The sequence below is a fragment of the Nothoprocta perdicaria genome, unplaced genomic scaffold (genome assembly GCF_003342845.1).
Source record: "Nothoprocta perdicaria isolate Ctin4 unplaced genomic scaffold, notPer1 scaffold_25, whole genome shotgun sequence".
NCBI classification, from domain to species: domain Eukaryota; kingdom Metazoa; phylum Chordata; class Aves; order Tinamiformes; family Tinamidae; genus Nothoprocta; species Nothoprocta perdicaria.
In genome coordinates, this window is record NW_020455477.1 from 542153 (window position 1) to 612345 (window position 70193).

The 70193-nt window shown below is 39.8% G+C and overlaps 3 protein-coding genes across 3 annotated transcripts; all 3 read right to left on the reverse strand.

Annotated features, from left to right (window-relative positions):
* Positions 1-3839: 3839 nt before the first annotated feature.
* Positions 3840-12849, reverse strand: RBP2 (retinol binding protein 2). Its single transcript, XM_026040108.1, has 4 exons — positions 12721-12849; positions 8676-8854; positions 5650-5751; positions 3840-4039 (listed from the first exon to the last, which is right to left on the reverse strand). Exons 1-4 carry the CDS (start codon positions 12791-12793, stop codon positions 3986-3988), a joined length of 408 nt encoding a protein of 135 aa, XP_025895893.1. The 5' UTR covers positions 12794-12849; the 3' UTR covers positions 3840-3985.
* Positions 12850-27917: 15068 nt separating this feature from the next.
* On the reverse strand, positions 27918-37430 carry RBP1 (retinol binding protein 1). The gene is made up of 4 exons (XM_026040114.1): positions 37331-37430; positions 36563-36741; positions 31307-31408; positions 27918-28200 (listed from the first exon to the last, which is right to left on the reverse strand). The coding sequence occupies exons 1-4, from the start codon at positions 37401-37403 to the stop codon at positions 28147-28149; spliced, it is 408 nt and encodes a 135-aa protein (XP_025895899.1). The 5' UTR covers positions 37404-37430; the 3' UTR covers positions 27918-28146.
* Positions 37431-40663: 3233 nt separating this feature from the next.
* On the reverse strand, positions 40664-50173 carry NMNAT3 (nicotinamide nucleotide adenylyltransferase 3). Its single transcript, XM_026040120.1, has 4 exons — positions 50065-50173; positions 45438-45621; positions 42761-42876; positions 40664-41131 (listed from the first exon to the last, which is right to left on the reverse strand). Exons 1-4 carry the CDS (start codon positions 50171-50173, stop codon positions 40722-40724), a joined length of 819 nt encoding a protein of 272 aa, XP_025895905.1. The 3' UTR covers positions 40664-40721.
* Between the last annotated feature and the right edge of the window lie 20020 nt (positions 50174-70193).

The window sequence follows — 70193 nt, forward strand, 5'->3', positions numbered from 1 at the left end:
CAGCTAAAAAGCTTCAGAAAATGCCAGACTTTGGGTGTGGTGATGAGAGGCAGCAATGGGTACCATTTATGAAGGAAAATCCCTTGCAGTTTTCATGGGGAGATAATCTAACTTTCAAGACATAGTTTTATTTCAAAGTCATAATTTAACTCTGTGAACGTAAGTTCACAGAGGCAGTCTTTACAATAGGATTTATCAAAATTTTCAGAAATCCTTTAAGATGCAACTTTATGATAGTCTATTTCCTAAACTCAAAATAGCAGTAAGCCAAAGTATAACAACATAAAAATTGGTGAAGAAGAGAATTTCTAGTATTTTCTAAGGCTTGTATCTCAGATTCGATTGACATGAGTTTAAACTATAACTTTTCTCATAATAATCTACCCGGCCATTTTCTTCAACAAAGCTGTAAGACATTTGATAGATATTTGATACATCTATAATATATTTGAAAGATATTTGACAGACTAATGTATGTCTGTCTGACAGTCTTGTTAACCATTAGTACAAGTACAGTTAAAGGTTCAGCTTGATTTGCTGATGGCAGGAAAACGAATATCRTAGTTGGACCTAGGATAACTAAACAAATAAATGGATACATTTATTTATTAATAAATGGATCATTTTCCATCCGTACTCATTGTGCATCCATGTTTACGAGGACCTTAACTACAGTATTTAAAGCCAGACAAACTTTTTTCAGTAAACCTTTTATGCTGCAGTATTGATGTGTTTATTGATCTTCTTTCTTTAAATACGGTCTGGATGGATGCAAAAACAGAATCACAGAGCAGTAGCCCCAGGAAACACCTAAGGGGATCCTGTAGTTCAAGTTTATGCCAAAGGCAGATTAAATTTTACCAATTTCTTAGAGATTCCACAAGCTAATCAGGCAACTTCCTGATGTTTATAATRCAGAGGCCTTTACAGCACAGAGGGGTTACTATTGTCCATCTCAAGTGTTTCTGGTGCAATTTCAGTCTGTTACTTCYTGTCCCATCTTTGGGTATGGATGATAGTAGGGAGCTTTTCGTGTTTGTGTTTTCAGGCCAAAATGGGTTCTGTGTTTGCTGTCTCATAAGGCAGCGTTTTGAATATTTCCATGGATTCCCCCTCCTCTGAGATCTCTGGAATACTTAATCTCGAGCATTGTTTTCCCCCTTCTCTTTAATGATGATTGAAGCACTGCAATGTATGTTATAATTAAAGCCAACTGGAAACCTAGGGAGTAATTGACAAATTCTTTGCAACTCTTGAAAAGTTTCCCTGGTTAGCTTTAAGTCTCATTTTCATAAAATGATTTATTTTAATCTTCCAATCACCATCTGCATAARAAGTGTAATCAGCAAGCCAAAATTAAAATATCTACAACCTCTGCCTTTCAAATCAATCACAAATCTAAAAAGATTGTGTTTTGATGGAAGAAAACCTCTGTAAGTAATCTGAATGCATCAATCCTTTCTATTAGTGTCTACTAAACTGAAATATACTCTCTTGGTTAAAAAGAACACAAATRTCATTAAAGATTTTTTGTTGTTTTTGAAATTTTGTCTCTCTTCATCAGGTCTTAAAGTAAATTTGGGGTTAAAAGCTTCAGACTTTTGCCAGATGGCAGTAGAGTAGAAGTCTTTGACAAGCAGCAGATGAGCAGAGGCGGTAGGATAACAGTGGAAAAATTTGGAAGCCTCACACTAACCTTTCGGAAGACGCAAAGGCTACGAGAAAAACAGCATCTTAGGAAGTAGGCATTGAACACTATTGGTGGAAGCATTTACAGTAGCACTGGACAGCATTAATTTTTTCTTTTGACAGTTGATCACCAGGTGATTTTCAGGGAACAAAACTGGTTCAGTCCTGCAGGTTTTTAGGAATCTCATTGTCACCATTTCTCAYCATTTCCTATACACACCTGTGTCATTTTCGTTTTGAAAAGTTGGTGACAGATAATGCTACTGAGTGTCTGCCCAATGCTGTACTCACCAAGAAGAGCTTTTGTTAGTACAGACTTTTCTGTTGCTTGGATCAGACGGCTGCTGGTAAATTCCCTTCCTGTTAGCTGTGTTTGAGTAATATCCTTGCTAAAGAATAGGAACAGTGCAGACAGCAGCAAACAGCTGAGACTGCAGTGCATGCAAGAGGGCTGAGCATGTGAAAGGGCATCCTCTAAATTACCAGAGAGGACTGTCTTCAGTGCAAGTATTTCATCTGCTGGCTTCTCTGTACAGCTTCCAGACTAAGCTAACAGCAAATATCATATAAGAGAGGATACTTGTGGAAGTAACTGTCTTGCAACATAATGAATCGTTCATTATCTGTCCCCAATTCTGTGCACGCAGGTGTAACGGATACCATCAGTTTGTGTGTATCAGTAAAGTGGAATTCTGAGAGAGCAGGAAGAGAATGAATGTTTCATAGTCTTGCACATTTTTTCATTGCCTGTTAAGAACCCTGGAATTTTCTGTTCCTGAATTTGTAATTGAAATCAGATCCAGTTTTCTCTCTAATTAAACTTAAGTGCCCAAATGCACACTTTATTTACATCCCATTCACATCCATCTGATAAAAGGAGTAAATATAACAAGAAATCAATTGACTAATGCTTTCCATCATCAAAATTCATCATTTGTAAATTAATGGTAAGTCTTTGTAATATATGAAAACTTCTTCGTTGGTTTATGACTTGAAATGAAGTAGTGAAACCCTGCATTATGCAAATTTTCTCCTGGCAAGAGCCAAATGTGAGAAATGTTACTGATTATAAGAACGTTCTTTTTCCTTGTGATTACTTTGCTCTGACAACATTTTGAAATCATAATGAACTGTGGGCAGGCACTTGATGTGTTCCTTCTAAGCCTGGTAACTAGCAGGGACTAGAAATAGGAAGTGGAAAGTCTAGATCAGGACTGAGTTTAACAGATCCGTGTTCAGTTTCTTCAATGTGAACTCATGTTAGAGCACTGCTTAACTAAATCGCACAAAAATTGACACGAGGTCAAAGTTTTGGGGTAGAGGAAAAGTTCAGTTAAAAATATCTCTGCATCTGTAGATGTAAATCTACATCTCTACATCTGCATGTATATAAACAGGGCCTTGTTGTCAGTGACAAAATAAGCAGATTTGGATTTGTGCTGATGTGGCCTTGGCTCAAGCTGAGGGGCTCTATGTGCCCCTTTGCCATTTGGAGATGCTGCCCATGAGTGGGTAGGCTAAGCAGCCAGTGTGGACGGGGAGAAACCGTGTGATCCTCTACCCCTGCCAATATGGACCAGCTCAACTGGAGAAGGTCCATGAGATACTCTGACTTCTCCACTGGGATTGTTAGCATGATGCCAGTTCTGCCTGGARGATAGGAGCCTAAACTCCTGTCAGGTGAGACTGTATTAAGGAACTACAGCATTTCACACAGGCCATGAGGGATTTATCAGGTGGTAACAACCTCCAGCAGCTATAGACCTGAGCCAAAATCAAATGAATAATCTAAATATGGAAAGCTATGTATCCTGTTACTAGTTTGATGAGCCATTCTACTTGCTTAAGCTTTGGACTTAGTGAGCYAGGAGTAAATTAAGTATCTACAACCCAAAGGATGTCAAATTCTATGCAGTCATCCAAATCTATTATGCTATTACAGCATATTACAGCATTATAGAGAGATACACTGTGATTGAGATAATTGGGAAYATTTATTTTCAGCTTTTTTGCTAAAGGACTTAGAAATGTTCCTCTGGAAAGGATTATAAATATTCCAAGAATAGAGGAAAGCATTACTTGAAAGACAATTATTTTTATTTAACTCCAAACTGAAAAAGAAAATAATTTATGATGTTCATAACTTCTGATAAAATATGTTTGTCTCCAGAAGGATGCATAAAAATGCATTCACATGGTGGCAAAGAAGTATTAGAAATCCTGTTTGGTTCTCCTTTTAGACAGAACGTAATGGCAAAACAGTGTGATGATGATCTGGAAGGGTTTCTGGTCGGTTCTAGTTTTTCTTCTTAAATACCTGACGGCACACCTGGTCTCCACACGTCAGTTCCTGCAGSATTAAAACAATTTATAAGTATATAGGGGTACAAGCTGCGTTTCACATATACCCTAGCCTCCCTCAGCAATTGTATGAGCTAGCCACTGCATTTAAAGGAATACTTATGAAGAGAGAACAGGAAATAAAAATAGCATTTTAGATTTAACTAATCATAATCAGTTGTCATGCACTACAGGTTGCAGTAATTAAATTCTGACACTTGAATTGAGCTTTCTGAAACATAAAAATGAAAAATGCCTAAAAATTGCTCTGTAATGAGAGACTTTTGCATGCTTTCTTATTAAAACAATATAGCATACTATTTTATAATTTTCTTATTATCTCATAATTTATGAGAAGCATTGCAATGGGGAAAGCATAAGAAAATAGTGGAGAACACTTCCAAAGGACGGGGCCGTTTACTTCAGAGAACAGATGTGCCCAGCAGTTGTTCCCAGACGGATGAGCGCAGTGTTCCTAGGAAGAGCTCCCCAGTGTTCCTGGGAAGCGCTGCGGACACGGTGCCGCCTGGCGCCCCTGCACACTCCAGCGCGCGCAGCTTGTTCAGCCTTCCCACTAGTTAGTGTTCCCAGGCCACTAAGGCATCAGAGCAAGCAGAAGGGGACTTCTTGGGCAGTACTTGGCCAAACTTGTGATAGAGCATTGAGAGAATCTACTTCCATCAATCTGAGCTTGAATGCCAGGACCAGCATGTAGGATCTGTGTTCAGTTTTAGAGTAGGGATTAAAAATGATGCTAGACAGCTGGAGGGGATACTGTTTTTTAAGGGAGTGGAAGGATATGTTTTTTTTAGTGCATAACCTTGACCTTCAGGCAATATTGGCCTGAAGGGTGTGGAGCTGTAGGGTAAACCTGCCACAGAGTAGTTACCTAGAAGTTATATCTGGTTTCTTACAAGCCAGAATTAATAAACTCTTCTCTATAATCTTTCTGCACCTGCTCYRTTGCCCAGCATTACCATACCCATTTCTTGACTGCTCTTCCAAAAACTTGGGTATTATTGCCTAATCTGTTATTTATCTTTCTATCTTCACTGACTGCTCATTTCCTGCACAGGCCCTTATGGCCTTTCTCATGCTCCCTACATTTATTTTTGTGCTCAACTGTTTGAAGTTTTCTCTTTTTATTGTACTATCGTAAGATAGCTGAYGAGTAGATTGTTCACAGCATCCTCTTGAGTATCCTGAGAGTGATTTCTGATGTGGATTACTGCATAGTTCATGTTAAAACTGCATAGTTCTTGTTTCAGGACAAAAAATAATATTTTTCTTGTAATCTTTTTCCTATCCGTTTTCCCCCTACCAATGGTTATTTGAGAACCAGAAGATCTTAGAGGTGCAGCGTAGCCTGGAAGGGTTACTGGCTGAAGGGCAGTCAACAGGAGCAAAAACTACAGGGTTAGATTTTAATTGGGAGTCGTTGGAAAGAAACTAAGCGCTCCTGAGTTGTAGTAGTGAGGGGTTATCTTAAGAGTTTAGAGATCAGAGCTGTCTGAATAAAGACAATTCTAAATGGAATAAGTAATAAAACCTTAAAAGTGGAAGTGTCCTGCTTTCCTGCAGTCTCAGTTGTGTTCTGTGTATCAGTAGAGCAGCCCTTACCAGATAAAGTTTGTCTCCTTCAATCCAGTGCTTCCAGCCTCTGTTACTCTTTTCACCTTTCTGAACACACACCAGTTGGTCACCATTCCAAGTCACTAGTGTCTGCATTGATGAAATAATTAACGCAAATAGGATAAAAAGATGCTTATGAATATATGAAAATAAACTCAATCAAAAAAATGACAAGACTCTGTTTACATTTGCTTTTTACTGCTCCTTATCATCCTCTTAAAAAAAAGGCAACTAGCTCAACCAAAGCCCTAAATGCTTTCAAACATTTAATTCAATACCATTTAGGTGTGAAGCTTTTACTATTCTTTTTATATTATCAGTTTCCATACATTTCTTCACATACAGTAATACACAGTGTTCATTCTAGCTAGAGATTTTCTTGGTCTCCATACACTTGTATGGAATGAATGCATGAAAACTGTTTTTTTCCTGCTGTATGAAGCCACTAATAAAATGATTATGAGGTTTCATGGGTGAAGATCTGGGGCTTATATCAATTAGTGCAGTGCTAACAACTTTTCTAACTCTACATAAAACAGAAAATGTGTATTAATATACATCATGTTGTACAATACACATATTTTATAGCATCTTTCATGCACTTTCATAAAAGAACTTTAAAGAGAGATGATCGTAAGCCAAAGAGAGAAAGAAGGTTTTACAGAGAAATTTAAAGTGTGACACTAATGTGGTGAAAGAGGAGGGCAGGGGGCTGGATGTGAGCTGGAATAAGTAGCAGATGCAGCAGTGACTGTGTCACCTAACCCTCATCCTGGCTGTGCACAGGGACAGGACAATGCTGGTCAGTGAATGTAGGTGTGGGAGGTCAGAAAGGCATCATGAAATTCTCAAGAGATAACAAATAATTCAAAAAGGATGTCAGTAGGTTTGGAGCCTAGGCCACCAGTTTCCWCTAGGATGTCTAGAATGGATTTGCTGAAGTATAGACATTAATGAGCTATCTGCAACGCTGTGGGCTCTGTGCAGCTGAAGGCTTTAGGAGTTCCAGGAAACAAGTATTTTCATTAGTCTAAATAGAAATTAGTAAAACTTATCTAAAATGTCATGCTTCTCAAATCTAGCAAGTGACACAGGGGTAAGCTAAGATGCATCAGGCATTGAGGGATATATAGATAATTAATTGAGAGAAAAGAAAATCGGCTAGTATCTGATGTCTACTCTTGAGGGGAAATTTAAGGTCGAAAGTTTAAGCAATGGTAGATTCACATGGTAAGGATGGCCCTAAGGATAATCTCTGAAGATGACTCCAGTGTTTGAAATACTCTCTAATAATATTTGTATAATAAAGGTAGGTCTGAATCAAAGTCTGTGTGTACAAGAGCAAGTTAAAAATGACATAATGCCTGTTCAAAGAAACTAATATATACTTAGGTTCAGAACTATGGTGGCAACACTAAGAAGAGGCCAAGCAGAAATGAACAGAACTTTTAAACTCTTGTAAAGTATGAAAAAACATCATATAAGCACATCAGCAGATGGTTCCTKTTTCTTAAAAGAGACATGTATTTTGTAGCTTAATTGTCAAAGGATGATAATAGAGACCCAGCCTCGTTTCCACATGAGGGACAATGGCAGCAAGTCATAGGAAGAAGGAGGAAAAGTAGTGCAAATGTTTTGCTTAATTATTGTGGAATGAGTATATAATGATATCCAGTAATCTGTAGCTAATTSAGTATTTCTCAAGCTCGCTTTGGTCTTTCACAATCTCTTTGTACAGTGGGAAAGAAAAAGAAATCTTCAAAAAAAACCAGTCTACTTTCTTGCTCTGTTTCATAAACTCTCCCTCCAAAGAGGTTGATAGTAGCTTCCCCAAATATATTATCCAAGCCAAATGCTTATTTGACCTAAGTGATCTTGTTAATGCTAGTACTATCTATCAGAACAGACCGCCACTATGAAAGAGCTGGCATCCAGAAACTCCAAGAAAAGAGTTAATGCATCGTTTACTTCAATCCCAGCAAAGTATTTTTATGAGAGATACTGGATATGTTGATTCTTGTCCAGGAGCAGGATGACCATCTCTGAAATCAAAAGGCTTTTACAGGCTAAATTCACTACTAAAATATGCTAGACTAAATTCAGAGCGATTTCCTTTTGGTTATTTTAGATGTGAACCACTGTAATTTGAGGAGACATTTAACCATGTATCATGTGTAAATCCTCATCCGAGACCAGTTAAAGTCAATGGAAGTTCAGTTATTAAAAAGCTCTAAGAGCATTAGGAGCTTAATTCATTTTCTGGTTCAGTACTGGRTGATTTATTTCTCTTATGAGGGAACTTTCCATTAATAATAAGACAAAACCCATTCCATTTCAGTAAACTTCTTTCTTATTTACTGACTTTTAAGCTACATGCTCTATAAATTTAATGAATAACCTTTTGTCAATGGTTGCCTGGTAATTTTATTCATCTGACTTCAGCGTGATTGGGTATTTTTTCACTAGTATAATGAGCAGATTTTTTTTTTAAGAGCGCTTCAGAGAATAACAGCACTTTCCCTTCCCTCCTTCTCCTTGTTTCAAGCAAATAATCTAATTTGTTTAGAGAAGAATGTTAGGTAAAAGTGATTAAACCAGGCAGAGTTACAGTTGTACAAACTGTGCTTCTTTCTTGCAGCCAGGTAATTGATAATGAAGAGAGATCAGAACATCTGCAAGTGAAGTGATTTTGCACAGAAATAGACAGTGGAGTAAAGCAATAGCACAGCATAGGTCTGTGGATCTGAGGAGTGATCTAATCATAACCTCTTAGATCCTCAGTGGTGCCTGTGATTTATCTAAAGACATTGGGAGCAATGTTCAAAAGCATAAACTGTGTCATGGGAGTATATTTTTCAGGAGAAAGTGATAAGGAAAAATTATGCTAATTATTTCTGTTTGTAATAAGTCTATAATTCCTATATATTTTTTTCTACTATTATTCACCTACAAAGCTGATTTTTGAACTGCTTGCCAGCTGCAGTGTATAAAGAAATTAAGCACTATACTAATACCTTTACCACTCGGTTATCGAGTCCTTTGGTATGCTCTTCAAACTCCACTCCCACAGTGAAGTTCACTTCATAATTTCTGAACGTGCTGAGTGTTTTTGTTTTAAAATTATCTCCATCTTGAATAATCTCCTTTGTTTGTTTCAAGTGCTTTGCAACTTTACGAGTCGCAAAATCAATATCTGTCAATAAACAGAGAAAAAAAAGAGGAGTTACAAGGAAAATTTGGACATTTCTTAGCAGCATATATCGCTATATTTAATGATTGCCTAGTTCCACAAATGACATTTTTACCTGTAGCATCTTGGAGAGAAGATGTTCGTTTTTAAAAAAAGATCTTGACTTCTGTGTAAGTAGATCTTCAATTTGAGGATGTTCCTACTGACTCTATGCCTATTTATGAGGATGGTAGCTGTAGAAAGGTTATAAGCAGAGCTGCTGCATTTAACCACTGGTGGTTACGTACTGACATGTTAAGACAGAATTAAGACATCGTGAGCAGTTAAGACTGACATTGCTTGGTGCCTTCCTGGCCTCACTCAGACATTAAACTGTGGGATGCTACGAGTGCTGTCATCTTTTTATGCCTGAGGGCCGTTCTCCCTTCCATGTGTGCAATATAAATCATGTAGCTCCCAAGCATAGGAGGGTATTGGTCCTTGTCCGGCAGGTTCCTAATGTTGGCCACCCTGCATAGGGAGGAGCTCAGAATAAAGACTCTGTTCAGCAGTAAGTAAGCATTTTAGAATAGATGTGCAATCCAGGGGATCTGGGCATGTTATTTCTATGTTGAACCTAGAGTCCACAGGAGTATACAAGAGATTAATCAATTAATTAAAAATTACAAGAAAAAAATTAAAAAAACCTCAGTCCAACAAAAACCTGGCTTATTCATTGTCCTTAGGCAGCAGAGACAGAAGCAGATTGTAGTTAGATTCTAAAGGAAGAAAGATTTCTTCTTTTGTATGTATGTATCTGCACATATATCTGTGTACAGATGGATGATAAAAAACAGAAAGTCAAAAAAATCAGTGTGAAGCTTTTGACAGTTCCTCTTTAATATTCTGTGAGCATTTATGCAGCACTGAGCTCCTTAACATTCCTTCCTTTGGTCATGATGAAGACTAACATTCTAACATAAACAACTGCTTGCGACGGAAGGCATTGAGAGCTACCAAAAGGGGAATATATGTTCGCGTCGTGACAGTTTGCCCCAGACAATCCGCCTAATGCCAGCTGCATTACCATCTGCAATAAATATTTCTGACCAGCTGGTAGTGAATCTTATTATGGTGCTAGATGCAAATGAAATAATCCCACATGTTTCTGCAGGAGATTGAAAAATGGTTTTGGTTTGTTAGCCATCTTTTAGTGGTTTCACATGGAAGTTAATCACTGTCAGCTCAGCAGTGCCACGTACTAATGGAGTCCTTTTTCTTTTGGTAGATTCATTATAGCACTGTTGAAGCACTAATTGAATTGAGTGAGAGGATTGGCTTGAAAAAATTGTAACTCTTTAAYATGGAGGATAATGTTCTCGTTCAGTATTTATATTCAAGGCTTCTTGGGTATATATTATCTGCTGTGGTGGATTAAAGATATCCCTGGGTCTGATTTATAGCCAGGTAACACAAAATTTAGGTCTCTCTGAGGGAAAAAAAATGTCTAGACTTCCAAAGAAAAGCTATTTCTGACTAAATATATTAGTCTTGTAGCTCCTGGAGAAAAATCAGGGGAAGTTTTATTAAAGCATGGTTTTCATAACTGCATTTTGAACAATGCAAGCAATAAAAGTGAAATATGGTTCTATTATAGTAGATTAAAATGCTTTGTAACATGTTTATGATAAAATCAAAGTTTCTGGCTTAAAGGGCAAAACTATTCTTTAATTAAAGTATAGAAATGCATATGTATTAATTATAAGGATGGATGAATTTAAAGAAAGGAGGCTCTGTGCTTTGAACCCAAGCACTTTAATACTTAAAATATCAACTGCATGTAAAATTGAGAGAAACAGAGCGGAAGAGTCTGTCCTCACTCCTTCCGTGTCATTTCCATTCACTGAGAACAGGTGAACGCGCCAGAGGTTTTTTGTCAGTCACCTTGTACCCTTGTGCATCTCTATAATGTTTGTTCCACTAATTTAGCGGCAGTTTTTCATTAGTATAAAATGGAGTATATGTATGCACGTATACACAAAAAAATCATGTATTAATGAAGAGTGTAGCAATGATGGGCCAGATCCAGGCAACTGGTGCAAATTGCTTCTTCATCCCAACCAGTTACTGGSCTTGTCGTGGAGGCAGTCTGAACGTGGTGTCAGCAGCCTGAGTGAACTTCTCCTGTAGCACCTGCCCAGGGTAGCCAATGAATCAAACTATTTCTGGGGAAAATGAATCTCTGTTGCATTCCGTATTCTAACACATTTGTTTCAGGCTCTCCAGTGGGTCAAGACCTTGAACTGTCAKGAATTGTTACTATCTCTTTTCAAACAGGCTTCTAAGTATGTAGTGTCTGTAGTCCAGACTCCACTGTAGTCAGAATCRATCCATTATTTCTCTCAATCGCCACTGAGAGACCAGTAAAATCAGAAAAGGATAAAAAATCCACTTAATAATAAAGTCATGAATTATCAAAAAAAAAGCTTTCATCACATGTCCTGTTTTAACCACTGAAATGGTTCCACAGATGGCACTGAGTTGCTGTAAGGAACTGCTGTTGTCCAATTCAAGCTAGGTTTTATGGTAGAAGCAGCAACCTAACTTTGAAATATGCATTACATATTTTAAAAGGATTTTAAAATGATAATAATTACAGTTCAGTTTACAGGTGGKAGCAATTAATATAGTTATTAGGACAGTGTTTGGAATGCAGCAATGCTATATCAGTAGTAGAACGGAAACACTTGTTCATTCAGTGCCCATCCAGGATGTTCCRAAGAAAGTCATGTCACTGGTGATTTGCTAGAAAATTTTGTATTTTCATCAAAGTAAAGAACTGTTTCTTTGCTGACATAAGCAGAGGAAGGATTTCTTGCATACTACCTGCATAATCATAATGACTTGGAGCAGAAAGACGTTTACTTTTTATGAGTGCGTAAGTCCATGAAAGGCAATTTATATTGAAATAAAACAATTGCTGAAGCAAAAGAAAGTATTTATCTCAGAATTCTTTCACAGTCCTTACAATAAATAAATGCCAGTTTGGGTAAAAAAGAGTTTGCAAACAACATAAAATGAGTTTGATACAAAATGACAAGGATATTGCCAGCATTTGGTTAACACTGCCTTGATATTCCTCTGGCATCTACATAGTAAGTCTCTTTAATGTCCTTTTCAGTGGATACACAAGCTGTGGCTGTCAGACAGAGGCCTGATAATAAGCTATGAAGGTAGTAAATGAAAGCTTTCTAAACAGCAGATCTTCTTTTTTTTTTTTTTCCTTATTCCTGCATATTGTTGTCATCACTGAGGGTGTTGATCAAGTGAACTCCAGTTTAGCTAAGCAGGTAAACACATGTGTAGGAAGCCTGTGACCACAGCTGCCCTGCTGTATAAGGATCACTCCCATACAAGTTGGCAGACATTCACTCATTTCAATTTTTACGGCCTTTACCATGCAACTGTTTTACAGTTCCTACAAATTGAAAACAGTAATTGAATACTTAGCACTATTGCTGTTTTCGTGATATAAAATATCCTTTTTCTTTTTAACAGAGCCACCCAGGCTGTGATTTGCCTATTACAGTAAGATATACCTGGAATAAGAAAGAGCTTCTATATCTAAAAGTCTTTTTTTCCCCCATCTATGCGTTTTTTTCACTTATCTTAATAATGGATAATGTCTTTGCATCCCTTTTTTTTTTCTTGCTTATATGATATGTTATTGTAATTGCAAAAACATTACAATCATATAATTTTAATGTGATTGCCAATAACTGTCATGCCACAAGGCTCATGACAGAAATAAACTTATTTTCTYGTTAATTTTTAAAGGTTTTTACTTATAATTGAAACTTTCATCAATATAGTCAATATTTTTCATTTACCTAAAGCAACCATGTAGCCTTCAAAGTTTTCATTGGATTCCATTTCCCACGTCCCATTGTAATCAGCAGGCATGGCTGCAGGCAGGCGCTTCAAACCACGGACAGATCCAAAGGCGAGGCTGGGAACCAGCTCTCCTAAGTGAATGTGTTATAAGCCCTTTCATATCTTTTTTTTTTTAAATAAACTTTATGGTTTTCTAGATAATAAAGTTTAAAGGTCAGGATGATAACCATAGAAGACTTTGCCTTCATTAGCAGGGTTCAGGTGAACAGCTGGCAGACAAGGAACACTTTCTGAAATAAGTAATACAGGAAGTGGATTTTACAATGACCTTTGTGAAGAACTACTTGCTATTATGGGTCATCTTTGAAATATATATAGTGCAAATTGTGTAACCCAGTTCAAGTTCTCAAAATGAATTCTCTTTTTCAGTTCTTTTTCACATGTCGCATTTCCTTGTGACGAACTAATCTTATAGAGCTGACCATACTCAAAACTCCTGTTTAAAATTGATGGAAGTCTTGCATGTTCAGCAAGGGCGAGACATGGTGGAAAAGGGAATAATTCTGTTGAAAATATTTTTTATTTCCTTTGCTCCTAAAAATATTTTATGCTAATATCTAATAATGGAATTAGAGCTGTCTCTCRTGTCTCTAATAAGTGCTGCTGTCAGATGCTGGCAGGCATGCTTCATGGGCAACTGCATTTCCATTTTTTGATTTTATCTTTAAAAAGGGCAGTCTGCAGTAAGTTTAGCAAATGTAAAAAAAAAAGCCAAATGAATCATAATTGGTATGAATCTTAGCCTGAGAAGTTAATTTTTAATTACTCTGAAATGTAGCTGTTTGAGGTAGAAAGCTGTTTTTAACCACAGTGATGATTTCTTACTACTGAGTTCTCTAAGACAAATGTTGCTAGAGAAGCTATAAGAGGATGCTGGATTTGTCGTTAGCACTGAGGATAAACAGGGGCAGTAGACCTGAGGGTACTTGGAGGTTAAAATGGCACGTTAGGAGTGGTAAAATTATCAGAATCTCATAAAATATATAAAGTGTTAGAGCTTACAGAGACATGCTCTTAATTTTTTTTACATTTTCCCAAAACTTTTACACCATTTTTGTGAAATATTATTGAAAGTAGTAGAACTATTGTGAATTATGCAAGCCAAAGGAAAATGTGGTCCTTTTTTTAGGTCTTCTCCTGCAGTATTTGAGAGCTGTTGTTGATCCTACTTTGTTACAAAGTCATTTCTGTCACTGCCACCCAGATGTCTGTCCTCAGGGTCTGTCTAAACAGGGTTTTCCCTGCGAGCAGGGCCCCATCCTGGTGCCTTCACCTTCCCCTTTATTCCCTCTTGTTCTCCTCCCACTGCTTTTCACTGTGTTTTTCTCAATTCAACTCTCTCATTCCATCAATTTACCGAATTCCATCATTTTATCTCAGAAAGGAAACAAAGCATGTAGGCCCACTCCAAAGTACTGCTGTTTGTTTTTCCTTGTTTTCCTTGTGTTTGAATTGTTTTAGTTATTCGTAATGTGGTGATGGTAAAGAGTGATCTGAAGGTACTCCAAACCCTCCAGGATGCCACCCTGTGCCCCGTGCTCTGGGTGTCCCTGCTGGAGCACSGGGTTGGACTAGATGGTCTYTAGAGGTCCCTTCCAACCTCAACCACGCTGTGATTCTGTGATCCTCCTGGTTCCTGAACAAAGCTCACCCTTCTTGCTGTCTGGAAGGGCTGTACTGCACTCTCCTTGCAATGGGCTGTGCACTAAAGCACAGTTAGGAGAATATGCATGGAAGAGAGCAACTGGTCAAACAAATCTTATTCTGTAAACTTCAGGGCATGGCATCTTGAATGGAACATAGCCTGCTTCCCACTCTGGCCTTCCCTCACTTTCATTTTCCTTTAAAGTACCTACTATATGTTTAGATCAGAAGAGAAAATGTGTTGTATTCCCCTGCTCATCCGCTAAGCTCCAAGTTTTGCTTGGACAACTGTAACTTTTGCCTGTAGTTTTTTGGTTGTTATTTAATGCATAGAAATATAGCGAACTGCATAAGCTATTCTCAGCAGCTAAACTTCTGTGAAGGATCCAGGCAGAAACAGCATGGTCRCAGACACCTATTATTATTTTTAACTTGTTAGCACATGTGCGCTCACTAGGTTTCTTTTTATAAAATTAACCTCCTGAAATGTGTTCTGTGATGGCTGCAACGGCTGTCAGAGGGTGCAATCTCACCTGGCTTGGGGCTCTGCTTAGCACAGACAGGAGGAGACACATTATTGTGACAACTACAAGTGAGTTGGAGAGAGGAAATCCGCTTCTTGTCARTGTGTGAGAGGTTTGCCCAGGGGATGAGGAGGGTGAAAAGAGTTTGTCAGCTCCTAGGCAGAGACCTTAGCAAGAAGTGGCAGGAGCAGTAGGAGGCAAATACAGCAGAAAAGGACCAAATCAGAAGGTGTGATTTGCAAAATGGGCTAAGCAAATAGCATTTGGTTGCCCGAGGTTGTTGATGACTGCCTCTCCCAGTATCAAATGGCACTAGATTGCAGTGGATGTTCTTAGCTCGTAAGGTTTCTTGCCCGGTCAGACATAACCAAGTATAGGTTAAGTCAAGGCTGGTTAAGTCACTGGTATTTCTGACTCGTAAGTTGGCTGGCTTGTTCCAGGATGGGCCTTACAGGGAAGGCCTGGAAGTTGGACCATTTATATCACACATAGGGTGTGAACTAAACACTTCAATATTATTCATTGTCAGCCAAAGCAGCAATAAGATGATAAGATGTTTGGTGACAGCAAAGAGAAGGGAGAGAGAACAGCATGCACAGCTGGACAGGGGAACATGTCTGAGGGGCAGGTTAGATAGAAATGCTGTGGTAGGGCGAGGACATAGACGTTATTTACATGTTGTTGTCAGTCCTGCCAGTTTGGCACGTATTACATATATTTACCTTCGATTAAGGTGAAGAAGCTTTTTTTTTTTTTTTTTTTTTTTTTTTTTTTTTTTNGCCTTAAGCAATGGTGTTACTTGCTTCCTGCACCTCACCCCTATGCATCAGCATGTACTCAGGTCCCATGGACAACACCTTCCATGGCAATCAGAATGTGTCTGAAATACCTATGTATTGCTCTCAAGACTAAGGAAAAAGGCAAGAGAACAGAAAGACACATGGTGAAAAAGGCTGCTAAAAGAAAAGACTGACTCCGTGGGATAACAGGCCTAGGAGGAAAAAGATGAGTCTTTTAGTCTCAGGCTAAGGAGTTTAGCTTCCTTTATATCTCTCTGGCTTCCTGAGAGTTAAACCATCTTTGTTAATGGGAAGCTAAGCCTGTCCTAAATGTCTTCAGAAATCTGCTTGGCTATTAGTAAATTCCCTGGTGACAATGTAAAGAAAATCAAACACCAGGCTTCACATCCTGAGCAAGCCTGGCTATGCATATTTAATAAAAGGAAACATACCATGAGATAAAAATGGGTGTCCATGGAAACTGCATATCTAGCTTTTTTTTTTTTTTTTTAAAATAAAATTGTTGACTTTCTGCCAGTGGTTGTTTTCTGTTTGGATCAATCAGTCTGTCTTCAGTGAGTCTCATCTCCCTTAAGCCCTCTGTTTGTGCTGATTTAAATATAGATGTTATGCATTTTATTAGTTAGAAGCCCTCCTCTTCTCTTATTAAGGATTTGGGTTATTTCAATGGCTTAGCTGCTAAAGACTGCATAATGTCACCAATTATTGAGTTTGACAATAAGAAGAAATAGATGACTCTTATTAAAGTGGTTTGCATTATGAAAAAAATATGTTGCAGAGAAATGGCAAACATGTGAAGCTTCTCTAACAAAGGACAAAGCTAACCTTGATTTTCAATGTAAATAGTAAACACTGAATTTCTTCTTTACTTAATTCTTTTTAGCACTTGCCCTCTTTGTCCATGGGCTTCCCAAAGGCAGGTAGGAATTGTTAGCCTTTGTAAATTCAGAAGAACTTAGGGGAGAGATGCTTGGCCAAGGTCATAAAATAAGTCACTGGTCAAATTAGGTTATAGAGCACAATCCTTTATCTTATCCACTAAACCGTGCTTCCTCTTGGGCTAACTTTAATGTAGATTGAGAACCTGACCCCATTTTAAGTGTTTTGTCATTGACTTTAGGGCTGCGTAAGTTTTCCCTTCAAAGATTTTTTCTGCGTCCGAATTCCCTGCATGACCTATGCATTAATATCTGTAACTGTAATCTATAACTTAATTGTATTTATTCCATGGCAGGGTTTTGTAATTGCAAATGCCAGTTCTTATCGTCATCAGATAAAGGTTGCATTACTCAGACATTGAACTGGAATACTGATTGATGGTTTTGAACRAAAAGAATGTGGAAAGCAGTGTTTTTTTTCCTCCAATGCTTCCTTGACAAGCATAATTTAACTAAGAAAATGCATGTCCCCTTTGGCTTGCTCATGCCTGACCATAAGAGCTAAAATACCATTTTAATTCAGGTTCTCATCCATTAGAAATAACATATTAAAGTATGGATTTTGTTAAGCGGAAATAGTCCTTTTTACCACATACTTTGGAGTAGTGCTTGCAAAAATCTTRGACCTCAAGGTTTCTCATACCTCATAACTCCTATAACCTGATGATGTAAAGCTTTTTTTGTATGTAATCCCATTTTGCTTAAAAATCTAGAATCTAGACAAACAAATAAAGCTGCATCAGCTGTTACAATGAGTGTACAATTCTGAATACACTGATGCCCTCTAAAAAGGTGAAACCCACTTCTGTGATAGTCTGCAGGACCTAGAGGCACTGTCTCCAGAGGACTGTAAATTACGCCCAGGTATATTGACCAGAACACACATTAATGTTCTGCTTCTTTGCTTTCTTTCACTATGTCCTGTAAAGGATTTAGAGAACTGTTATCCTAGTCCGGGAAAATTCCTAGATAGCTGAGTATATCTTTTTCCTGATTGCATTGTGAAAGATCTTTCCATAAATCAGTTTTACTGCTTCAGCTAGAGAAAATTACTTGCCCAGTAACCCAAAACTTTTTTTCCAAGCTACTGAATCATATCCTATGATGTTGCATATCTCTTAGAGTGTAGGCATGAGTCTCTATTTCCTGTTGATCAGGGGATTCTCCATGCTGTAAATCTTATAAATTTATTTCTCTCACACTGCTGCCTGGTTATTCTTCTCTGCTCGCTTCTCCCGCTCTCCAGTGTCACTTCAGCTGGGATAAAAGCTCTGCCTTTGTTCTACCATATTCTTTTTCTATTTAACTTGAGAAATAAAGCAGTGCTGAATTTCCCAATTAAGTTGAATATAGTAAAAAGTAGTCTCATATAATAAGAGTTTTCTGAGTGGCATTTAGATGTCTGTTTGCATGAGTGGTGAATTTCTGGCTTTAAGTTTGCAGACATTTCATAGCAATAGCATTTGAGATTGAATTTTATAGTCATCCTTTGAAAACTGTGTATTTATAAAGTTGAGATCTTGTCTGTTGTATCTAGATGAAGCTGTAAGCTCTGTATTATTTAACTGGAAGTGCAATATGCTTGACACTTCAAGGTGGATCTGCGAGCACACACATCATCAGTTAATTTCAGAGTCATTGGTGACAGGCGGTGGGATCCAAGTAGGGCTGAGAGCAGCTTTCCTCACAGGCAGCTGGTGAGCGAGGGCCTGGACRCTGGTGGTGGTGCAGGGTGGTTCCAAGAGCTGCGTGCATATACATGCGTGTAAGGCCAGCAGGATCCTTTGGATCAGCTTTATTGACATTGAAACTCAAACAGATTATTGATATATATAGCAATTTCATTTTAAAAATAAAAAGTGCCAGATCTGCTTATGCAGAGCATGATAAAAATGAAAATAGAAAATGAAAACATGTATTTTGAAAGAAAAACATACTATCATCATAATAATATAATTTTAATATCAGACTAGGAAAGAATTATGCAGAAATTCAGAGTCATGATGGTGACGATATTGTTTTCTATTTTCTTTATGTACAGCAAGGTAACCATAATTAAGAGTGTTACTTTTAAGGCAGTATTTGAGAGTTACTTTTTCAGATAAAAGCTTCGCAGAAAAGGTGTGAAGTATACCAGGGAGGGTTTTAATGTACCAACTGGGTTCATCTTGAAATAATAAAGAAAGAATCCTTAGGGATAGATGTAACAGTATATTTTTATCTGAAATTCATTACATAATTAGTATAACAGCTTGCCTAGAATGTTGCCAAAAAGTAGATAACTTAAGAAGGCCAAATGAATAAGGCAGAACAACCATGTTTTCTTCTATTTTGCTGAAGTATTTGATACTTTGTGATTAACATAAAAAAGTCTCCATTCTGGTCTCTAAAGATTTTACCCATTTGCCCCTTTCAGACTGTGTTTGAAGCTGTAGTTGTTCACAGAATAGTGAACAGTTATTCACTATTGGAGCTGGAAGGTCCCTCCGCAGAGCAGGTTGCCCAGGACTGCGTCCAGTTGGGTTTTGAAAATGTTTGAGAAGAAAAAATGCCAAAATGGTGACAAATATCCTTTCTTTATGAATAAGAGACTGAATGTCGGGTATGTGAAAGCAGTATTGATGAGGTGTCAGCTTTGTCCCCTGTGCTGGCAACACTGAAAAGAAGAACTCAAACTGGGAAGTATTTCCTCAATACCGTTAGACTGCTTATGGGAAGTGCTGTATTTCACTGCACTGGGAGAACTAGGAAAGGCTGACGTGAAATGTATTACACACGGGAATGTAGATATCTGGGGAGTTTTTCTCATTCCTTAAACACAAACTTTGGGGAGAGGGCTCTTGCCTGAATTAGCTCTGYACTCAAGAGATTGCAATTTAGGAGGTCGTTTAAAGGTAGAAAGAAAGATGTCTGTTGGAGCAATAATCAGTTTGAAAGAGGAAAAAATAAATCTTTTTCTTCCTTACCTATCAGTGGTAAGGATTCAAATAGCATCACATAGCAGTTACAGTGGTAAAGTCCAAAAAGGTCGCAAAGTGGAAAGGCCCCACTAAGGGGCAGTTATGCAATCACATCATGCCCACAGTTCCTCTGGAATGTACTTGTTGCCTTTAAAGAGTGATTTGCTATCTGTGTTCTGCTACCTATCCTTCACTCAAGTGAGTAAAGGTTATATTACTGCGTGGCAATCTGAATATCTGGAGTCCCCAAGAAAGTATCATTATTACAACCTTTTGTACTGTGTCCATTAAATAAACCCTCACTAGACTTAGTCTCTAATAGTCCACTTTGAAAGTTCAGATTTAATGAAAGTACTACAGCCCTGTCCCTCTTCCCCCTATTAATACGTTTTCCATTCCCAGTCTTGCTGTGCAAGCAACACAGTAATCTGCCTTCTGTGGAGCTGGCACATCTGCACAGCTTTTTACTTTTTGTCAGCGCGTGGCATGGTATTTTAATACTTCCTGGATCAAGACGGAGTGCTCAGTACCTTGCAGAATCCCATTCAGGCACATTTGGTACTGCAGGCAGTACACTGCATTTAAGTCTGTAATTACAAGAAGTAAAAAACATTCACATTGCTTTAGAACATGAACAAATACCTAATGTCGAAACTCTATTACAGGTAGCTTTGCTGTCCTTTCAAGTTAAAAAACAGACCGATAAAGATACCGTTTCAGCAAGTACGTTCACTGCAAAGAGAACATTTTTTCAGAACACAAACACTGATATGGCCCATGGCTGCAGCTTCACAAGACCGAATCTTGTAAAGATAAGGAGGACTCAAGGCAATCTGCTTATGTACCCCAAACTGTTTCATGAACTAATGGCAGGGAAGTTGTCTTGTAGGACGGAGATGGGGGCCCAGCACTACAAAGCACACTCCAAAAAATACTATGAGTTGAGAAAGAGCTTTCCTTCAGAAAAAAAAATTCCTCTTAGGGTAAATGCTCAAAAGTACTCACTTTTCTGTGAGTGCTTAGTTTCTTTATATTTTCTCTTGAATTATACAGATCTTTTTTAGGAGATGGATTTTCCTGGGCTAGATCAGAAGTTTGGCATCCTGTAATTGTCAAGAAAAGCCAATGCGCAGAAAGAAATCTGCAGAAGGCAAAGCTTTGAAAACCACAGCTTTGACCTCTGTCCTATTACTCTTTACAAGCTTTATGATCCTGCTGTTTTTAAGACTTCTTTTGCCTCTGCTCACTAAGATTTAGGCAGTCCTTCTTTATACCCTTAATGTCTGATGAGAGAATCTGTTTAATCAGAAGTGACCTGCTTGTTTGCACTGAAAGCCATTCACTCACTTGGGGGTAGTGCCAAGGGGRTGGATGACTGAGAGGCAGTGAGATGTGCCTGAAGTTATGCAAGTAGCTGATGTTACTTGAGATGTAGGTGGAAGGTGCTGTATGACACTGGGCCAGATTTTCAAAACATTTATATGGCTAAGGAGGGAAAAAGGCTGCCCTAAAAAATCCGCAGGATCTTTGTGCAAATTAAGTACTTAGTTCCTATTAATTTCAATGAGGAGTTAAGCACCTATGTGGTTTTCAGTGTCCTAAAGCAGGCTAAGTGACTATCTGCTTCTTTGGTCATTAAACACTTCTGGAATTATAACAAGAATATCACAAGAATAGGAACAATACCTGCTATTATTTGGGAGTAGGAAATAGAAGTGGAATTGTGTGTGATGTGAGGTTACAAGGCAGAAATGCTGTATGAGAAAAACATGTTATACAAGATTGTGCATACAGTATAAAAAGCATTCTCTGAAATAATCCTGCACACATGTTTGGGGAGATGTTTGCTTCGTGATCCTCTGCACAAGAGAGGATCAGGCAAGCCTAGTTTGTCGTGGTGATGAGGATTCTGGAGAAGCAACGATTCTACTGGAGACTTAGGTCCTCACAAAGTTCAAAACAGACTGGGACTGCTTTGCTGTCTGCTCTGACGCCCTCCTTGTGCTCTGTTTTGTTCAAGAGGAATGAGTCATCATTTCTAGATCATATAGAATTGTGTGAAATCTGCCTTTCAGTTCTTGTTTGTCTAGCTGCTAAGTCTCAGATGGAGCTGGTATGAGGTGTTATAGCTTCAGGCACTTGTGAAAATCAATACTGTGCTTTGTGTTGCTGCTTAGGTGTAATAGACCTGTAACACACAGGTAARTGTTTCAGGATAACCTGTTAGGAGCTCTTAGAAACAGAAAAGTACCCATGTTGATGTCTGAACCAGTGGAATGTATTTGTTGGAGTAARGCAGTGTTTTAGTCCATAGATACATCTATAGACTTCCCTGAGTAACTGTCTCTAATAAACTCTGGTATCAGATAAAGGGTGGAGAGGATGGGCTGCTTCTCAGTGAGCTACGTTGTTATACCTGAAAACAGCTGCTTGATTGTGTCTTTGAAAAAGTTCTTCTCTGTGTTCATGTGGTGTATATTAAATGGTGCTTTTCTCCACTTTTCCTCTCCAAAAATAAGTTTGGAAATGTCAGCATCAAACACGGCAGCAGGTTTCTTGACAGGTTGAGTGAAAGATCACACAGTCATTTCACAGAAGCACTACTAAAATGTGTTAGCTTCTTTTGCGTGCCCTTAACATGCCCAGCTGGAGAGAAGTATTGGAAATTGTGATGGTAGTAAGCAACAGGGTCTTGTAGGAAAGGATAAATTGAGTCATCCTGATTTAGAAGTAGAGGAGGGGAGCGATGAACTGTTGTGAGTCTTGCTGCACTTGACTGAAAGTTAAATTTCAGCATGCTGTGATTTTAAGCCCTAACAAATGCTGTGATGGTGACTGCCTAACATTAAGTCTCCTTTTTGGTTGTGAGGGCACTGCCTAGCATGGAGCAAAAAGAGGTGGGAACGTCAAGAGAGGGAGGGGCTTAGTTTAAGTGTAATGCCAAATTCCCCTATGGTTTTACACTACATTCTTCTGCTTTTTTTTTTTTTGTCTTTGCACGTCTGCGGGGTTGCTTTATTCGGCTGAAGGGGAGGGGAAGGAAGGGCAAGCGACACTGTTGCAGGAGGGCTCTTAATCATGTACCAGAACTGTACGTTTGCAGTTTGCTACTGATAGCCATGCATCTGCATATTCACAAACTACTTGCTAGCTTCTCTATTGGGCTTATGCACCCCTAACTAACTACTCATGCCTCTGCTCCAATCTTGAACTGCCAGCTAGATGAATATTTAAGTAAAAATTTTAAGTTATTACTATTTTAATCACAAAATTGACCTTTAAATGAGTCTGTGTTATAACAGTGTCATACCAGTCAGCACAAGATAAATGCTTTCCTGTTATGTAAATTACTGTAAAGTCAATAACCACAGACTTTTCTCTCTCCTTCTTTCCTCCCCTCACTCCTGGTTCCAAAATAAAATGTGTTTCTTCAAAAAGGGAATTTCCTATTGAAGGGCCTAGTGAGACCTGAAGTGCCACTCTGCTCGAGTGGCACATGTGGATACTTGTTATCAACTGCTAAAGAGGGAGAAAAGTACTTTTCTTGGTAGCAAAACACAGAATATTGAGGGAGCTCTACTGTTGTGTGTGCACTTTCACTGCAGGGTGAGGTGGGGGACAAATTACTTAAATATTTACTTGCAGTTTGTAAAGCTACTTAAAGAAGACATAGCAGTAGCATATAGATTCTGCTAGAGGATGAAATGTTTTAGTAATAGAAGATGAGTAGCCATGAATCTATTATGTGATTGCAGCTGAAACTTTCAAGAAGCGATGAAGTACCATGTGCTACAKGCTAGGAATGTGCTATTAATATGGTGCTGGAAAACTCTTGTTTTTTTTACTATCTAATGAATCTATTTAATATAGTGGAGTCAATTAAATGATGGGCACTGCAGAAAGAGGATGTATCTAGTGGAGCATGTCACTCATGCCACCTTGCCATCTTCTATCGCCTGCTCTCATAAAAGACTTCTTCGGAATCTATTGCAGCATCTTTTTATAAGATACTTGCCATTCTCATTCTCATTTTACATAAAACTATTATAAAGATCGTATTAAGCAATTATTTTCTGTCTTTCACTGATAGACTGTTGAATAAATGTAGACTGTTCTTCTAACTTGTATTTGAGTTCTTCTTTGACATTCTATCCTAGGCAAAACTTGCTTCTAAATCATTATGTATTCTAAGCACACAGCCTGAATTAATCCTTTTCCTGTTGTTGTTGTGTCCTGACAAGGATAGATCAGATGGTGAGTAATGACAAATAGCATGAAAGAGGTGGCTGAGGGTCACGCYAACCATTTATTGCTAAAAAAAGTTGAAAACCGGGTGAAGAGGAGGCATAGGACTCAACTGTGTCCTTTCTGGGAGTATTCTCCTAAGTTGCTGTTCATCTGCTGAACCTTCTGCGAGGCAGTGAACAGATGTAAAATAGCTTAGCACAATTAATAAAGTATGTTTAAAAATTCACAAAGTGATTATAGCCATAGATTAGTGCAATGAAGGTTAAAATAAATGCTTACATAAATCTGGCAAGTAGGGAATTTGGTATTTGCTAACTCTTGCTATGAAATAGGCCTTAGCTTTATTTCCTCAAAAAAAAAAAAAAAAAAAAAAAAAAGGTCTTTCTAGTATGTGAATTAAATATCATTTATTTATATCTATGAAGTAGGAGGGACAGATGTGTAATCTGAAAATGCAAATTTACTTGTCATATTGTGGATCTCAAGGGACTCATGTCAGTGTTATCTTGTCACCACTGCAATGCTAACAAAGAGCTTGCTAAACTGAATTCACTTCCTAGGCCTTCCAGTGTATTTCAATTGTTTCTGTTGGTTTCTCAGGAGTTTTTCTCTCAGGGCTTGTCCTGATTGGGTTTTAAATATCTTGTTAGATGAYGTTGGCTGCCATCTGCTACCTTAAGTACTAGAACAAAGGGCAGTGCGTTGCTGTGCATTACGATTGTTGACTGCAGAATTAGGCACTTCCCCTAATCTTATTTCCATGTTATACCTGACTTGCGTGGAGATGGTATCAGGTGCCCAGTGACAGGCTGTACATTTCTTCCAGTATTTTTATGCTGTAATATAGCTTCTAAATTGGCTGCAATCTTACAGTTATACCTTTAGTAACATGAAGAGCAGTAAAATAGTAATTAATAGTAAAATAATAATAAAGCTAACAACCTTAACGTATTTGACATGAAGGTTCAGAGATTAGCTGTTCATCCATTTGCCTTAGGCTTTAAGAAAGTTTCTATGGAATATGAGATCAAACTAAGCCACAGTCCGGTACAGTAAGGCTTGTGCTGCAAGGTTTCTTTTTTCAAATTTAATCTCTGCTTTGATAGAAATTATGCTAGGTGTATTTGGAGGACTCTGTAAATTTGAGCAAAGTAAGTTCTTTGCTCTCTGTCTCTACTGTCAGGACCCTGACACACCCTGGGTTCTTGCTCAAGGGTGTGCAATCTAAGGATTTCTGATATTCATAACTTCTCTGTAATTAAACTAGTAAACCCCTTATTCTTTTAACAGCCTGAAATGTTTTCCCCTTGCCACATAAAATAAATCGAAGTTCTATTTGCCAGCCTTACTCTGGAATCATGGTCTGATCTTTGAAGCTCTCTGTAAGCCTTGCTTTCAATCTGTAGAAGAGGCTTTGTAAAAACCAATGAGTTTTGTGCTTGTCTGCGTGTACATCCATTGAGCTCCATGTCCTGGGACTCTGGGCAGTGGAAGTGGCTCTCTGGCGTATCAGACTGCTCTGCTCCTCCTGGAAATCAGCAGGGAATTCTTTTGGGGCTATGCCAAGAATCTATATGTTGTTCATATGAGCAGAATGACTTCCACTGGACATGGCTGAGCTGGAAAAGATGTGATCTAGTTAGTGGCAGTTATTTCCTGAGGAAAAGCCTCAGTTGGCTTCTCAGGTTTTGTTACCTAGAGTTTTCTGGAATTAATATAGCATCAAGATGGGATTAAACTTTAGCAGTAGAGGATGAAATGCACCTTTTTGCCTTTCTGCCCACACTGTCTCTGTAAGCAATGGTCTAGCCTCACAAAATTAAAATTAAACATAACTAATGCTGTTTTGCAAAAATAAAGAGGGTTGATACTAGTAAACCATAGCTGAACATTTCTGGAAGACTGAGAAAATAAATCTGATTTATTATAAATTTATTATAAATCTGATTCCCGAGTAGTAAGCAAATCTGGATATGAATTCACTCTGAAGGTATTGACTGTTAAATAGTTTTAAAAGGAGTCAAAGAGGCTGATATTTATCAAGTAATAAACAAAGATTGCTGAATATTATGCCTTCATAAATAGATATTACTTGGAGGAAGTTTTAAATGATATTTTACAATGCCATGATTTTAAGGACTTTGGGAAACAGCAAGGGTTATTTTATGTGCATTACTTGGAGGACATCACCGTGGAAGCACTGAACAGCATTTTCTCAATCCCTCAGTTTTTGAGGGAAATAGTTGCTGCAGCTAAGACAAGAGATCACAATAATGACAAGTAAATCAGGTGGTTTGAAGAGATTATACTCAAAGCCCTTTTTTTTTTTTTGAAATTTTTATATTTCAAGTAAAAAAAAAAAAAAAAAAGATGGAGGTACCACCTGACTTCCTTTTCTCCATAATTGTAAGCAGGTTACATTGCTTTTGTTTGGCAAGTCATTAGTTATTAACTGCAGTGGTAAATTTGCCCTTGTAGCAAATGATGCAAAGGGGAAAAGCTGTCTGTTTGATTACAATAACAGAAGCATTTAACAATTGGATTTACTTAGCTAGATGTTAATTGATCCACTTACAGCCTCCTGCAAAGAGTTTGTGTTTGTTGCACAAATACTAAAGGGAGCTGGAGGTGAAAATTAAAAGACATCTGGTGAATTCAAAGTTATGAACTGCCAAACTTGACCGAAGGAAAACTACATTTCCAAAAGGTCTGATTCAGTGGTGAACATTAAAAATAATTCTGTGAAGTTTAATTGTGGATAGTGATGTGAACCACTCTGGTCTCTTTTCTCTATTTTCAGAGGTGGCCACCACTGGAAAGGATTAGACTCAGAAACCACCAAAGACTAGAGGAAATGGCCACAAACTGAAGCATCAAAAGTTCTGCAGGAACTTAGGGAAAAATTTCTTGACAGTGAGGGTGACAGCGCCCTGGAATAGGCTGCTTAGAAAGGTTGCGGGGTCTCCTTCTGTGGCGATCTTCAAAACTCACTTGGACACAATCCTCTGCCATGTGCTCTAGGTGATCCTGCATGTGCAGGTGGGTTGGACAAGATGATCTCTAAAGGTCGCTTCCAACCTTAAGGCTTCTATGGTATCACTATTTTGTAATTTTAATTTGCACATGAGAAAGATAATTTAGGTAGTCTAAATGGATAAAGATCCTGAAGGAAAGAAATTTCCGTGTCTAGAAATCTTTCAGAGACACCCAAATAACCACTGCACTGAAATTTGGCAACCAGGATACCCCTAACCTTGTGTAATGTGATAAAAAAGAATTTAAGTAGACAGCTGTTAGCGACTTTCCTTAAGCCGAGTAGTGTCTTTAACCTGAGATGTACAGATTTTTCACCCTTCTCCCTCTTCTGGAACCTTTCTATCTTATTTAAAGTTACACGTTTTTTAACAGCCCCATGACAAGTACAGGAGCTCCTCACTGTTAACTGCTGGCTTGTGTATCCCTTCTGAGTTAGGAGGGATATCCACTGGACTATGGAGACCGAGCCAGATGAATAGTACTGTGACTGTCCTGWGGGAGAAAAACAGTCTCTGTGTTTTACCTGCTTGACTAGGCCCAAGTGTAATTCCCTGAGTTTCCTACTCTTGAAGAAACTACTCATTTCTTCAAAATAAGAAATAAAATCAATATGTTGTCTCTGGCCGGAGCATATGGAAAGGATTTGCCCATTGGATATGCTATTGAGAAGTACTGGTTTTCCAAAATATCCATTTATATYTTCACTTAATTTGAGAAACTGGGTTTCATTTCTGGTGGAATACTCCAAGTAAAGCAGTGCTCCATTGCAGATGATGGTAAAAGTCACAGTGAGTTCAGTGAAATCAGACTTCAGTGTACATTAAGCCACAGATGATAGTTAGAAATTCCTTTCCTACAGCAATAAATGTGATTTCTGTTTAGATGAAAAAATGAGCTCATTGGTTCTTAAGCTTGCATCTCACTTTACACCCAGCATCCTCTAACTTGATGTAGTAAAGAAGTAAGGTGCACACACATTTATGGTATTTAGTATTTTTAATTGGCATTTCTAACAAGAATTTTATTTGGAATTATTTATTTAAAAATAATTAGATAAAAACATTTTATGCAAATTCTGACTATACAATTCTAATGTCATCTTCATCTCTTTACTGGCTGCCTTGTCCTTGATGATACACATTACTGGTACTTGGAGATATGGTGGTAGATCAGTACTTTCTACTGTTCTTCACTTTTCCAGCAGCAATAGGCTCACTGGACCTTCTTAAAGACTTGCTTGCACTTGACTCCACACACTCTTATTTCCTAGGAAGAGACAGTAGAAAAATACAGCTTTTACATAGGACTCATGCTCTGTATATTCACTTATATCTCTAGCTTAATTTGATTTTGGTTTTCTATTGAATTATGACATGTAATTTGTTTGCGTGTTTGTATATCTGTTATTTCTTAATCTTAGAAGGAACTAGCATTTTTGGATTTTTTTTTTCTGGAAAAAAAAGAGGAATGAGAGAATTTATCTCAGGATCTCAGATCTTCAAGAGCCAAATTTGTTCCCAGAGCACTACTGTCTGTTTGTGTACACAATCTCTTTGCTTTTAGAAGTGGCTCTTTTCTGTTTGGGGCACCTAAGCAAATTATTCAGAAATAGATTTGAAAAAACAGTTGTGAACAATTGTGTATGGGAGATGGGAGCAAGGCACAGCACAGCAGAAGCTGACCACCCTGGACATCTCTACTGTTCTGACATTTTGTGTCCCATGGCAGTGTTTTAGAAACCTCTGATTGCTCATAATTGCACCATGGTGAACTGCACGTGGGCAGGGGCATTGATTTAAAAGGCATACTGCCTTTTACACTAATTTCACTGAATATTCAGTTAAATACTTTCTGTGAGTTTGGAGAATCCATATGTATATGCATGTAGGTGTTGACTAGTTTTGGTAGAAGAAGAAAAATGAGTGGAACTTGTTAAGGCCCCAAAAGACAAAATTTATGACCTAGCTGAACAGACATACTTTCTGTTCTGAAATATAAGATTAATAAAGCTGTGAGAACATTCTGTAGAAGCAGGAGGCAGAGCTTCCTGGGTCGTTCTGTACATTTTCTTATATGGACTGTGAAAAAATAACATAAAAAAACCTCTGCTGGGTCAGTAATCCCATTGGAATATGCTGCTTGAATTTTAAAAGCACTAATAAGAGAGAGTGGCTCATGATGAATAGAGGCAACAAGCAGACCGATACAGTGATTTTAGATAGGACCTGTTTTGTTCACTTTATATATAGGTAACCTGGAAGAAGGACTGGGCAATAAGGGCTAGGAGATGTGCTGACAATGATAAAAACCTACAGAGCAGAAGCAATCAATACAATAGAAAAGGGCAATAAAATTCAAACGGAAAAGGAGAATGGTCAAAGAAGTCACTCAACTAAAATAGAATCTGAGGGGAAAAAAGAGCTACAAAGTAGAAATGATAGAATGAAATGGTGAAAACAGCAGGTGATAAACTACCAAAGGATATAGTACTATTCTCCACAGAACTGTGCAAAGAATTAAATTAATACTTGGCTCATTGTGTAAAGTTCAATAGGATCATAAAACTATCGAAGTATCAATTTTTTAGAAGTAACTGCCCATTGTATCAAAGAACTCTCAAGAGTACCAGACCTAGTGATCTTAGCTGGTCAAAAATAAGATAAGAAATGGGTCTCTCTTTTACTGTATGTTTAATGGAGAGAGTTACATTAATGAGGATTCTGAGGAGTAAAGAGAATGTCTTTGGAAGTTAATGAAATACAAAAAGTGATAAAACTGAAATATTGCAGATTTGCCTGTGAAATGTGTGGGCCTTCTGTTGTAGGAAGTAACCTTGTGTTGACTGTCGTGTACATGTGAGACAGCTGATGATAAATTGCACAAGTGTCAGTGAGTGCATGAACTCTTGCATGGACTAGCAGATAGGAGATGGAGTCGTCCCAGCCTTCTCATGTAGCAGCCTGAGATCACTCAAGTTATCTTATGTATCTAAAGCACTAGATATACACCTTTAAGTAAGTGAAACCTTGTTTATGACTTTGGAAATGCTCACTGGCCAAGGATAGAAAGGAGTCTGGTCTGGCGATCCATGGTGAGGCTCTACAGCCAGAGCGTGGATCAGTATGGATGGCAAAGGTCTTGGCCAAAGAGTTTGATATCAGAGGCAACAAACTGGAAGAGATAATGAGCTGTCAGAGCTGTCAAAGAGCAGGAGCCATGACTTGTGGAAAAGTAAAGAGGGCGAAGAAATAGAAGAGGAACTAGTGCAGTTGCCTTATGTAAGATGAAGGCCGCAAGACATAAGCTGAGCTTCTGAGCCCTTCATTGTGGGGCTAATTGCAACCTCCCTGCCAGTCTAGGATCTGAAGGGGCTCGTTCTCTGGGTCATGTTACCCAAGGGATGCGAGACTGGGGACTAGTATGTGAATTCTGTAACGTATCTCTGTGCAAGACTGCAGCTGTATATAGATGGAAAATTCTGCAGACTGTTTCTCATTGTTTCATCTGTACTATCAGTGAGACCTTGATCTCAGCTGTAAAGTCATCAATCACACAGTTACTCCCTCCCTACCTGCATTATATCAAGTATGTAGTCCAGATGATCTATCACATACATTCCCTTTCCAATGCAGTATCTGTGACTTCTAGTATTTCCTACAAATTACTAATGGGCTTGGGGTACTCTTGCAGAGATTTCATATATACTTATGCTATGGATTTGCCTATTTAGAGAACATCCATTTAGAATAATGAATACCAATAGTACTGAAGAGTGAACAAGAATGGAAATTGGATTTTATTGTCTCAGCTGGAAGAGTGTGTCTTAGTGAACTGCTGAGAGAGTGGGGATGCTGTGAAGAGCTATGTGAGAAAGAACAGTGACCTTCTTTCAGGTCCTGTTAACTTAGAAAGATAGAAGTGATGAACTGAAAGAACACAGCATTTCAAAAGCTAAATTGCTTCTTTCAGTTCTCTAGGCTACAATGCAGTCTGGTCTGTAATTATTTTAAAAGAATAGTGGTATGCTTTTCCCTTATGGCTTATTGTTGGATGTGTAATTTCACCTGCTTCCGTACTGCTGCTTCACACAGTATACAAATGTCTTCCTCCATGCAAACATTTCAAACTGATATGTTTGGACAGACAGTTAACACAGAAAAAGTACTGTTTTGAAATCCGATAAACTTTGTAAGGGAYGTAACAGAATAATAATTCCACATGAGATTTCTGCTTTAGAAATGAGGCAAATGCAGCAATAATACTTAATTATGTCAAAGTAAGCCAAGATAACCTAGCACACAGCTTGCTGCACTGCACGTGACCATTTGAATGAACAGTACAGTGGCATTTGAAACCTGTTACATGATCTTACCAGGTGCATTTCATCTCCTTCAATCCACTGGGTCCATCCACGACCTTCCTTTTCTCCTTTCTGTACACAAAGAAGCTTATCTCCATCCCAAGATACTGTGGTCTAGCAAGAGAGACATGTTCGGTGTTACTATAGTATTCCCTTACATCATCATTAACAGTTTCTTTAAAGCAAAACTTGTCGCTATGCAATAAATGATAAACATAGCTCCTAAGAATAATAATTATACACAGAGCTGTAGCRCTAAGGATAGTTAGAAAAGAAATGAGCTAAATGGAAAGTTAGTACCTGACTTCCTGTTAAAACTCAGGAGCATGAGATATAGCAGGCTCTTTGAATATGTGAAACCCATCACAAATGCCTGTAGCAGTGCACTCCTCACCCTGCCAACAGGGACAGCAGTGGAAGAGGTCCACACTCTGACACTTTGTTTGCAAAAGCAGTTGAAAAGTAGAGGTGCAGTGTCCTTTTTGCACCATAAGAACTGCTCTGCAGCCCCGCTACCTGAAACCAGTGCCCACCTACTGGCTGCTAGGAAAGATCATGAAAGGCTTTGAGATACCAACTTAGGCTTTTCTCCATCTTAATCTGTCTTCCATCATGAAGCAGAATTTTTGCCAGCATCCTGTAACTAGAGGACCACATTTGTTACTTGAGTRCACAAGAGAAAAAGAAAATGTAGTAAACCCTGTTAGTTAGCAGAGACTGATGCAGCTATACTCAGTAACACTGCTAATGAGTACCTGACAACATACCTAACTCTTCTTATTTTTTCAGAATTAAGCATCTTTTTAATTAGTCTGCTCGACAGGGACAGCCATACAAAAGTAAAGATGATCAGGATGTAGCATAGCACTTTTGTGGGTACCTGTGCTAGCCTGAGTAGTTCAGTGGAACCTAACTTCATGCAGCTATTTCAATGAGGGTGCATCCTGCAGCTTATTACCATGGCTCCCCTTTACTGACAATCTGCCTTTCACTTCTCCTTAAGATAAAGAGTAGCAGTATTCTGTAAAAATTTTAAAGAAGGAAGAGAAAGAGCAGTGGCAATTTCTGCTCCATTAAGGTAGTTTAACACCAACATTAGGACAGTGCTTTGAAATGAGCCTGTTAAGTAAATCTGAGGACAAAATACATCATTAGTCTGCATGGTGTAAGTCTTCAAGCCACTGCCTGTACAATTAGTCATAATATAAGGAGATAATGAAATCTGAAGATGAATTAAAGGAAAACTTACTGTGTCCGTCCTATGTAGTTTCTAAGAAAAGGAGTTAGCCTGTGCTTGGCAGTCTGCAAGTTAAAAGCAGTTCAGCATTCAAGAGCTATGCAGCTACACAGTGTTTATTAGTGTATATGTCACAAACAATTAATTTTTAGTTCATGACCAATATCTCTGAATAGGTGCAGCCAGCAATCTCCACCCATGGGAAGCTTGAGACTAAAGAAGCTTCAAAAATTAATCACTAGAAAAAACACTGGTGCTGATAATCATGGGCAAGACATTGTTAGTGATCCTGTATAGTGTTGCCTGCACAGCATAGGGGGTCTCCAGAAACAAACTCATTTGTCCTTGCTAGAAATCTGCCTGATCTGTAAAATGCATTCACAAATTCTTCTGTGTTCACACATGAAAAATAGCCTACTGGTAGATAACATTTCAAAAATACAGCTCCTTTGGATATGCATCACAGCAAGGACAACACATTAGGGAAGAGCTGTGCTTAAAGGAATCATGTGGTCATCATGATTTAGATTGTCTTCCATATCTGTTTTGACTTTATAGGCATCCAAGTGGTCCAGCTGGAGAGTTGGAAGTAACAAATAATACTAGTTAAAGGGCAAAATATTTAGCTTTTAAGTTGACCTCTCCARGACTTCCTGATGATTCTAAAAAACCAAATGCATGAGAAAATAAACACTATTTCTACAGCTAGCCTGCAGATGACAGGGCTGCTGTAGAATAAATGGTTAAATTATATGCAGCTTTGCTTAGTAACAGTACTTTTTTTTTTTCTACTGTGTATTAGCTCAGCATACCTTAATGACCAGATTAGTTGCATAATTTAATACTGTGGGTGTACCTGTGCATTCAAGTGTATATTATATTCTCTTATAAAATAAGATCCAAATTCATTATTACATCTAATATTTAAAGTCAGTTGTTATGGAAATGATGAAAATATTCATTAGGTTAGTATGCTTAGGGGGAATTGAAAAACATTTGCAGCACTGCAAGGAAATGTTAACTTTTTCAGTTTCCAAGGGTGGTTCAAATCATTTAATTTCAGAAAATGATGCACTTTCTCTTGCTTTTTTTTTTTTGTTTTCCAATCAATATTAGACATTGCTTTGGCAATTTGGTGACAATCACAGAAAATTAGACACATTAAACTCTTAACCAAGATGTCTGATAGGCAGAATTCCCAGTAATAACAATCTGAATTCCCTTTGAGAGATATAAATAGTGAAGGGATACAAGTAAACTGTATAGTTTCTATTCTGAATGTGGCTATTTCACTTTAAAGGCTAAACAGGACAGAATGTATTGCAGGAGAACATAACGTTCTCGTCTTTGTTAGCGGAAATAACAACTTACTGAAAATAAGATTAATCACTAGCATTTTTATCTTGTCTTTCTTTAGGTCAAACTCCAGTKTTTGATATAATAAAAGACCCAACTAATACAGAAGACAGAAATTTCCCTTAACTCAGATGGAAAAGGGTAGTGAGGTCTTCCATTCCAAGTGTCTCTACAAAGACACACARTATTAGCTGAGGATGGATTTGTCACAGCTGTTAGGTGTGCGCTGGCTGCCGCTGTCTCCCCTCTGCCAACAGCTAATGCAGTTCAATCTCATTCAAATGTTTGGATGGCATGAATAGTATAATGCAAAAAGTAAAACTGACTCTAGCAGTGAAATAGAAAAATAACATTTTTAGAAAAATAAGTTTTGCATCTGAGCTTACTCATTGTTGCCTTGGAACATGAAATGTCAACCTTTGCTGTTTTTCATTTAGTTTTTTTTATATACTTTTAACTGAAGTAGTTAGCAAATATGCTGTGAAGATACATAAGATAACTTAAAATAAGAATCAGCATTTTTTTAGCCTTTCTTCTTCAGGCAGTATTGATTTGGAATTATCCTAGTTACGCTGTACCCTGACTGACTCAAAGACTTGTTTTACAACTGAGAGGTGAACACAATTTCAGTGAATTACACATAAGAAGATCCAGCCAGTTCATTGTGGTAATATTATTTTTACTGATGGGCATTAACTCTAGTTAGATAACTCCTTAGATGTATACTTCATTAAAAGAAAAAYAATCTATACATATTGGATGAGAGACTTCTAAGGTAATTTTTGCACAGTAATTGCTCAGCTATATAGATTAATGTTTAATGTGTAATTTGTCTTATCCGTGTTACTTTGAACTTCTTATGCATTGAGCTATTTGAACGAATAACAGGACAGTGAGCAGAAAAGTTGTCTGGTGTTCTGCTCGGTCCAGGATGTAGATAACAATAATTGAATCATAATCTCTCCCACTACACAGGTTAAGTATTAAAGATAAAGTCATATGTCATGCAGCTTCACAAGCTACGGACGAGGGAAGAAGACATCAGGAATAAAATTCCACCTTCCCTTTTATGGTGACTTTTCTCATTATGTCCCTCTTACCACCTTCATTACTCTTCTGTCTTCTGTCTGGCCTGATGTTGTTGCTTGAAACTTGCCTGAATTTGTGGTTTTCAGGTGTGGAGAGAACCTTCGRACAGGCAGCTTCTTATGTTGCTGCCTTTGGGCAAGCTGGTATCTCATCAAGTAGAGAGATCTTTAATAAGCAAATTGAACTGCAAGGTGTGACACATTGCTACAGAGGCAGTGATCAGAGGGACCTTGATTGTAGAGCTGCCTGGATTGCATCACCTGCTTATGATCGTGGTGGCCATAAAGGAATATGAAGGATTTCTGAACCCTTTTGTGGAGTGAGGAGCACGAGTCATTCCCAGCAAACAATCAGTCGATCAGGGACAGTGACCACTCCTTTGGTCCTTTGGAAGAGGCAAGAAGCCGAGGGTACCTTCTGCTTCTAAGGCTGATTAAGCATTTTGCACTGAATACTCAAGGGATAAAATGCTGATGCAGCTCTTGAAAGCAGCCTAAGCTAGTGGTTGTCTGACATATTCCGCAGAAGTTGTTGCAGGGGTTGAGGTCAGAGAGCCTCAAAGCACAATCACTTCATTCCCTCAGATAAAGGCTGTTTTAGTCTAGAGTTCAGTAGTATTTAACTATAACGCTAATGGTTTATTTGAGACATTCTATATGCACACAAACAAGTACAACACTGATGAAATCACAGGTCACTTTAGAGGTTTTAGAGGTTGAGAGGTCCCTTTAGAGTCTGGGAAGAGGTTCTAAGCATTATTACTTTTAAAAGTAATTTAGCCATCTAAATCTTTCTTCAGGATTATAACTGTTCAATGAGTCTGGACTCTCTATCCTGATTAAGAACCTCCCAGTCATCAAAAATATATTGTGGCATCAGGCCATTTCACTTCCCACAAATACACTTTCCTTCTCTCTGCCTTGAAAACAGACAGTCTGGTTCAGATGAACTTGGTTTTCTCTTTTTCTTTTTTTTCCTCTCTTTTTTTTTTTTTTTTGTGTTAATTGGTATTTATTATTCATGAGTTACGAAATACTGTCTCAACAAAATACTGGCAAGAGAAAACACTCATAATACAGAGTCCTCAGCGTTGGCTTATTGATCACAATGATTTGGTCCTGTAGGCTAATCAGTGCATCCACGTTACCAAATACACCCAGGAAGGTTCCTWCACAGAAACAAGGACAAGAAAAGCAGCAATTTTTAAGCACTTGGCCAGTCTTACTCATGGGAAGTGAYGCCTGATCCTGCAAAGAATGGATTTCTTTTACTGTAAAACATTACTGAATGCAGAAATACTAAAAATCTGTCTGCAACCAACTTTTTGTCTAACACATAGCCCAGTATACACTGATAYGAATTTACTGTTCATTGATGAATTTTTTTCATGCTCCTGCTTAAAATTAACATTCCTTTAATGCTAAGAACTGTATGCACATCTCAGGCAACCGAGAAGCGCAGAAACAACCTTATGAACAGCCTGCTAAAATGGCTTACAAACGTGCTTGYGGCAAGGCCATGGATTATTAAAAATTATTCTTAATCTTTTTTTTTTTGCCGTCAGTTGTTACAGTTCTAATTCTTACCATGCATTTGCGATCATCCACCCCAGCTAAATCCTCCTCAAACTCCTTTCCTACATCAAATTCCATGATGTAGTTTCTAAAAGTGCTTAGAGTTTTAATGATCATATGATCCCCATTCTGAAGGATGTCTTTGTCAGGTTTTAGCAAGTTTGCTATTTTTCTTACAGCAACATTAACATCTGAAAAACAAAAAGAATTATTTTAATCCAGAAAAGTCTACAAAAGAGGATTGTAGCTCTTGGGAGGACTAATATGAACAAAGATAAATAAATAAATGTCCAGATCCTTTCAGACAAGCCTGCTTATCAGGAGGAAGCCCATAGCCTAATTCTGTTAAATAAGTCAATGTTTTGACTGTTGCTTGTGCTGAACCCCAAATAAAATCCATTTGTATTTGACAACTAACAAGGTTCTTTCTTTCGAAACACTGCTGTTTTGCATACTTCTTCATCAAATGCAAACACACCAAACTGCATCAAATGTATTCTTGTCTTCATAGGAGATAATACTTGCAGTGATTTTCAAATTATGGGTAATTTTTAAGTTCGAAAACTGCCATCTCTGTAATTGTAAACTTCAAGATGGTAAAAAGGAGAGGCTGTTTAGGATAAACAATTTTGCATAAGGCAGTTCTTACAGAGCACTTCAAAAAAGAAACCTCGCAAGAATGGTTCAAAGGAAAAAAAACAGGTTCATATTAAGACTAAGAAGACTAAGACAGGTTGCATTTATCCATTATTTACTAAAGAAACATGAAGGGAATCTTACCCAGGGCTTTCAGATACTCCTCAAAATTGTCATTGCTGACCATTTTCCAGTAGCCATTGAAATCTGCCGGCATCCCTACTCTAGGTAATTGTCAAAATCAAAGTCTTTCTTCAAACAGCGTGTGATTCTGCAGCGCACGGCTCACTGCCTTCCTTTGCGGTGAGCTTGAACTTGGGTTTCTTTTATCTGTTTTTCAGACCGTGGAGCTATGAAATCCTCCTAATCCGATTACTGGTGAAGTGTTGCCTTTAAATCCTTCCACAAGGCTGAAGCTCTGAGATTTGTAATGACAGCAGGATAACTTGATTTAAATGGAATGAAACATTCACCTTCCTTATAACTTCTGTACGGATACTGGTTATCTGCTGATCCATTTTAACCRTATTACTCTTCATTTTTCATGCTACTCAGAAATAAGGTCTTTTAAATGGTTTTAGCCGAGGATATTAACCAAGGCTATACAAGGGCTTATCTTGTGTGGTTTTTAGGTGAATCATGCTTCCTTGAATATCTCCAAGCTACTTGAGGCCTTCTGCTTTTCAGAAGAGTCATATAGGCTCTTTTAATGAAAGTAAATTAAGTTTGGCACTATCCTAACTAGTTCCACAAGCCCTTTACTTCTGGAGACTCACCCCTGGAAGGTGACTGGCTGCTCACCTGATGGCCCAGAAAGGGCCAGGTGGGTGAAGTTTGTGTTAAGAAGCAATGGTTGCTTCTGTATACTGAGAAATACTACATGCCTATGAATGTGTCCTGAAAACCAAAGACATAAAGAAGACATCATAGAATCACAGAATCCTTAATGTTGGAAGGCTGGTTGGAAGGCACCTTTAGAGATCATCTAGTCCCACCCTCCTGCAAACACAGGGTCACCTAGAGCATGTGGCACAAAACTTGTGTCCAAGTGGGTTTGGAAGATCTCCCGAGAATGAGACATAACATCATACGTGATATCAGTCTGCACTGGTCTCCTATAGCTCTGCCCTGCTGTAACGTTGAAATCAGGACTAAATCACTCATCTTGGCAGACATTGTGCATACCAAAATATTAGCTATATTGAATCTTGTAGTGTATTTTGTAGTGTATTTTAGTAGCCATATGTCACTTCATATTACAACTTTATTTCCGACCTAATGAGTTAGAAAAGAAACTGTCAGCCATATAATGCGGTATCTTGTCCTTGCTACCTGTGAAGAAACTGAGTTTTACATAATGCCACAGAGTATGGACCATTTCAGTAATCCAGTTTCCTCAAGGGAGCATTCTTCTTCTTCTACCTCTTCTTCAAGTCACTATAAGAATGCATAAATACTTATTGACCTTAAATACCTCTTTCAGATGCTGAAATTAGAAAGCTGGTACCGTCAGAGCACTAGTGAAGGGGAGGTGATATACTCCTCCAGGTGATACAGGGTATAAGCTCAGCTCTAAATTGCTTTATTAAATAATGTTCCTCTCACAAATAAGATGCCTAAAGTTGTGTAAAGCCRTACCCAGCCCAAAGTCATACTGTGCCAGCAGAGTTTTTCATTTCAAAGGGGTAACATCAGAATGTCTGCACTGAATTAGCTAACAGTCCTGTTCCCTGCCTGTAGCACTGGAAGGATATTATGATCCTTCTGAACACGCTCTTCCAGATTCCAGTGATTTGTGACTCAAGGACTTGGTGAGCCAGTTGTTTCTCTTTTATGTTGAAACATCATTATGTTTAAAATCCTGCTTTGGTAATAATATAGAAATAATATAGAAAGTGTAAAATGCTAGCATCCATTTGGTGAGAAAACAGAGCTGTAAATTGCTTTCGATGCATCAGTAGCCATTTATTCCAAATTAAGTCCGGTTTGATACTGGGTCTTCAGCAGCTTCTACACAATGTTGTTTATGAATACAGAAGAAAGCTATACATTTTTTGGACTACAGTCAATTTTTGTCTGTTCCTTCCTTTTCCTCTTTCCTAGGTATAAGAAAATCAGAGCCATTCCATTGTTTTAATAGCAACCTTCTAGAASTGATTTTTATGAGATATAGTTATCCCACAGTATGTCAGTGTGAGCTAGATTGACTCAGAAAAGCAGGCAAGCAGAACAGAGAATACATTTGTCTGGTAACACTAGGCTCAACTACTGCCTAAGCTGCTTACATATTCCCATTTATTTTCCATTCTGCAAATGCTAAAGTTCAAGTTCCACGCTGTTATTTCACAGCAATTTCTGGTATGGTGCAAAAGCTATATCCAGGGAAAGTGCTGAATGAGTAACCTACTGTACACACAAATGTATCTAAACCAATTAACATTTCCCTCCCCCCCCAAAAATATTATTGAAAATGTGCATCATCATATGCAGAATGAAGAATGTGCTTTTTGGCTGGGACTGGCTTTTCATTTCACACTGAGAAAGTGAATTGACTTGCAAAAAAAGGCAACGTGGTAATTTCTGTGTTGTACATGACACAATTTTGAGTTTATCTGACTGGTCTAAGAAAAAGTGGGCATGTTTTACTGTTATGAAGAATGATTTTTTTTTTCTTTTTTCTTTTTTTTCTTTTTTTTTTTTGCATGAGTTCAAAAGTAGCAAGAAATTACTAAGATTAATCCATCCAGAAAGGTGAAGAACAGAAGGATCAAGCCCATTTTGCAAGATTCTCATCATAATGTGACCTGCAATATCAGTAGCATTTTTGCTGTTGACAAGGAGGGTCTCTGCTCTCCATCCTCTTGGAGATGTCATCTATTCTTTGGCAATTGCTTACTCTTACAGAAGACTGACTCGGAGAAGCAAAGAAATGGACTGCATTGGGGGAGGATTGTTTGTCTCTTTTTTTTAATTGGGAGGATTTAAATTGACATGAAAGCTGCGTGTGTTTTTAGGTACATGCATGAACCAGGACTTTATTTCCATCTCTTGTCCAAACAGCCAAAGCTTGAACTTGCACTTACTTAAACTTCTGAAACAAAATTTTTTCACGTTCCTGAAAATGAAAATGTAGCAAAAATACATACATTTTTAAGGAAGAGTTAGAATTCATTTTATTTTGTTGCTTCAGAACAGTGAGCCATCTTTATGCTGAAACTGCAAGATTAAAGAATTACAGCTTCAAGGAAGTGCTGTTTGATCCTGAAATACTACTGGAGAATTTTAACAGCTGTTTTTAAAATCTTCTGTTTTCACAAGGAAACTGTTGTTTGTACATTTTAAGAAACACACTTGAGTATCCTTTTGATACTCCATTTGATTAAGCATTGCCACATACAAAAAGATTAATCCAAAATACCATCTGAATTCAAAAGCATTTTGGGCAGATGTACTTTTCCCTCAACAACAACAAAACATATTTTGGAAGAATCTTCCATCAAAAATTGCCACGTCGGTGCCTTTCCGACTGCAGCTCTCAGTCATTCAGCGGCTTCTCTCGCATGTTGTGCAGTCGTAGAGGCTGAAGCAGGTCGCCTTCRTGCTTCCTCTCACTCTCCTCTGTGTAGATATTGTGCTGTGCAATGTAGGAAATGACAGAATCTGGCAGGAGATACTTTACACTTAATCCTCTGCACAAGGCCTTGCGTATTTGGGTTGCGCTGATTTCGTTCTGAATCCATTCTTTCACTAGGAAGATATTGTGCTGATATTTGGTTAAAAGATCTGATTTGTGGATGTACTGACGAGCATCAGAGCCAGCAYGGCTAATACACACCAAGCCAAACCTCGCTACTATTTCTTGGATGTGCTCTTCCTTCCAGAGATTGGGGGTCTTAAATGTCTGTAGAAAATCAGCTCCACAGAGCAGCTTTAATTCCGGTAGAACTAGGAAGACAAAACGGAAGGAGAGATTTCTACACTTGCTCAGATGCCTAGGAAGATTATACCCAGTTGTTCTTCCCAATGTTTTTTAACTGTTTACTTTTACCTTTTTTTTTTAGAAAAAATCAGATTGGATTTTGGATTGGTAGCCACAAATACATGTTTTTTCAAACTTAATGTACCTACTATTTCATCCCTCACAGCATATCAAATATTGCTGTACAATGTTAAAGGAGAATTATTTCCCCACTGAAGCAAGCCATATATTTCCTCTGGAAATGGARGCCGTCATCTATTTCTAAGAGAGGAGAGGAATTATAGTCTTCTCTGGGGTTCTCAGTGGCAGCTCTTGGTCTTTGCCCGTGCAGGGGGGTGTCAGGGGTGACCCTCCTTCCTAGCAGGCCATGTGCTTGGGGCATCCCAGTCCCTATCGCGGCCCAGCTGCACTGAGTGCAGAGGGCAAAGGCTGTAAGGGACGAGGAGCTCTTCACACCAACAGACTGTTCTGTGGGGACAGCTGCCACCTGGTAGAGTACAAAGGGAAAAACAAAAACCAACCCGCCCAAAACCCCAGCCACTGTGTTCCAGACAAGGAAACCTATGTCTTGCCAGTCCTCCGTCTGAACCTATTTTTACCTTTTTTTCAAGATATAGAGGAAAACTGTGCTGATGCCTACTCTATTCTAAAGTAAGAAACCCACCTTATGGGGAAAAAAAGACCAGTTTGCACTTTTGTTTGCACTTTTGTGCAAACTGACTTGTTTTTTCAATAAAGCTGAAATACCTACATAAAGTAATAGCCAAAAGAGAATTTTATACAATGGAAAATTAAAATAGTCTTAATGACTTCCATACTATATTTTCCGGATGCTGTAATGAGAAGAATCTGGCTTGTTACTTACCAACACTAAATCCACACCAGACAGAGTTCAACTGCAGTCCAAGTGCTGTAGGAACTTTTTTTTCCCTACCATCTATAAAGATTTAACAACTTACCCTTTGGAAACCTTTGTGTAACCATGAAAAGCTTAAATATATTATTCATGTCCCAGAAGTGCCGCAAGCACTATAGGAGAAATGTAAAGTATCAGAAATAGAGCAGTATCCTAGAAAACCACAGAGCTAAGGACTGTGATAAAACAGAAGATCCTAAGCTGAGTGTGTTTCTAGAGCATGACCTGCTTTTAGTGTCAACAAGATTTTTTTCATCCCAATATATGCAATGAGTGTCGGTGCAGCAGCATCAGTGCACCTTGTTCCCTGGCTGGCATTCCAATAACAATCACAAGTAATCCCTGTATTGTTCAGTATTATTTATTCATTATACTGCATGCTTTGCAAAATCAGCAGGGCCACAGCTTCCATCTCTGGTAAAGCTTCAGGAGATGCTTATGGAACTGGGAGCTCATATAAGAGCCCTCCAGCGGCGCCTCTGGCCCGCATGGCGGGGAGCGCAGGGTGACGACACATTCCCTTGGCACTTCCCAGGGTGCAGCCCCCCTGCCTGGGAATGGCTGCGCTCAGGCAGCGCTCCAGCCCTCGCAGCCACCGCTTCCTCCTTCCACTTTCCCACCAGGCGCCGTGGTGCTTTCAGGGCTAAACCTCAAGAGGTGCTTAGGGTGCCAAACCAACCTGTGTGCTGGGGAGAAGGGGCATCCTGTGGAGGTCTTTGCGTGGGAGACCGTTGCGTGGCTCTCTTGTTCGTGCAGAACTCCTCCCTGGACTGCAGCGCTGTGTTGTAATGGTGCCTGCATTTCAAATAAAGCTTCTGTGTAAAGTAATCCTCTCAGAGGTGCACAAAGGGGTTGCTTTCAGCCTCAGGAACATAGTCGGCCTTTATACACATGGGGTTTTAATACAATTTGTTGGGATTTCACCAYGTTCATTAGAAGATTAGAAGTATCAATGCAGTTAACGTTTTGCACCATTCACAAGCAATCTCTGTAAGAGCATTCTGGTTTCTGATTCCCTTTCGAAACTCGACCATGCTGGTAGCAACACTGCATTTAAAGCATTATGGAGGATTTTGCTTGTTAAGGATTAAACCACACTTTAGTTACTACAGCTAATTTCTTGATTAAATACAGCCCCTTAGACATAATGATGTTTCTGTCTGCGTGTGTTTCTATCTGTGTGCTCCTTAAAATAGTTCTCAGAAGGAGATAATCCTTATCTATTTAATTCTTCTTTCTGCAAAAATATATTTCTTGAATTTTCCCCATTATCACTTTCCCTTTCCTTTTAATAAACCGCTCTGATCCTGACAAATTCACAATTCCCTCAAAATACACTATTCCCCTACAATGTAAGACTTTGGTATGCCTCTAACTGTACTGAGTTCAGCTCCCTGAAGGTAGGCAAGGATCCATTTGCCAGTTTCCCCTGTTTTACATCACTTTGCTCTTTTGCTGCTCCCAGTCACTGTTGCCCACCCTAGCACTGGTACCCTTACTTCACTTCATGGTAAGGGCATCCACACTTGGGCACGGCTGGAGAGTATCAACCAGGCAACACTSTCCCAGGAAGCATCCTCCCACCGAAACAGGGCAGCTGGGCATAGGCAAGTGCCCCGTGCCCTGTCCTGTCCCCATCTAGCACAGATGCAGCCAAAGTGACAGGTCTTATATAACCGTCTCAAAGCAAAGGCTGTAAGTTGCAAGGAAAGCTCTGCCCTAACTCAGTCTGAACGCAGTGGTCATACAAAGCCATAAATAATCCTCTGCATGTCTGGCCTGAGGAATGAATCTACAGTTCAGTGACTTAGATGTRTGCTCTTCAAACTGCACAAATACTCTGTGCCCCAGGAAGTGGCACTGGTGCCCAGAGTGCACACCGGGCCGGGCCCCACAGTTTTTTCTGGGCATTTCTGATGCTCAGCCATTGACTAAGGGAGCTGTCGAGACAAGGGGTGAGACACATAGGCTTGGCTGGAGCCTTGCTACGTTTATACATTTTAATCCTGCCCTGCTGTAAACAGGTGGCGTTGTGTATAGTCTAGTGCCCTAACTTCATGTCAGGCACTGGCACTCACGGGTCTTGATTCAGAAATAAGAACTCTTGGCAGAGAGCTCACTGCAGACTAGYGTTCCAAGTGCTGGTAAATCTCGACTGCCAGAAGGGTCGTTCAGGGCTCCCTTTTAATGCTGGAGGCTTTGAGTTATTTCAGAGATACATCAAAATGGACGTGTCACTTTATCAAGTGTTTTCTGAATTTTGTATGAGGCTTCCTATAACTACCTAATTATATAAGCCCAGTTAACTTGTTGGATAAGACAGGTATTTGGCAACTCTGAAATAATTTCTTGTGTATCTGCACTGCAAGTAATCCAGGTTACACAACGGATTAAAGTTCTTTACTTATTGACAACAATGTTTTCTTGCCTAGAAGGAATTTTCAGGAATACCAACTGAATGGGAAATATTTCCATCACTTTCTCTCCTCCTTTCTGAAGAAAAAGTCTTGAAATAGTCTCCAAAATTCCCATGTTTACTTAAGGTAACTGACATCTAATGGCATTGTCACAAATGACGTACCAGCTCTGCTGTTGAATATTCTTCCATGTCATAACAATTTGGGAGCTTTGGGAAAATCTACAGATTTTGATGGAATATGACAATTTTATCACATTCAGGTGAAGCAAGTACTGAGAAAAAAGCCATTCATGTGTCCCTTCACAGGACACAATGTCCCAACACAGTTAGGTGTATGGTTCAAAATACTGATATGAAGAGACATTTATGGATGTCTTGGCCTTCTTTGCAAAATCTTTCTTTTGGTACTGCAATTTCCTAATTGAAGAAAAGTGAGCAGATAAAATAGCAGTCATAGAGTCAAAATAACTAATCTAGAAAAGAGATACTCCTGAAGAATGGCTTTCTTGTCAAGTTTCTTATTTTCTGATTCACATCTCAGTGTTGCCCACTCAGGGACTTAAAAAGTGGAGGGAGRATATGAGAGCAGAGAACTTAGCCCTGTAACTACTCCAATGGCTAAACAGGGCCCATGGCCTAAACGGCACAAATGCTATACTGCAGATTATCGTGTGTGTCTGGGGAGAGCCTGTCTGCTTTGCACTAGGAAAAGAAAGACTCCAGGTAGGGAATGCTGGTTAGAAAGCTTTTCTGAAGAACAGTGACACTCATTTTTGTTGTCCAYGGATCTAGTACTTTAGCTCATAGCAGATGATGCCATGAACAAAGATGTTCTGCTTTGCTTCATCACTTTACATGAGCCAGTTCCGTGTATTGATCTGGCAGCCGGACAGATTTGTGGCAATCACTAGCTTCTTAAAGAAAGAAAAGAAATTACCGTAAGACTCGCACTGTCTCTGTCCATGTCTCCTGCTCACTCTCCCATGGATCAACTCGAATCCAGTCAGACGTCTCCAGCGCAAGTCTGGCCATTGCTACCCGGTGCTTGGCTGAAACCAAGCCTTGCTTTCTGTAGTTGTCACTGACCGGAGACACGATGCCCTCGATCACCTCATACCTTCCTGGGAAAACAAAAAAGGAAAGAATCATCCTCGCAGAACCTGGAACATTTAGGCTGGAACCGTCCTCTGGAGGTCTGGTAGCTCAAAGYGTGCTTCACTTCAAACCTAGAGAAGGCCACAAACAAGCTGATCTGTGCATTATTTTTAATACTAGGAAAAAGGAATGTGAAAAATGGAAAAGTTACATTCCTGTTCTTTTACCTCTCTAAATTCTCACAATTACTACTGCATTTATCATAATAGATAATTTAGAAAGAAAATCTGGATGAATTTTTAAGCAAGTAGAAACATTTATAATTTATAATGCAAACTATAAGAATGCAGAGCATTCTGCAGAGCAACTTGGAATAAGACTTTGTATCTGAGTGCTGCTTCATTTCACTCCTGTTCCAAGCTGCTACTCACCCCTGTGATGGCATCACACAATTTGGTTACTTTATCTGACATTTATCCCTTATATTGCTTTGTCCTTCTGCCATCTTTTAAGCTTAGGATTTGTCTTCTCTCAGCTCAGTCTTTTCTTTGTTTTTTATTAACATTTCTCCTTTATTGTAAAAATAAGTTATTAAGATATACTATGAGATAATACTGTTCTAGCATAAACCAAATTCCTAGGAAGTAACCTCTTCCTGCTGAGCAGTGCCTGTGCATAGAAGTGTCTCTAACACTCCTGAGACAATGAAGAATGAGACCTACTCATTATCCAGCCTGCTTTTCTGTGCCAGTGCAACTACCTCAAATAACATCTCCCAGATAAGACTTTAAATTTGCAGCTATCACTATAAACAGACAGTACAAATGTGTACTACACATACGTGATAACATTACCAAAGGACATATGTTTCATGATTGCTTTGCTGTGGGGAAAATTTACTTTCCTTGAGAGGGTTTCATGTAACTGAGTACAGCAGATGAGCCAGCATATTGATTGGTACCTTCCTGTTGGACTGCAAAGCTTTGAAAATCTCACTGATGTAGGTTTACATGAAGCTACTACAGATCATATGCCAATCTCCTATCTAGATTAGAATGAAACACCTTATCATGCAGTATTCAGCTTTCCACAACTACAGTTTGCAATAGAAAACCAGCTGGTAACTTGTGTGACATTAATTAAATGTGACAGCAGCTCAAAGCCAGGGAATATGCACATTTTCCCTTCCTGTAGATACGGATGTTAGTTTAAATACTGCATAGTGGTCAGTCACAAACCCCATCTTTCTTTAGGCAAGACAACTGTGCTTCACTCACTGCCCAACTGAGATTTCTGTTCTGAATATCCAAAATTTGCAAACATGGGCCAAGAAAAGATGTGTAAATGTTAACACAATGAGGCTCCTAAGAGCTGTAAGTTTTACTGCACGGTACCTACCCAACACCCCTCAGCAAACAAAATCTCTCTGCTGAGGAGCTACTCCTCYTGTGCTACCAAAACGGCAGCTATATAAGAACATATAATAAACCTATATAAAACTCACTGTCAGAAATGAAGGACAAAACGTCCACTAGAAAACAGTTGCAATGAGTCTCATACTTCAAGAGACACACAGCAGCTTACCTTAAAAAAAGAGAAATCATTTCTCTAAAACAACTACTGACACACTTGCTTTTCAGCATATGAGTAGGTAATTGTGTTATTTAATTTCTTTTATCAAGTCTTTATGTGTGGCTATACATACATTAAAATGACATTAAAAATTCTATATTAAAGTAACAGCAGTGGTTTGCTTTGAACTCTCAAGAAATCAATATTCCTCACACAGCTCTCAGTCTATTAATATTAGGAAACTGTAGAGGGGGTTTTTTCAGTGTTCTGTTTAAACCAGAATGTTAATCTTATTCACAGGTTATGTTTAACTGGGGAGAAGAGGGCGTTATCTACCGTCTTTGTCCAGAAACTGGGGCAATTAAAAACAAAATAACCCACCCAGCAACTAGATACAAGTCATCCTAAATATTTGCATTGTTCAAAAGTGTTTACAGATAAAATATCAAAGGACACCAATCCAGTGCTGACTTCCTTTGAGAGGCAGAGATTGCCAAGCATGAAAAAGGAAAAGAAAAGTAGGCAAGACTTTTCTGCTGTATGTTCAGTCATCTTCTGTGAGAAGAATTCAACAGGAAGAAAATCAAAGGTGTAAACAATTTAGTGATCATTACACTGCAAGTCAAAATAAACCACAAATACATCAGAGCAGTAATGGCCAATCCTTTGGGATGTCTCTTCCCAGGATGGATGGCTTTCCCTTCACYACTTCACAGAGTGCTCAGGAGATGCGTTCAGTGAAATAGATGAGGTGTGCGGAGATTGTAGTGACAGATGCCATATAGGGACCTAGACAAACATAGATCACATCCATCTAGCTGAGTGAACTGCAGGGCCTGAAGATGCAGATTTACCTTTGTAGGCAGCCAGCCATTCTAATACACCCTGTGGCTTCAGAAACTCGCCTCCAACACGGAGTGCCGGAGGACGCACAATGATCAAGCCTCAGATAAATGGGACACATCGAGTCTGTAATAAACGTTTCATAGCAAGAGCTCAAAGTACCATTTTGCATATACATAGCTCATTGGCTTCAGAGAAAAACAAGGAAAGGCAGCAACTTGAGAGCTCTCAAAATTAATATCCTCCAGAAAGGAAGGATAAACCCACCATCTTGGGAGTGCCAGTATGAATAATAAAGCACAGTAGCTGTGTTCATAGGGCAGCCCCTTCTGAAACTCTTTCCTTCGTGGTGGCCCTTGTGAGGAAGGGCGCTGGGAAGGGGCAGTTCAGGTGATGGGGATTCCACAGCCAAACACAGGGCGTAACCCAGGCACGGCTGCAAGCAGGGCTGCCCGACCCTTCATTTCTGCGGGTTTTAGATTGTCTAAGACAAAAAGCTCATGAAGCAGAATAACAATTATTCCTATTCCACTTAGAAAAGCATTCAGGAAAAGATTAAGAGTTAAACTGTATCCACCAATAAGAGTAGTCACAGAAGTGAGTTTTATAAAACAGACTGATTTTCTTTAGGTCTTGAACCATAGCATCCGTGTTTTGGTTGCTTTAATTTGCACCTCTGCCTGTACAGGAGCCAACTGCAGCGTACACCCTGCATCCTTTTGGGATGCCAAGGTGCACACAAGGTGCCTCCTCATGCACCCTTCAAGGAGAGAGCCTAGTACAAGTTTTATCAACAATTAAAAGAAAAAAAAGAGAATGAATTACTTGACAGGTGGCACTGGAATTTCAAATACTGCTTAATGTATATAGAAACTCAGTGAACTGCCCTGCTCAATGGGAACACAAGAAAAATAAGACCAGATGCTATTTGAAGCTGAAACAATGTGCAAAAATCTGGCAGAAAGAATTACTGGAGATGTCCATCAGGATACGTATCGGGGTAGTCATGTTATTCATTACAGTAAAACTTGATTGTGAAGACAGCTGCAGTCAAGCTATTACACAACAGATACATTCTGGCTGAGCAGAAATGCACACTGTGGTGCTGCATTTATGGTTACTCTCCATGGGATGGGAGAAGCTTCCACAAGCTAATTGTGGTTCTGGCTCTTGCAGACAAACCAGGTTAAACAATTCAGGAAATGGTAATGATAACCCTGTGGGAAGACCTGACACACAAAAAAATATTTTCCAATAGTGCATAAGGTACTTAAAATATTAAGTCTCCACACATTGACTTAAAAGGTCAAAGAGCACCTCACACGCTACACAAAACCAAGCACCGATGATAGAGGGTTGCAGCGGTGCCCGACTTCCATTTCAGCCTTCAGACCTCCCGTCTGAGGGAGGGCTGGTGTCTTAGGGAGAAGTTACATGGATGCTGTAGCAGACCRGGGTTATTACGCATGATCCCCACAGCGCCTGCTCCTCCTGAGCCTTTCTGATTCTGATTTGTTGTTGGGACTGTCCGGTGTGCTGACATCTAGGTCTTCTGACCTCCTTTTTTTATTTTGCTGAGGGAGCTAAGTTCCACCCCTTAATAAAGCTGGATAATGACTAATGTTTCATCTTTTCTCCAGATTTACCGTGTATTTAAAGATGTTAACTATAACACTTATTCATATTAAATTCCAATATAAAGATAAAAGCATGAAAGTGTATCATAACTGGTTCTCTGTTTCGGAGTTGTTAGGCATACTTCCACCAGATTCAGCAGGTTCTATGAATATATCCTAAAACTGCTAATAGATTGCTTTAATTCAGCTCTGCGAACACTCGCTATGATTCTTCCTTCATTAATCAGTCAAAGAAAGAAATAATGCTGCAATTTCTATTTTGAATATGCCATGAAAACCTCATATTGAATTATCAATAAAGAATAATAAAATGACGCAGGTAGTAAAATGACAGCTCATCTATCCTGAATCACCAAAGTTTTTCTCCCTTTTCACAGTCAAACACAGTGTTTGTGGCCCGAGCACCACGTTACTGACCCGTTTGGTGCAGGTGGTCTCTAGCCAGCTCAAACAGGCGCATGTGCATATTGGTGATGGGGTTAAAGGAGCCACAGGCCAGGAGAATGAGAGGTATCCTGCTCTGCATACTGACATCAAGGCGTTAACACTCCACCCTAAGGAAGAAACATGAAAATAAAAAAAAAGAGAAACTTGACAGAGAATAGTCTTCTTAAAGTTCCTCAAAATAAATGGGTCTTGGAAGCCTGGGAAAGTGTCGAAAGATGAGCACATTGTATCATCAGTGTACTTAGAAACCCAAGTGCTCTTTGGTGTTAATGGGGACAGCATCAGCAAATTCTGTTTCCCCACATGCAGAATTAGCAGGAAAATAAGGTTTCTAGAAATTGTGCTGTTTTGAATCACTATTATCAAAATAGGTATTTTCAAACCTGAGAGAGGTTTGGTTCTTTTTGATTTTTGTCCCACTTCCTTAAGAAAATAAGCCTCATTCAGTCTGTCAACCTTAATTGATGAACTGATGAGTTAGTTACCTAGCATTTGACTCTATAAAATAAATACTCCATCAATGCCGTCCCTTAAAAATTACTAGTGTTCTCTCTCACGGCTGCTCCTAACTCTTGCTGCAGTATGAGGTCCTAGTTTCCTTGCAAGGATGTAAGCAGAAATCCCAAGCCATGTGTGTGGCCCTCTAACAGGAGGGTTACAGCAAATGCACAGCCCACATATATTGGCAGGGGAGGAAAGGACAGTGTGCACCGTCTATAGGAGGGCTGCAACCAGAAGAGTCTATTTTCTGTCAGGGACTTCTTTGGTTACTGGCTTTTAGGTTCCTGCAATGATGTTATCAAGGTCAGCACAAGCCGCAGCTATTCAGCACTTTGTGGTCTCCTTCTCTCGGTGCTTCCACTTCGCTCCCTGTGGGACAGGAAGCAATAAGCAACTTCTGCAGAGTTCACGCCTAGTTTCACAGCTACCTAMACTGCAGTGACTTATTCACTTCTGCATCTAGTGTAAATTACTGGGACAAACTAATGCTTCTAGGCATGAACTACTGTGCTTTTAAATGCTTCATAATCTTTAAATGGGCATCTCAAGAACTCTGAGGATGATTACTTGTGTGTAGGAACTAGCCTTGTACGTACAATCATTCTTGAAATAGAACGTTCAACCCACCAGAAATGCAGAGGGGAAAAGATCTGTGAAACCATTTTTAAGGAAACATAAAACCGGCGCTATTTATTTTGAAAACGTTGCTATACTGGCAGCACGGCTACTTTAAATCAGCCTACCCCTCGTGTYAGAGGGAACCACAGTTCCTTGTGCACATGCACTCTTAGGGCCTGACTTGGGTGCTGTTCCCCACCTCGGTGTAGGGGGACACGCACCGAGAGGCGCCACGGAGCGGGACTAGCAAAGCTGCCACCCAAGGGGGATGCAGCCCCTGCTTTCACGTCATTTTCCCAGCATTCCCTTACTGAGCTGATAAAGCGGCATTCTCATGTTTGAAAAAATCARATTTGTTATAGCAAAAAATACTTCTATTACCTTCTCTCTCTTTCCTTAGTACTAAGCAATAAAGTTTTAAGTGTTGGTGCTGAAAGAAGCATTCTCCTGCCCCCCCAATACCTCACCTTGCTGCAGCTTGGCAGCACAAGCTCCTATTCCAGAGGCACAGAAATTWAGTTGTGTGGTAACATTTGGGAACTTATTACCTGTCAGCTCAGTTTCAGGTCTTCTCTGTTGCTTGGGAAAAGTGGCAGACAATCTTTTAAAAGAAAAGCTAGATCTGTAATGAGATTCTCTCCAGCCTGTTGCACCTCAGAACCATCTTCGTATGATTAAAGTGATTTGCTGCTGCCTTGCTAAATAATGGCAGGATGGGCTTCTGCTCCCCTGGTAAGGGCTTGCTGCGCTGGCAGCATCTGCCTGTGTCCCTCAAAGCTCCAAATCAAAGACAGGCACATTAGAAAAAAAAATTATGTCAGAATTCTTACTTACAGAGCTTACTTACTGTTAAAAAAGTAAGAGATTCAAGGTTGAGCTTTAAAGACTTTTTGATGGGTGTGACTGATATTTGAAAAATGCTTCTAACAGTTCTTTGGTAAGAACAACTCTTTCTTTAAAGCAGTTCCAAAGCATTTGGATAAAACCTTGAAAATAAGTCATTTAACATCACTGTTATCAAGCAGTCTTAGTGAGAACCACATACTTATTTTGAGAGTTTAATAATTGACCTCAACTTTATTAAATCTAGTTCAGCTCATAAAAAAATAACAACCACATTTGATTCTAGGGGTGTTTGTGTGTGTGTGTGTGTGTGTGTGGTGGTGGGGAATCAATAAATGGTGTGAATGCATCTCCTGACAGGTCACTTTTTCTCTATTGGACAGACATTGCCTTTTCTTGTACTTCGAATCTGTTAAGGATGATACGACTTTCATCTTTGCTCTCCATTTTCAACGTTCATAAGTAACAGAAGCAGGAGAAAGTGCAGCTCCCACGAGATGCTGTGGAGGTTTGCTGGGCTGGAACACTAGATGCATTGCTTTAAGTGACAAAAGGGATGAGGTTTGAGTGAGAAATGTAGTAACAGACTCACATTTTCTAYAGTCCTTGCGCATGGTTCCTTCTGTTGAGAACTTCTGAATTAGGGTTTGTTCCGGCTGCCCCTGCCTAGCTCCATCCTTTGCCACACACATTGCTCCTTGTTAACCACCACTTACCTCACAGTGATGCTCTCCGTAGTTTATAAAGTTTCCAACAATATTATGCAGCCATACATTCAAGGGCAGATACCTTCAAATGAGAAAGTCACACTTGAACTACATAAAAAGTTTTATGATGGAAAAATCATTATATTTTTCATTAGGAAATTCCTGCAAGTTCTTTTTGCGTTGCTTTTATTCCGAAAATACGTCAATAATAGATGACGTTACAGATGACCACCGTTAAATTCTGCTCAAAGTCAGTAATTAGAACCATATCTGATTAATTACCAGAAGAGCAATAGAGTGCTGAGCAGTGCAGTTTAATTTATAAACTTTCAAATATGCCGTTAAATTAGTAAACTGGAGGACAAGACACTAATATGCACACGCTGYGAGGCAGACTGACCCCTGAGGTAAAACTGCACTGCGGACACCATCGCAGACTAACCGAATCCGAGCACAGGAGGGAATCTTATCTCCTCCCACGGGGGGCTAATGGAGACTAATTTCTATATAGCTGCTATTTGACAGCTTCCAAGCTGCCTCCTTACCCATGCCTTTACTGGGCCTCCCCGTGACCTCCTGTAAACGTGTGCRTTGCACTAACCCGCCTCGGTCGCACCAGCTGGCTACAATTAACAAGTCAGAAAACGGCAGCACATCCCATGAGCGGAGCCAAGTCATGGCAGGGCCACGCTACAGAAATAACCCTCMAAAATACAACTAGATAGCAAAGATTTTCTTGAGCTGGAGTTACTGGGAACTATTGCCATAACAGAAGTTATTCAAGTCTGCACGTTTCCAGCACTTGCTTTCACAGTGATCCATCCTGCCTAATAGCAACAAATATTTACGTGTATATCCCCACCTGCCACGTTAATGATGGGCAGGTAGTAAATACCTGGGTGAGAGAAAAATGAAGAATATATAATAGAGGATTATATTTTATTTGTTCATCAAAAAGTTACTCACYTCAGCCAGGAAGAATTTTACAGGGTGGCTATAAATATTCTACATAGCCAAATATGACACTCTAATCCTAGGAAATAGCTGTTTCATGGCCACATGATGGATCGTATTATTGTTAAATTTCTGTGATTCAGGTGCACTCCATTTCATTGACTTTCACTGGAAAGATGTTAACGAAGTATATGATAGGATGGGTGATTTTCTATCACACTGAATGTATGAAATTGCCCCTTGCTATCCCTATCCTAGACTTCAAGTCAGCAAATGCAAGTGTCATTGCTCAGATCTGGGACAGCCTGGCCTTTAAGGTGTCTGCAAAGGTGCTCCCATAATAGGATGCCCTTTTCTTAATATTCTTCATTTGGACCCCGATCCTACAAATGCTCATGATCACTGCTGACCATCAATTTGGAGTTCAAAAGACCATTCCTGCACATCTGCACTAAAGATACACTTGCTTCGGATACATATACACGTGCATTTATTAAACATTTGTAGTTGTCAGATGTGTCTGCAGTCTTTCTAAACAGTAAAAATGTAAAGACGACCCACGGCATAATACTTTTGTGCTCCTTCTTTATATTTTCTGAGGAAATTATGGAAAACTTCCTGCGTGCTCAAGTCTGTCTTTTTGAGGCGGGGAGGGAAGGAGAATTTGTTCCCTCTTAATAACATGAAATATTCAGTAACATTCAGACRTGCTACTACTGGTACTACACTAGTCCATTAACTACAGATAAAATAAATATAGGAGGCCTCACAGCTTTGCARGCTGCATGTGTTCAGCGTGGGCTGGGAAAGGCAGGGGCTGTGTGTGCAGCAGCCCCTACATTATTTTGCAGCCTTTCAACATGGTCAAGGGACTGCTTTTGATCAGACACAAGCATCAGCTTGTACTGCAACGTAATCATTACAACTGCTTGCCCAATAATCCTTAAAGATTTCCCCACATGGAGCATACCTTCTTTTCTGTTCCTTGCATTAAAGGTCCTTATCACACAAACCAATAAGGTTTGTGGCTTTTTCTTCTGCATATGCTGTATACTATACACACACACACACACACATATGTGTCTATATATATGCATATATATATATATATATATATATATATATATATAAAGTAAGCAATGAAATCATTCTTCGGTATGCACACATGATCCAAGGAATTGATTAGTTTTTACAGGAGAGAACATAGGCATAATTGAGACCTGCAGTGACAGTCTTTTTAAACAAAGTGACAATTTAGTCAAAAGCACCACCTGATCTGTCAAACAAACTCCTAGGAAAACCACAGCAGTTCATTTTGAGATAAAAGTCAGAGGCATTTTTCTTTTATCACTTGTTCTGCTGTTTTCTTACAATTAGCAAGATACATGTAGCAGAACCTAAGGCAAATCTAGTAAGAGAAGTACAACTTGCACACAAATGGYAGATTTTTAGGTGGTAAAGAAAACATCTCCACTCACTAAAACCTGTTCTCCTTGCAAAGCAGCAATGATAGCCCTTTAAACTGCTACTGCAGTTCACTCAGCCACAAAATGACTGCACATAACAACTTCGGGCTAATGCAGGGTTCCAGAACACCCAGCAAGAGCAAAATTAAAATGTTTTAGAAACATATAATATCTCTACTCACCTTTCTTACTCAAAAAGTGCTAACTATCTGCGGTCTGCTGTGTTGGGAGCAACTCCTAGCTGAGCTTGTGCAGCAGGGAAAACTGCCCAGTTTTTTAAGTGCGTGATAAGTTTTCTCATTTCCCACTGGAACGTCATCTATTAGTTACTGCTGGAGGCAACAAAGGCAGCTCCACGGTTGCAGTTAGTACCAAATATGTGAAGCTGCTGTTGGAACTAAACAACCTTCTCCCTCTCCCCCACTTCAGTAACATGCAGGTGTCCCAGGGGGCAGTGAACACGACAACAAGAACGATACTTGCAAGGAGACTTGCACGTTATCAAAATAAAAAGCATTGAGTGCATTCCTTATATTAATATATGGATTCGGCTGACAGTGAGGAGTTTGTGGAGGAGTGAGGCTGTTTAAGCAAATGGCTTCTAAGCTTACRTTGCTTTGCTTTAATGAAACAAAGCGCTCCCTTTGGCCACATGAAATACGTGGAGCACTGTCCCGCTTACATGTGCAGTGCTGCAGGCCGGGCTCCTTCGGGCGCCTCTGGGGTCTCTTGGGGGGGCCCTTTTGAGCCCCCAGTGCTGTGCAGGCGTCCCAGCCACATGCACTTCTATCACTGGGCACTCCAAATGCGTTAGCACATAGCAGGGCCTGATAAACGGGTTCACGCGGGTTGCTACAACGGTCAAAGAACAACAAACACGGTTGTGGCATGACCCGCTGCTTGTGATAGCCTTGAATTATGCAACACTGAGGGGAAAAAAAGGAAAAGGAARCAGAGCTGGATGCCTCTTTCACTCTTGCTCTGCCTTTCTAGTAAGTGTTCAAAAGTTTCTGACTATTTTCTGAAAAATACGTGTGATCCAGAACATGTAATTTATCATGCATTTCACACAGCCCATGTGCGAGAGTGCCAGGCCCTGCAGYTCAAGCCCCGCACGCTGCAGCCCGTGAGGGCCGGCGCGAGAGCCAGGCCCTGCTGCCCGAGCCGGCCGCGCCGCCCGCAGCTGCCGCCGGCCGCACGGGCTGACGCGGCGCGCGGCCTTCGCCCGGCTCCAGCTTGTGCACTAGCCGCCACGCGCGGCCTTCGCCCCCGGCTCCGGTGCAGCTGCATGGGCTGACACGACACAATGCGCGGCCTTCGCCCCCAGCTCCGGCTCGTGCACTACCTGCCACACACGCTGCCTTTGCCCCGCTCCATTCCGTGCGTCGCCGCCACGCGCACGGCTCCCGTCTCGCCGGCCCGGCCCGCGCTGCCGCCCTCGGCGCTCACCTGCAGCCGGGCGGGCGCTGGCGCGGCGCCGCTCGCGTGTCCTGGTGGCAGGAGCTGCCCAGGGACCCTGCTTGGCCAGGAGCTGCGCAGCRTTTGCGTGACGCTGCCGGGCTGCAGGAGTCAGTCAAACTGATGGTAGCGGGAAGGAAAGTCCACACGGCAGGCGATGATTTCATGGTTGTCTTCTTGGCCATATAGTGGCCATGCTGCTGACATGCAAGTTCCATCGGGTTTGGCATCTACCAAAAGCGCCTGATTTTCACAGTGTTAAAAAGAAGMACTTCCTCCTACAGGAAATTCTGGTTATTCATAGGATCCATGCAGCTCCTTTTCACAGTATGCACTATATTTTTGAGCTTCACTACGTGAAATGCACATCCAAAAGAGAAAACCTGTCTGTTGCATTCGGGATTCCAGCTTTATTTCAGATCGTCCCTTCGCCTTGCCTAAGGCTGGCCGCAGAATGGTTTCAGTCTTCTGCATTTTGAATTTGGGACAGAAAACAGTTTGCAATCTTTAGATGCTACCTTAGAAAGCAGAAAATTACACTCCTTAAACAAGTCACAAACCTAAAAAAAAAAAAAGAGATAAATACATAAAGTAATTTGACTTTTGCTTTTAAGGATATAAATGGTAGCTGCTAGATCTTTCTCCTCAGTGCTGAATTTCTCCCCAAGCAGATGACCCCTGGAGCTGATATTCAAGATGACAGGAGTAGCAGTGTGGGCAGGGCTGGAATTCTTGGCTCCTTCAGGACATTTCCTTGCGCTCCTTTCGTCCTCCCTTGTTACCATGCAGTTTTATTTTAGGATTCAAGTTCCTGCTTAAGATGGTGGGGTAATATTGTGTTACTGTTCTTGTGATTTGGGGTAATATTGTGTTACTGTTCTTGTGATTTTCTGCATTGTTACATACAGAAAAAAATGATGGATGAAGAGGCTACCAAAACCATTTCTTATATATATGCAGTACAGACTATACATGTTCAGGCTGTAAAATCTTACAGGGTTATAAATGATGTGAAAACAGGGAGTTTTGAAATGAAGTAATGTTTAAGCATAAATATCCTAACATCAATGAGTCTATGATGTTACAGAAACATTAATTTTCCCAGCATCTTTAAGGGAAGAAAGTCCATTTTTAAAAACTCCATAAAGCTGACACCCTAGGCTATAGCTGCTCGTTTATTTTTGCTGACCAGATTTACTAAACATAGAGCTTATTTTCATAAGGAATAATTGAAATAAAATTCTCCACCTTATATCTTTTGAATTACTGATATGTGTTTTGGGAATGAGGAGAATTTCCTATGAAACAAAACAGTTTCATTCTCGAGGAAAAAACGTCAAAGATTTAATCTTGTGCATCAATGGGAAATCGTGAGGGTGAGCCTGCCCTGTGCCAGGGAGCAGCTGCCCTTCACCGTCCCCTTCCCCACTCAGCAGCTTGTGTGACAACTACTGCTTGATTGTTGCCTTTACAAAGTTGCCTCCATTTTCAGTGAGGGTTTTAGAGACTGTTTAGAAAGAAATGCTTTTGGAACTGAGTGGTATCTAAAATAATTTGCAAACTGTGCAAGCCATAGGTCTGATCCCCCACCAGGCTCACCATTGTGCCCTCTTCATGGGGAAGTAAATGGAAGTGCAAATTGTACCTGAAGTGCAGTGATATAAAAGAGATTATGCTGGGAGCGATGAGTGCCAGGAAAGGAAGCGTGCAGGAATTTGAGCATTAAGATGCCATACTGCCAGGGAAGAACGCAAGGCGGCAGGGAGTTCCGAGATGATTATGAAAGATGAACTCATTAAAACCTGTCCTCCAACGATTAAATTAAGACAAAGTTACTACCACAGAATTACGTCATGTTCTGACAGTTGCCCAAAGATAATGGTGATCAGTGGAGCTGCTTCTGCTCTTTCACTGGCTTCAAGTCTGGGTTTACACCAGCGAAACGGAGAACTGGGTTGGATCCAGTGGGAGTCTGGAGCAACAAAAGCTGCCTTGAGTAAAACACAAGACCCGTGTGAAGGAGCAAAATCATGAGTGAGAAATTCCAAGCCTAAGTTGCTGCAGATGCTTTGGATCAGCGACTCCGGCAACACTTGGCACAAGCTGTGGCTCTTCAGGCACAAAACGCTGTGCACATGGGGGCTGCAGCGTTCGGCTTGGAATCGTAAGGCCTGGCGACACAGCAGCCCGGCGAGTCAGCATCAGCCTTTAGCTCTTGGCATGGGGCCCTCGCTGCTGAGTGTTTCAGGTCGGAAAAAAATCTGTTGGGAAGAAATGCATAGAAGAAACATGAGAGAAATGTTCATTAACCTTTACCCTCTGTAAGAGTGTAGAGAAGCATTAGCTTGAAGCGTTGGCATGGACAACGCTGCAATCATTCACTCTGATTAATCTCTGAAGTAAATTCATAGCTTTTATTTTTAAATTACTTAAATGCTGTAGTTACAGTTAGTTTGGACATTAAATCGAATATTACAGATACAGGTGGACAAGAACGTACTAACTTATGCAAATGAAAATCATTCAGATGCTTGATTGCTGTTAGGATTCAAGGGAAGCATTGGCAAATCCATGGGTTCTGAAGCAGCCGGTGGGAACCAAAGGCTGAAATGCAGGACAGGAGCGAGGCAGGTGCCGGCGTCCCCGGCCCCTCTGCGGCTGCACGAGACGAATGAGCAGAGCAGAGCCAGGGCAGGACACAGAGCTTTGCTGAAGAGCCGAAGAAATCAGCTTGAAAGGGCTCAGATAACAATCCTAAAACTTTTTAACTTGGCTACACAGAAGACTTATCTGGAAGATAAAATACAAACACTGAAAGGCACATAAAAAGAAAATATCGCTTGTTTTAGGCCCAGTGATGATCAAAGCACCCTTTTGTTACAGAAGAACAGAAGGAAAAATACTTGTTTGGTTCATTTCTTCTTTTTCTTTCTTTTATTAAAGGCCCTGTCAAGCATTTCTTAATAGTGTTTTTTTTTTCCTCTCCCTAATCCTCCAGTTCTGTCAGTATCTTAGTGGGAATTGTCTTCCATTCATTTGGTCTTTTGCCTTTGGTCATTGATTTCACTTCTTTGTTTTTTGAGTTCAAGCAAAATTCAAATAGCTTTTTTCCTTGTGTGACTGTTCTAATTCAGAAAGGACTGTGGCAAAAATACTTGTATTTGCATATGCTTCTGTTCAGTGAAGTTGCTATAACACACTGCTAATGTGTTATATGTATTGACTTGTTTTTGCTGTCTCCCTTTTCCGTGTGTGCATTGCTCAGGAGGCGCTTCCTTTGCACTGGGCTTTGCAGCCCTGCAGCCCCGATGCTCCAAAGTGCTCCCGGGGCAGGAGCTGCCAGCTGGGATTTGTGGTGCTGCCCATGGGCTGGGCCGAGGAGGCGGAGGAGGAAGGGCCTTTCCCAGGGTCCGGACCGTGCGTGCTGGGATGGAGGGATGAGCAGCCTGYGCTGAGGGGCAGTGCAGAGCAGGAGGCAGGAAGAGCGCTGAGAATGGAGCATCCTGAGTGGGGAGGCTGGCGCATAGGAATCCCCTGGGGTGAAATCTACTGGAACTGAACTGTRTCTTGGAGGCCTATTTGTCCTGATAAGGTTTTGCCCACACAGTGCTCACTGATCCCTTGCAGAGACAGGAGGGAGAAGGGCAACAAGGCTGACCTGAGAGCGCGGYGCTGCCGAGGAAGCGCTCGGGTGCGCAGTGGCGCTGAGGGCTCCGGGAGCTTTCGCAACAGATCAGAGACTAAATTCAAAACTTAGAAGGTTTTTGTGAAACAGAAATCTCAATTTCATTGTCAGGGAGCTCTGTAATCTTTAAAATAGCCTTTTCTATAAGAGGCTTGTAGAAAAGCGAAAAATAGGAGCAAAACGTGGGTTTCACCATGGCCCTTCTGGGAGAGCTTATATGAAGGTTTATCATTTCCCTGTTCTATGTACTGAAGGCTTTAAGCAGCCAACCTTCTATCCATGTGAAAATCGCATTGCTGCCTCACTTAGTTTTTAACAGAGCCCTTTCTCAGTTGCTATTATCCTTGTTAGCCGGTGAAGGGAAAGCTCTCCCAGGCTTCCCTAGTCTAGTTTGCAATGACCTGGCTGGAAGATTATTTAATCCATTTTATATAAACTTAAAAACGATATGGTGAGGCAAACTTGCAATGCTGATAATCTTGATTTCATTACAATTTAATACACAAGGATTTTTTTCCAGAGCAGCATTGTTCAGCACAAAGCATCAAGGCTTCCATCCATCTTTATTGTTCCTCATTTAGGCCCGGATCCGCACTTAGATGCCAGATGGCAACTGCAGAGGAGTTTCAAGTTATAGCTGCAATAGATGAGAAGATAAGTGCCTCTTGAGGAAGGGAAAGCCAGATTGCATATTCCCTCCRACTGCACCTGATGACTTACTGCTAGTCACTAATTGGCTTGTCCATACACAAGCAATTCCAAATCTGATGGTAGTGCCGAACTTCATCTTTCCTCCTGCAGAGATCACTGGTGAAATAAGCCCTTGCAAATAAGAATAGTTTATATGAAACTTTATAAAAAGCAGACTTAAGGGTTTTTTTTCTTTTTATTACTGCTGCGTCAAGACTTTTTTTTGCTTCAGGAGAGCCATAAAGTTTTGCATAACTGTCACTGTTAGTTATTATTGCAAAATAGAGTGGCTGAACACGACCTGCTAACACAGAATTGACAATATGCATGTATTAAGAGAGAGATCAAAAAATGATGATAAGGAGGGCTTGGTCTATTTTTCTTCAAAAATGGGAAGTTTCCTTCCCAAGATTTGTACAATCTTCCCTTGCTTTGTGTTTTCTGGGTGCATTTTCATTCTAGTCCTGGGTGAGGCCTTGGCAATTAGAATTCTTGCAGAGAGCCGGGAGAGCCGACGAGGGAGAGCACGAAGTGACTGAGGAATGAGTTAAACCTGCCATTTATTTTCAGCTGAAATCTCCGTACAGCTTTAGAGCAATGCTGTCGCTTGCCACGGCTGTTAATGAAAGGCAAAATTCATGTGTAATGGGACTGTGTATAGCCTACACTGTAATAAACCCTTTAAAAGGTGAAGTATCCACTTTAAAAAGCTTCTCTCGTGCAATGAAATGTCAGTAATTTTCTAGCTAATGAAGAACCTGCATTATCTCCCCAAGTCTGCAGTTCAAAGCATTTTCCCTTTTCTCATTTTCCCTAGACACACTTCTCTAACTGAAATGACAACAAAATTATTTGTAACCAAAAGAAAAACACCTTTTGGTGCTGTAAATGAGTATCGCTTGACCTAAAAAAAAAAAAATCAAGAAAAATCAGGCAGTGTAATTAAGGGTGTTAGGGTGCTCCGTTGCCTATGCATATGTAATTGCAGTGCCAACATAAACAACACAAGCAGGCGGGAAAGTGCAGCATATCAGGGCTCTAATGGCATGTACGTAAATAAAGAGCATATCTTGCTAAATAAACATGAAAGGAGCTGAACCACCAAGAGTTAATGCTACTGCTCAGAGAGGAAAGGTGTAAGAGAACCAAAATATTTGTAAGCACAGAGGATCTGATTAAATGTCCGGAAAAGTCATTGGAGAGACGKGTTTTAGTTGGGTTGGGGATCGAGTCCAAGCCTCGTCCTTAGTGCTTGCTCCTGCAAGCTGCTCCCTTGGCATCTCCTGTTGAGGGCAGCCCATGGCAAAGCTTAGGGGCAACCACAGACAAGCTTCAAGTCAGAACAAAGTCATTCTGTGCTTGCCTAAGAACGTAGTTGGATCAGCAGTCCCTAGGGAGAGGAAAATGAGACACCTCAGGGGTGTTAGGAGACTTTTAAAAAGTTAAGGAAGGCAAATTGCTAAAAATCATGAATCTTACCTTTTCAGTACCGTTTCTCTTCAAGGGATTCAGATCTAAAAAATAATGGGTACTGACAGAGGTCCCACTGCTACAGCTGAGACAGTGTTTTGCTGCTGACAACATGTTCAGTGCTTTCCCCATAGGTAAAGAAATCCCTTTGCCCATCAGTGAGCTGCAGCAGTTACAYGTGGGTGAAATAGGGTTCTTATTGAGCAGAACGTGCCAGCTTTGAAACATGTGGCTGAGCGCGGGGCACCTTTAGGAGGACTCGGCATGGAATTTAAGGGGTGCATCGAGGTGTGTGTACACCCTGAACTTGCAAATGTGAGTCACTCCCCAAGCCAAARCCCTGCTGAATGGGCCTTTGGAAGCAGTGACCTGGTCAGTTGTACAGTGACTTTAGGAAGTGATTTCCATGCTGACCTTGGCAAAACTTTAATCCAGTTTGATATAATTCCTCTCGCTATATGGCAATACGTTGGCGGATAAAAATGTTYGAAATGCCCTTTGTCATCTTTCAAAATGAGGGGTACTTTGTATTCTGTAGGACTCCCTAAGCCCTCTGAGGGAAAATAAAGAACTGCAAAGTAAGGGAAGAAATTCTGCTATGCTTTTAAAAGGACATATTAAGGAGCTAAAAGCAAAGGATCAGGGTGAATACCTGGAAAGAGAGCTAGTATTAGGGTAAAATTGCCGATTGAAATAGCAGTATACTCACCATTTATGTAAGAGTGAACACTGGCTAATAATAATGATAAAGTAATAACACATTCTGAAATTGAAACTCTTAAAATGTTTTTTATTAAATATTACTGTGTTACCACATAGCATAAATTATAGCATGATATATAGCTGTCTGTATGTATCRTAAGTGGTTGCAGCAGATAAAATTATTAGCTACCAAGTTTGACAGAGAGAATTAAAATGATAAAACTATGGAGGGTTCACCAATTAATCCTTAATCTTTCTCTCATCTAGAAACAAGAGGCAACCCAAGATGGAACTCAAGACTCACAAATTTGGAATAGGTAAGTGAACCCAGTAAGACTTTCCTTAGCCCATAATCATGCATAGATTATCACTAACCTATCAGAGAATGGAGAGGTCCTAGCTAATAAAGGTAATTTAAATGTGATTTTAAAGATTTTTAAAAATAAAAGTAATTCAGTGTCCTTGAAATTGTAATTTCATTTTTGATAAGCAGCATTTCACAATAACTCGGGTTTTTTCTTCTTTTCTGAAGCTTGAGGTGTTGGCTATAGTTGGAGAATATTTTAGGACACCAGTGGACCTATGGTATCTTTGTCGCGGGAAAGCATTGTAAATACATTTCATGTGAAATGTCCTGCTCTTGTACGTGTTGGATTGACTGACACAATAGAGAGCAATTTACCTTTAGACATAGAACTTCCAAAGATGAAGGAGCAGTTTGGTCATTGTATAGCTAAAGGACAATTTTTTTCCAATGGAGGAAAATTACTGCCTTTCTCCTTGACATTAAAGGACATTGGCTGAAAACTTAGTTTTCTGCAGTCTATTTTTCTTCCTCAGCTAACACTATCTGAATCGAGTGGGGTTGTATGACCTAAATCAGTAAGTCTGTGCTCAAAACTACCAGGGCTGGTTGAACGCAGCATTGATTGGAGTGTTCTTATTTCTGATAAAATATCCTGTATTTGGAAGTCAGAGACAAGACTTCCCATATCTAGCTATTTCTTTATACATACACACACATATATATATGTGTCCACATGTATACACACACATATAAATATATATTCTTTTTGTTTTGAAGTTAATAGCAGCAGGATGACAGGTCTGCATGGAACAAAGGGGACTTCCTTAGGCTTTCTCTTTTGTCACAGAGAAATTCATATGTATGATGAATAGCAATTGTTCTCTGGGACTTTTTTGCAACTTGATATTTTAAATACTACAGTCACACTTTTTATTTGTTAATATGCCATATCRCACATATCTCAGTAAATATATGCAAGAGTAATTCCATTTTCAAGTTTAGATGCGTTATAGGAGGTGCTGTTTCCTAGATAAAGGTTCAAGGCTCTTTTCAGTGAATCACTGTTCTAATAAATCATTTTTTTATATATACTAGCATATACAACTTAGGATATTAATTTCCAAGCAGTGCCTGTCATGAACATGCAGTTAAAAAAACCTGAGCTGAATAAAGTGTAAGGCTGTTATAACATTTCTAAGACCATATCTGTAATTCACTGAACATTCATGCTGCTACACAGACAAAGGTGAATTAGTTCCAGACAAAAATGCATCAATGCTCTATTGAACAGTCAATTATTAAACACATAATGGAATCGGTGGTTATTGGGCATGCTCAGAAGGTGCAGAGTATGCATGATTTGCACCAGAATGGGATGGAATCAGGCTGTTTCTAAAAAATCCAGGCAAAGTTATATTAACACGGAATTAGAATGAGTCACTGAAAGGGCCCGCTTTCCTTCCCTTGCCCTCCCAAAGAGCTGATTTCAGAATATACTAAATGGACGAACCTAGCAAAGTTGCAATAAGTAACCTTATTTTCCTTTCCCTCAACACATACAMTGTCCAATTTGCAGTGTGCCATTCTGTGGAGAAATAATGCTTTTGAGAACCACACACGTGTTGAAATGTCACCACATAAATGTCCTGGAAAATGCTCTTGTAGCAATTGGGCTGAACAAAATGAAGAAACAGTGAGTAAGTTATTGCTGAATGATGAGAGAAATATCTCATGCATGTCACCTGAATGGGGTTTTAAATATGGTTGGTTTACGTAAATCTATAGTAAAGATCTTATTCAGGTGGAAATAAAAATGTGTTTGACAATTGACTGGAAAAGCACTGTCAACAAACTATAAATGTTATTCAGGCAGTGGCTATTTATTTAATTTCACTGCAATTATATACCCTGATTAATGCACTGGATCATTAGTCTAGTGCATATTTTTGATTAGCATTAGGAAATTTGTGGATTTATTGCAGTGTGTTTAAAGGCACCATTTAAATCAATAAGAAGATACGTCARACAGGCTGGGCATAACACTTGAAGTGTTTATTTTTAAAAAAACACAATATTTCAGTTGTATTCCATATATTTGCCAGTATAATTAATTTATACATTTCTTAATTCATTAAAAAAAAATCCACATTTCCTGAGCTCAGACTTTCAAAAATACTTTTTAATAGCATTTTTTACAGCAGAAGTGATTGAAGTTACCTTCATGCAACAAAGACACACAAATTACACCAGCTCTCCTCAGTGGTTAGCAGCGATTCAGCAGGTTGCTCTTTATCTGCTGTCCTACAGGACAGTAACCAGTATGCAGCTGTTTTGACATTCTGTATATGTCAAAGAGGAGCTATGTGTCTCGCAGGTATTTGCCTCGGTATAATCTGGCCAACAGAAACACAAAAGCAAATTCTTCTTAACTCTAGGATACTGCCAGAATTATCTGGCTAATGAGATTACAAGTGCATTTTATTTTACCTTTGGGAGAGCAGTGGGGTTCAAGGTAGAGGCTGTCTCTGCAGACTGCTTTCTTAGATGTGTTTTCTTGTAGGAATTTCTGTAGCAATTCAATGCCAAAATTAGGTCATCATTCTGAAATCAGTAATTCATTAGGATACACTTGTGCCCAGGATGACCCTTACTACGTGATATCTTTTCTCTAAAATTCATTTAAGATGATAATGATTTATATACTTGGGTGCAAAAATGATCATAGCTGAGCTACTCCAGACATAAGAACGGGAGGAAGGTCACAAGAGAAGGGGAATAACATCTCCCCATTTCTGCATAAAACATTTAAGTGTATTTCCAAAATACTAATGCAGGAGAGAGTAGTTTTTACTGTGCTAAAGCAAAGAGAACTTGCTACAGACTCCCAAAAGCTGGTGTATTTTGCCTTTCTTCATGATATGGAAGGCATCACAGCCACTTCTGATAGATTAAAACAACTATTTGAAATACCATAATACCTTGTGGTAACTTCTTAAAGTTAACTCATGTGCAGTAGATTTGTTGTAAAAGATCTTAACAAAAAGTTAGCAAATGAGGACACTTAAAATGACCAGCCCAAATCCTCAACAAATAACTTGCCGTTAAGAATATTAAGGGCCACTAGGGCCTTTAAGCCCTATCCCCTGAAGCGCTGGGGTCCCAGCAAGGCTCCCAGAGGGATGTGGGTGCCCTTAACCAGCCCTGCCCGGGAGGGTCTTTAACGGGCCCATGGAGGCGCTCCCCAAGGAGCTCATTGATGCCGCTGCTCCCGGCACAGCGCAAGCACCTTTCCCATCCCCTGCTTCCCAGACCCGTGCCGATACCGCCGCACATCTAATTGCCTCCTATTAGGATTCACGCTGGTGCTTCTGTTGACCTTTCAGTATTGTTTTATTCCTTCCAAGAATATTTTGTCAGCTCTGGGGCATTTATGATTAATGACGTGATCAACGGATGGTGAGAACTCTCTGGAATATGAAAATCTCCTGGAACGAAGGAGCATTTCCTTTGTGTGAGTGAGGTTTTTGCTCCTGTTTTTGCAGCCTTAAAAGCCATTTGGAAGAGGGGGGAGCTGTCCAGCAGCGTTCTCACAGATGTTCTGGTGTGTGCTCTGGAAGAAATTGCAGCTCTGCTTGCAGAGCAGTCAGTTTGGGGTAAGGGAGTAGGGGAGGTGAGGCTGGTGTGTGGGGACAGGGTGTCCTCAGCTGGCCTGAGGCTCCGGCGCTGCCCTGCGCGGGTGCGTTGGACTAACAGGGACATCTGCAGGCAGAAATAGTGCTCAGCTCCCCAGGGCCAAGTGAGGAAAGGCAACTGGGAACTAGAAAAGAAAACATGACCCCACTGCTCCTCACTGATCTCCCTCTACTCCCACGTGAGATCTGGAGGTTGCTAACTCCTCTGGACCTTGGGGAAGGCCCTTCTCCGTATCCCCCTTGCATCCTCGTTGGAGGTACTAAACAGCCCTGTTTTTCCCTATGTATCTCAACTCTTGTTTTGTCTTGCCCTCAACTTGCCAGGGTCTCTTCATTCACCTTCATCTTCATGCCTGTCTGCTTTGCCGTCTTTCCAGATCCATTTTCTTCCTGTTTCATTGTGAAGACGGCTTACGTTAATCTGTGAAGTATTTATGATAAAAACTCCTCCAAACATGCAGTCATAATGATATATGCTCATTTTTGATGTACAAAGACAGATTAAAAAAATATGTTTTATGTATTTAGCTTGTCAAAATTATATGTTAAGGCCTTTGTGAACAAGTACCTATTTCATCAGCAGGAGAAGGGAACTGAACTCATTTTAAAGATATTTCCTAGATGCTACTTAGATTAGAAGAGCAAAGAAGGAAAAATGGAAGAAATGATTTGGCATAATAATCTGTAGAAATTACWACCTTGCCTTTTTACTTTCTCCCCCTTTAGATGGAGATTTTTCTTTTATTAAATAAATAATAATAAAAAATAGCCTTTCCGTTGGGGCCAGTGCTGCTACATGGAGCCTTTGGATGCCTTTTCTGCTGGTGCAGGTGAGCACCCTTCAGCCCATGTGTCGGCCACATCCAGCTCTCTGCACCCTGGTCAGAGAGCACGTGGGCAGAGACTAAGTGTTGCTGCAGTGCAGCTCAGGGCCTTTGCTTCACGCTGCAAGCGGAAACATCAGACATCAGGCGCTTGCTTGATGCTCATGAGTGTAATGGATAGATTTGGCTTTTTTGTTGTTAAATCTGAGGTAATGGTTTGCTCCCCTTGTTTGCTTCTGATATTTTGTATTTAATTCCTCCTCATGTTCAATTTCTCTGCGTTCATCCCATTAGCAGGATCTGCAGGTAGCAGAGCAGGACGCCAGCGCACAACCCTTACTGGCCCTTGCAGCCTTGCATAAGTGAATAACTGCTTTACTTTACCAGCTCCAAGACTCTTAGTCTTTTGGAATCTAATACTGTAAATCCCAGTGGAAACAGTGACAGATTTCTGTGTAAGATAAAAGTTATGAACCTTCAAGATAAAGCGTGGCATTGAATAAAGAGCTAGGTAAAAATAGAATGGTGATTATGCATGAGAGGAGCAGTGTCTCTTTGGAGAAATATTCCTTGCATATGCAAGAGGTCTCAAACCTCTAATTTTTGTTTATGGATATGATAGCACCAGCCAAACAGCTACGGAAAGGGCAGGCCTCTTTCAGGAAGGAAAGGGAATTGCAGAATCAAACAACTGTAAAGAGAAAGGGGGAAAACCCCCAAGGTAGATGTGGCTCCAAGTTGAAATGCAGCCAGTGATATTGAAGTGTATTTAGAAAAACTCCATTTGTTTGCTGTTTGCAAGAAATGTTATTGTCAGGTGAACAGGACTGAGGAAAATGGAAAAATGTGCATTGCTCTTATAACAATAATGGACTTACTATAAAAGAGTTCTTAAAAAAGAAATTCCAAAAGTAAAGAATGGCTAGAGTCTGTAATATCTAATTTAGATCATTTTACATCTAAAGTAAAGCATTTTAACCTAAGAACGATTCCGCCATCCATGAAAGTGCTATCCRTAAAAACAAGTATATTAAAGGAGGGTTAGGTTGAATGAAAAAAAGAAGTTTAATTAATTGCCCTCCTAAGCCCATATAGTCACTCTGAATTGTAAGCGGTCTCCTTTTGCACAGTTTTCTACAGCGAGGGTAAAGATGCTCATGCTCATCATCTTTGAAAATCGGGCTACATTGCTTTATAGGACTGAATTCTCAGTTCCTACTAATTTGGCCGTCTCTAAACACCAAAAAATTTGAATGAAAGTAGTAGTAGGAAAAGCTTCTTTTCTTTCTTTTTTTTTTTTTTTTGGCCAGACTTGCCCTGCAGTGAAGTTAGTGACAGTGCTGCTGCTGTGCTGGAGACCTGAATTTGCCCTTAAATGGGGTACAGATTCTTGGATGCTTCAAAAAACCTGAGCAACTTCTCATTTTAAAGGCAAAATAAATGACCCATAAACCTTTTAGGTAATGACCCGTAGGTCTCCAGCACCTAGATAACTTTTGCAAGTTTGGATCTCTGTGCCTTGGTCAAGGTAGAGTAGGAAAATTTGTGAGAGAGTAGATATTTAGGAACTTAGAGATACGTAGAATATTTTTTATTGATGTATGGTCTTTCACCATTTCTTCCCAAATCTGTAATCATGAGCAGTGTGTGTTCCTTTGCAACAGCTAGGAAAGCGCTTTTCCCCCACATCATATATTTCAACAGGTAAATAATACCTTCTGCTGCCAACTAGTGACTGTCCATGACTGTTCTGCTTACAGCTTCAGATGCAGTTGACACTGAAAYGCCCCATTGCTCTACTGAAGAGCTGGCATGAGCAGCAAGGTCCTGTCTTAAGGGATATTTGTCTCTTCCCTTTTGCRATGATTAGTATCATCTTTCTTTTTGAATTTGGAAAGCTGGAATATGCTATTTTGTCATGTCCTGCTTTATTCATTCAGATTAGTGCTGACGTCCGTAGATAGAGATGGCAAACACAGCTCCACAGGCAGCAGTAGGAGTGACTGCATGGGCAAGGCAGATGTTCCAGCTCTTTCCTGCCCTTTCAATCATTTCAGGTTGGAGATACCCACTCTGTTACACTGTACCTGTATGACACTGTTGYGTCTTGCTGCACATTTGGCTGTTGCGAAGGCTGCATGCAAACAGCGATCACGATGAGCTGCTGGATTAAGGGAAATGT

What these genes read in the sequence shown, in the direction of transcription:
- RBP1 (XM_026040114.1), bottom strand. Translation starts at nt 37,403, where the DNA reads ATGCCGGCAGATTTCAATGGCTACTGGAAAATGGTCAGCAATGACAAT. An exon ending in GGAGTATCTGAAAGCCCTGG is followed by an intron (nt 36,742 to 37,330) that starts GTAAGATTCCCT and finishes TTTGTTTTTCAG; the next exon opens with ATGTTAATGTTGCTGTAAGA. An exon ending in TGGATGATCGCAAATGCATG is followed by an intron (nt 31,409 to 36,562) that starts GTAAGAATTAGA and finishes CTCTCTTGCTAG; the next exon opens with ACCACAGTATCTTGGGATGG.
- RBP2 (XM_026040108.1), bottom strand. Translation starts at nt 12,793, where the DNA reads ATGCCTGCTGATTACAATGGGACGTGGGAAATGGAATCCAATGAAAAC. An exon ending in AGGCTACATGGTTGCTTTAG is followed by an intron (nt 8,855 to 12,720) that starts GTAAATGAAAAA and finishes GTTTATTGACAG; the next exon opens with ATATTGATTTTGCGACTCGT. An exon ending in TCGATAACCGAGTGGTAAAG is followed by an intron (nt 5,752 to 8,675) that starts GTATTAGTATAG and finishes TCATCAATGCAG; the next exon opens with ACACTAGTGACTTGGAATGG.